This window comes from Nicotiana sylvestris, chromosome 1, assembly GCF_000393655.2.
Source record: "Nicotiana sylvestris chromosome 1, ASM39365v2, whole genome shotgun sequence".
NCBI lineage: Eukaryota > Viridiplantae > Streptophyta > Magnoliopsida > Solanales > Solanaceae > Nicotiana > Nicotiana sylvestris.
In genome coordinates, this window is record NC_091057.1 from 11,025,600 (window position 1) to 11,097,688 (window position 72,089).

Here is a 72,089-nt window from a genome sequence, read left to right on the forward strand (position 1 = left end):
TTAGGCATTGGATTCATATTGTTTAGAATTTATTGACGTTATGAAGTCATTTATGTATAGATACAATTGATTTGGAGCCAAATTCGAGAGGAAAAACGGTAATTGAGGATTGAGTTAGGTGTGGAAGTTAGAGGTAAGTGTTCGGTCTAACCTTAGCTTGAGGGATTAGGAGTTAAGCCATATTTGCTACGTGTTTCTTGTTGAGTACGATGTATATGCATGGTGATGAGTATTTATACATTGGTGTCGAGCATGACCGTGAGTCTTAAATTGATACTTGTTGTATTCTTGAATAATACTATGGTTGCAATAGTGAGTAAATCTATGGTATTGAGCAAAAGCTTAGTTTATTTTCGTGGAAGTTACTTATGAGTTAGAAATGGTGATAATAGAGATGATTAGGAGTTGAGTTGAGATTGGTTATAGCTGATTCTCCCTTGTCGGGATGTATATACTTGTACTGTTGAGTTCCCTTGCCGGGATAGTGTAACTTATGGTTAATCCCTTGCCGGGACTGTTGTTATGATCACTGTAAGCTGTATATTTGGAACGGGTTGTATGCTGCAATATTTTTATTAATATATACATATATGGATCGGGTTGCATGCCGCAACAGATATTATATTGGATCAGGTTGCACGCCGCAACAAATAATATATTGGATCGGGTTGCACGCCGCAACAATTATTATATTGGATCGGGTTGTATGCCACAACAATTATTATATTGGAATGGGTTGCACGCTGCAACATCTATATATATATATGGATCAGGTTGCATGCCACAACAATGTTAAATGATAAGGGATCGGGTTGCGCGCCGCAACAGTAGTATTACTACATTGTTGTAGATACTGTACTGTTCTTTCATATTTATTTGGTTTCTGCTAGGTTGAGTTATTTCCCCGAAGCATGTACCCCCTCCCTTTTTAAATGCTTATTACCTGTTTACCTTTCCACCATATATTATATAACTGCACAAGTTTATCTGAAGTCTGGTTCTAGCCTCGTCACTACCTCGTCGGGATTAGGCCAGACACTTACCAGTACATGGGGTCGGTTGTGCTGATGCTACACTCTGCACTTATGTACAGATACCGGAGCAGTGTTTGGGCAACAGTATTAGCTTGGGAGCCAGCCTTCAGTCCCCCGATATACCGAGGTAGCCTTGTAGACATCCACAGGCCCGACGTCTCCTCTATCCTATTTTGTGTTCTGTTATCTCATGTATTCGAGACAGACAGTATTACCTTTCTTTCAAACTGTTGTATGTAGTATTCTTAGTAGTCCATGGATGTTACACCAGGTTCTGGGTAGAGACATGTATTGGTTTTCTAGATATTTTGTTTCCATATTTATTTAAGACATCCGTTAAATTTTATTTTCCGATGTTACTTAGATGCTTATTCATTGTTAATTTAATTGGTTAAACATGAATTAAAATGAAAGGGTTAATGGTTTCAAAGTTCATGGCTTACCTAGCTTTCACGAGTAGGTGCCATCACGACAAGTTGGTATCAGAGCTCTAAGTTACATAGGTCTCACAACTCACGGACAAGCTCAGTAGAGTCTGAGAGATCGGTACGAAGACGTCTATATTTATCCCCCTAAGGCTACAGAGTTAGGAAAATTTCACATTTGTTCTTTCTTGTCGTGCGTATTTATTTCTCAATGCTAATTGGATTTCTACTCTGTTCTTTCGCAGATGGCGAGAACACGTGCTTCCTTATCTACCGCTCAGTAGCCCGAGCCCCCAGCAGCAGCTCCCACTAGTGGCAGAGGGCGAGACCGAGGCCGTACTAGAGGCCGAGGTAGGGGTAGAGTCCAGCCCCCAGCAGCAGTACCAGTGGCAGAGCCTCAGGTGGATTTTGACGAGGAGGTTCCGGCCCCAGTAGTTCTGGTGGGCCCATCTAAGGTCCTAGAGGGTTTTATTGCTACCCCAGTTCTTCAGGACTCTCTGGTCTGATTGGTGGGCCTCATGGAGAGTGTCACCCAAGCAGATTTGCTTCCTATAGCACCAGCCGTCTCTCAGGCTAGAAGAGGGGCTCAGACTCCTACTACTTGCACTCCGGAGCAGGTAGCTCCCCAGATTCAGACTCTAGCGATTCAGCCCGTTGGAGCAGTTCAGCTGGGTGTAGTAGCTCAGACCGACGATGGAGCGACTATGTCCGCCGATGCTTTGTCGAGGCTGGATAGGTTCGCCAAGCTCTTCACTTCTACTTTCAGCAGTGCATCGAGGATCCCTAGGATTATCTAGACAGTTGCCACGAGGTTCTCAGGAACATGGGTATTGTTGAGACAAATGGGGTCGATTTTGCTACATTTCGCATGTCTGGATCCATGAAGACTTGGTGGAGGGATTATTGCTTAGCTAGGCCAGCCGGGTCGCCATCTTTGACTTGGGAGCAATTTACAGTGTTGTTTCTGTAGAAGTTTCTCCCCATTACTTAGAGAGAGGCCTATTGGAGGCAGTTTGAGCGCCTCCTACAGGGTTCCATGATGGTCACCCAGTATGAGACCAGGTTCATCGACTTAGCTCGCCATGCTCTTGTCATACTTCCTACCGAGAAAGAGAGGGTGAGGAGGTTTATTGACGGTCTTATTCAGCCGATTCATCTTCAGATGGCCAAGGAGGCCGGGAGTGAGATCACTTTTCAGGAGGCGACCTATGTGGCCCGCAGAGTTGAGATGGTTCTATCGTAAGGAGGTGGTCATGGGTCGGATAAGAGACCCTATCATTCAGGCAGATTCAGTGGTGCCTCGTCTGAAGGCAGAGATTCATATGGTAGAGGCCATCCTCCTAGGACCTTTCAGTCAGCTCTTCAGGTTTCTTACGGTGATTCAGGGGGCTGTGGTTCTCACATGCAGTATTTTGATCAGCAGCCCTACAGTGCGCCATCAGCTCCTATTAGTGCACAACCGCTCCAGAGTTTTCGGGGTGGTCATTCTAGTCTCCAAGGTCAGTCTTAGTTTCCTCAGCCGCAACATTCAGGTGGATGTTATCAGTGTGGTGAGTATGGTCATATCCGGAGGGCCTGTCCAAGGTTAGTGGGCACTCAGTCGCAGCAGCAGGGTTCCCGTGCTATGATTCAGGCACTAGATGTTCCATAGACCGCCCAGCCAGCTAGAGGTAGGGGTATATGTGCTAGAGGTGGAGGTAGAGGATTTAGAGGTGGAGCTCATGCCACCAGAGGTGGAGGCTAGCCAGCTGCAGGCCGTCCCAGAGAGGTGGTTCAGGGTGGTGGGGCCCAACCCCGATGTTATGCTCTTCCAGCCAGGCCTGAGGCTTCAGATGCAATGATCACAGGTACTGTTCTGGTTTTTGATAGAGATGCTTCAGTGTTAGTTGATCCAGGGTCTACGTATTCGTATGTGTCATTTTATTTTGCACCGTATCTGGTTCTGCCTAGTGATTCACTGAGTATTCCTGTTTATGTGTCTACACCGGTAGGTGATTCTATCATGGTTGATTGAGTCCAGCATTCTTGTATTGTGGTGATAGGGGGTCTCGAGACTCGTGTAGATTTATTGATTTTAGACATGGTCGACTTCAATGTTATATTGGGGATGGACTGGTTATCACCTTACCATGCTATCTTGGATTGCCATGCCAAGATTGTGACCTTAGATTTACCGAGTATGCCTCATTTAGAGTGGAGAGGGACTCCTAGTCATTCTACCCGTAACGTTATCTCTTATGTGAAGGCTTGGCGTATGGTCGAGAAAGGGTGTTTGGCCTATTTGGCCTATGTTCGTGATTCCAGTGTTGAGGTTCCCTCTATTAATTCTGTGCCTGTGGTTCGTGAGTTTCCTGAGGTTTTCCCTTCAGACCTGCCGAGGATGCCACCCGATAGGGATATTAACTTCTGCATTCATTTGGCTCTGGGCACTCAGCCTATTTCTATCCCGCCGTATTGCATGGCCCCGCCAGAGTTGAAAGTGTTGAAGGAGCAGTTGCAAGACTTGCTTGAGAAGGGTTTCATTAGACCTAACATTTTTCCTTGGGGTGCGCCGGTGTTGGTTGTTAAGAAAAAGGATCGTTCGATGAGAATGTGCATTGATTACCGGTAGTTGAACAAGGTTACAATCAAGAATAAGTATCCATTGCCAAGGATTGATGATTTGTTCGATCATCTTCAAGGTGCCAAGGTATTTTCAAAGATTGACTTGAGATCTGGCTACCATCAGTTGAGGATTAGGGCATCCTATGTCCCTAAGACAGCTTTCCGCACTCGGTACGGGCATTATGAGTTCTTGGTCATGTCATTCGGGTTGACAAATTCCCCAGCAGCTTTTATGGATTTGATGAACCGAGTGTTCAGGCCTTATTTGGACTCGTTCGTGATAGTCTTCATTGATGTTATTTTGATATATTCTCGCTGCCAGGAGGAGCACGAGCAACATCTCACAGTGGTTCTTCAGACTCTGAAGGATTCAGCTATATACTAAGTTCTAGAAGTGTGAGTTATGGTTGAGTTCAGTTGTATTTCTAGGTCATGTTGTATCAGCAGAGGGTATTCAGGTTGATCCGAAGAAGATTGAAGCAGTAAAGAACTAGCCTAGACCAACATCAGCTACAAAGATTCGGAGTTTCTTGGGATTGGCAGGCTACTATCGTCGGTTCATAGAGGGGTTCTCATCTATCGTAGCCCCGATGACCAAGTTGACCCAGAAGGGTGCCCAGTTCAGGTGGTCAGATGAGTGTGAGGCGAGCTTTCAGAAGCTCAAGACACCTCTGACTACGACACCAGTGTTGGTTTTGCCCACAGGTTCAGGGCCTTATACAGTTTATTGTGATGCTTCCCGTGTTGGGCTTGGTGCAATGTTGATGAAGGATGGCAAGGTCATTGCCTATGCTTTGAGGCAGTTGAAGATTCATGAGAAGAACTATTCGGTTCATGATTTAGAGTTGGCAGCAATTGTTCACGCATTGAAGATTTGGAGGCATTATCTGTATGGCATGGCATTGTTTACTGATCACAAGAGTCTTTAGTATTTGTTCAAGCAAAAGGAGTTGAATTTGAGGCAGAGGAGGTGGTTGGAGTTGTTGAAGGATTATGATATCACTATCTTATATCACCCGGGAAAGGCCAATGTGGTGGCCGATGCCTTGAGTAGGAAGTCAGCCAGTATGGGCAGTCTTGCTTATATTCCGGTCGGTGAGAGACCGTTTGCCTTGGATGTTCAAGGTTTGGCCAATCGGTCTGTGAGGTTGGATATTTCTGAGCCTAGTCGTGTATTAGCTTGCACGATAGCCCATTTTTCCTTATTGGAGCGTATTCGTGCTTGGCGGTTTGATGATCCCCATTTATGTGTCCTTAAAGACAAGGTGCAACGTGGAGGTGCCAAGCAGGTTACCTTTGGTGATGATGGAGTTTTGAGATTACAGGGTCGAGTTTGTGTGCCTAATGTGGATGGGCTTCAAGAGTTGATTTTAGATGAGGCCCATAGCTCCAGGTACTCTATTCATCTGGGCGCCACGAAGATGTATCAGGATTTGCGGTAGCTTTATTGGTGGCGTAGAATGAAGAAGGATATTGTTGCATATGTGGCTCGGTATTTGAATTGTCAGCAGGTTAATATGAGCATTAGAGGCCTGGTGGATTGTTTCAGAGGATTGAGCTTCCCGAGTGGAAGTGGGAGCGGATCACTATGGATTTCATTGTTGGACTCCAGACTCGAAGGAAATTCGACGCAGTTTAGGTCATTGTTGATAAGCTGACCAAGTCAGCGCATTTCATTCATGTGGCGGTCTCCTATTCATCTGAGAGGTTAGCTGAGATCTATATCCGGAAGATTGTTTGCCTTCATGGTATGCCAGTATCTATCATTTCGGACCGAGGTACGCAATTCACCTCGTGCTTCTAAGAGCAGTTCAGTGAGAGTTGGGCACCCAGGTTGAGTTGAGTACAACATTTCATCCTCAGATGGACGGGCAGTTTGAGTGGACTATTCAGATTTTGGAGGATATGCTCCGAGCCTGTGTCATTGATTTTGGAGGTTCGTGGGATAAGTTCTTGCCTTTAGCAGAGTTTTCCTACAATAAAATATACCAGTCGAGTATTCAGATGGCTCCTTACGAGGCTTTATATGGTAGACGGTGTCGATCTCCGGTTGGATGGTTTGAGATGGAGGAGGATCGGTTGTTGGGTACGGATCTGGTTCAGGAGGCCTTGGACAAGGTCAGGATCATTCAGGATAGGCTTCGTACACCTCAGTCCAGGCAAAAAAGTTATGCAGACCGCAAAGTTCAAGATGTGGCTTTTATGGTTGGTGAGCGGGTGTTGCTCCGAGTGTCGCCTATGAAGGGCGTGATGATATTTGGGAAGAAGGGCAAGCTTAGCCCTAGGTTCATTTGCCCGTTTGAGATTCTTGATCGAGTGGGAGAGGTGGCTTATAGACTTGCATTTCTATCGAGCTTATCAGCCGTGCATCCAGTGTTTCATGTGTCCATGCTCCGGAAATATCACGGCGATCCATCCCACGTGTTAGATTTCAGCACTGTCCAGTTGGACAAGGACCTGTCTTATGAGGAGGAGCCGGTGGCTATTCTAGACCGGCAGGTTCTTCAGTTGAGGTTGAAGAGTTTCCCTTTTGTTCGTGTTCAGTGGAGAGGTCAGCCTCCTAAGGCATCGACTTGGGAGTCCGAGTCCGATATGCGGAGCCGTTATCCTCATCTTTTCCCCAACTCAGGTACTTCCTTCTTCTGTTCGTTCGAGGATAAACGATTGTTTTAGAGGTGGAGAATGTGACGACCCAAAGTGTCATCACTTGTTTTAATCAAATTATATGCTTTCGAGGCCTTGAAAACCTCATTTAGAGTTGCCTCAATTTGCGTGCGCAGTCCGACACGTAGTCGAAAAGCTTAAATATGAAATTCTGTGAAAAATCTAAGTTTTGAATTTAAAAATGAATAAATTTGACTTCGGTCAGTGTTTTGGGTAAACGGACCCGGACCTGTGATTTGACGGTTCCAGAGGGTCCGTAGGAAAATATGGGACTTGGGCGTATGCCCGGAATCGAATTCCGAAGTCCCAAGCCCGAGAAATGAATTTTTAAGAGAAGTTATTTTCTGGAAATGTTTAAGGAAAATTTGAAATGAAATCTGATTAGAAAGCGATGGTATCGGGCCCGTATTTTGGTTCCGACACCTGATATAGGTCTTATATATGGTTTAAGTCATTCCTGTAAAATTTGGTTAGAAACAGACGTCGTTTGACGTGATTCGGACTTGAATTTCTAAATTTGAAACTTGATGAAGTTTGAGAAAAAGTTCTTGATTTTGAGGTTTGATTCATTGTTTTTGAGGTTATTTTGGCGATTTGATCGTACAGATAAGTTCGTATGATGTTTTTGAGTTAGTACATGTGTTTGGTTAGGAGCCCCGAGGGTTCGGGTGTGTTTCGGACGTGTTTCAGGAGGTTTTGAACTTAAGAAAAGTTGCAGATTTTCTGCTGTTAGTGCCCAGGGATTTTACCCTTCACGTTCGCGTGATCCCTCTCGCGAACGTGTATGGCAAAGATGCCAGGTGCCCATTTTCTTCTATGCGAACACGTAGCCCAGGTCGCGAACGCGAGGCAGCGGGGGGCTATACCATCGCGAACGTGTTCCTGGTCACGCGAACGCGAAGGCTAAGGGGGCCTGGGCAGGGGGAGGGGTAGATACCTTACGCAAACGCGACCTGTAGGACGCGAACACGAGGGCTCTAGAAGCTAAAGCTTCGCGATTTTGATCCCTTTAACGCGAACGCGAAGGCCTAACAGCCTGACCCATCACAAACGCGAGGGGTCTGTCGCGATCGCGTAGAGTAAAATCACCCAGTGATTTTTAAAAACCCAAAACAGAACACTTACGGGATTTCTCAAGCGATTATTCACCATAATATCTTAGGTAAGTAATATTTAACTTATTTTCCTCCATTTTCATCATCTATTGAATATCTAGGCCTAAAACATGTGATTAATGATAGAAAATTAGGGATTTGGGTAATGTTAGTGCTTTTTGATTAATTGTGATTTAGACCTCGTTTTGGGGACAAATTCTGGAAATAATTATATATTTGGGCTCGTGGGTGAATGGGTGATTTGATTTTGGTCTGAACCTCGTGTTTTGACCAAGAGGGCCCGGGGTCGATTTTTGGGTTTTTTGGGAAGAATGATTTGAAATCTATAATTAGGCATTGGATTCGCATTGTTTAGCATTTATTGATGTTATGAAGTTATTTATGTATAGATACAATTGATTTGGAGCCAAATTCGAGAGGAAAAACGGTAATTGAGGATTGAGTTGGCCGTGGAAATTTGAGGTAAGTGTTCGGTCTAACTTTAGCTTGAGGGATTAAGAGTTGAGCCATATTTGCTATGTGTTTCTTGTTGAGTACGACGTATAGGCATGGTGACGAGTATCTATACGTTAGTGTCGAGCATGACCGTGAGTCTTAAATTGATACTTGTTGTATTCTTGAATAATACTATGGTAGCAATAGTGAGTAAATCCGTGGTATTGAACAAAGACTTAGTTTATTTTCGTGGAAGTTACTTATGAGTTAGAAATGGTGATAATAGAGATGATTAGGAGTTGAGTTGATACTGGTTATAGCTGATTCTCCCTTGCCGGGACGTATATACTTGTACTGTTGAGTTCCTTTGCCGGGATAGTGTAACTTATGGTTAATCCCTTGCCGGGACTGTTGTTATGATCACTGTATGTTGTATATTTGGAACGGGTTGCGCGCTGCAACATTTTTATTAATATATACATATATGGATCGGGTTGCACGCCGCAACAGATATTATATTGGATCGGGTTGTACGCCACAACAATTATTATATTAGATCTGGTTGCACGCTGCAACAGCTATATATATATATATATATATATATATATATATATATATATATATATATATATATATATATAGATCAGGTTGCATGCCGTAACAGTGTTAAATGATAAGGGATCGGGTTGCGCGCCGCAACAATAGTATTATTACATTGTTTTAGATACTGTACTGTTCTTTCATATTTATTTGGTTTCTGCTAGGTTGAGTTGTTTCCCCGAAGCATGTACCCCCTCCTTTTTTAACTACTTATTACCTATTTACTTTTCCGCCATATATTATATAACTGCACAGGTTTATCTGGAGTCTGGTTCTAGCATCATCACTACCTCGCCGGGGTTAGGCCAGACACTTACCAGCACATGGGGTCGGTTGTGCTGATGCTACACTCTGCACTTATGTGCAGATATCGGAGCAACGTTTGGGCAGCAACATTAGCTCGGGAGCCAGCCTTTAGTCCACCGAGACATCGAGGTAGCCTTGCAGACGTCCGCAGGCCCGACGTCTCCTCTATCCTATTTTGTGTTCTGTTATCTCATGTATTCGAGACAGACAGTATTACCTTTCTTTCAAATTGTTGTATGAAGTATTCTTAGTAGTCCGTAGATGTTGTGACACCAGGTTCTGGGTAGAGACATGTATTGGTTTTCTAGATATTTTGGTTCCATATTTATTTAAGACTTCCGCTAAATTTTATTTTCCGTTGTTACTTAAATGCTTATTCATTGTTAATTTAATTGGTTAAACATGAATTAAAATGAAAGGGTTAATGGTTTCAAAGTTCATGGCTTGCCTAGCTTTCACGAGTAGGCGCCATCACGACTCCCGAGGGTAAAAATTTCGGGTCGTGATAAAATAAAACGAACCACGAACCATTACCAACTATTTATCTACCCAGGGTCTGGTGTCACAATTCACGAACTACCAAAGAGTATTATAAATAATGGACTGAAAGAAGTATATATGTCTGTTTCGAATGAAATAAATCAACAGCTAAATAGTGTAGAGAAGACTCCAGGAGTCTGCGAAAGCCAGCAGATCTACCTCTTGTCTCCAATGAAAATGCGCAGCTACTAAAATCTCCTAACTCTGACCGGTACCTGAATCTGCACAAAAGATTGCAGAGTGTAGTATCAGTACAACTGACCCCATGTACTAAGTAAGTGCCGAGCCTAACCTCGACGAAGTAGTGACGAGGCTATGACGGGGATTTAACAATATAACCTGTGAACAATATATTTAATAAAGCAAGATGAAAATAATAATAATAAACTAAATAACCAGTAGCTTGCAACAGTAAATCAAAATAACCCGGATAGCTCTTTTCAAATAGCAGCTATAATCAACTCCTCAAACTTTCCAAGTTTCAATTTAAATCACAGTAAAAATCAGTGTATGAAAATCTTTTTGATAAAACCAGAGTTTTCCAAATCCTTATTGTTGAAAATTAGTAAAACATAAACATTCACCTTTATCACTCATTGTTGCGGTGCGCAATCCGCTCCCACATGTGCACCCTTATTGCTCCTCCCTATATATATATCACCCTTATTCCTCTTATTACGCCATGCAACCAGATCCCACCTGTCCACCCTTATCACTCCTTGTTGCGGAGTGCAACTCGCTCCCACCAAACATATCACATCACGTTATTTATAAAAAAGATTTTCACAATTTAAGTCAAATCCTTTCACAATATTTATGTCTCAACAACTGTAAACATAACAAGTTTCACTTTAAATAACAAGAAGAGCAGAATATGACATAATGACAATAAAACAATGAGTGTTCCAGCCTTTATTTAATAAATAGTAAAACATGAATATTCTCCCTTGTTGCTCCTTGTTGCGGCGTGCAATCCGATCCCATATGTCCATCCTTATTGCTCCTCCCTATATATATATATATATATATATCACTCTTATTTCTCCCGTTGAGGCATGCAACCCAATCCCACTTGTCCACCCTTATTACTCCTTGTTGCGGTGTGCAATCCGCTCCTACCAGACATATCATATCTGTTTATTTACGAAAACTTTCACAATTCAGGCAAAGCCTTTCACAACATCTTTGTATCAACAATTGTATATAGAAGCTGTAAAACTTATAAACTTCATCAATTATCATTTCACGACGAAACCAACTGGAAATTATATACATATCGTAACACTGACATCCAACTCAATCCTTATGTAACATATCAAAATCAAGAGAACAACGAACACTTCCAAAATACTCAAATCAATACTTAACAATAAGTAAATGAATCCAATTAGACATATAAGCATCATTGCCTGAAAGAATTAAGCCCGGAAGCAAATAATTGAAAATAGGGAAGGGATCATGTTCAACAATAACTTAGTGGTGCACAGATACTCGTCACCTCATCTATACACCACACACATGCAAATTCACATAGCATTTAAGTGCCAATTCCTATTCCCTCAAGTCAAGGTTAAACCAAGCACTTACCTCAATCTCACAAGCAATCACTACTCTAGCACGGCTTTTCCTTTAGAATTTGTCTCTAACCCGCTCGAATCTAATTGGTTCAATATCATCAATTATTGCTTAAAAGAATCAACTTTAATGAAAACTATGATTTTCCTAGGTTTTCTTATCAAAATACAAAAATCAACCTCGGACCTGCTTGGTTTAAACTCGAGGTTCGGACAAAAACCCGTTTACCCAATCTCCCCCGAGCCTGAATATGCAATTAGTTTTGGAATCTGAACTCAATTCGAGGTCTAAATCCCTAAATTTTGAAATTCCTAAGTTCTACCCAAAACCCAAATTTTTACCATGAAAACTCTAGATTTTTGGTTGAAATCTTGTTAAAAGTTGTTAAGGAATGAAAGAAATTAGTTAGAGATCACTTACTAATGATTTGGAGAAGTTTAGGTCATTGAAAAATCGCCTATGGAGGTTTAGGGTTTGAGAGAATTGGAAAAGAAGTGAAAAGCCCGTCAAAAAGCTGATATAATAGGTTGTGGGTCTCGCATTTGTAAACTAGAGTTCGCATTTGCGAACCTTGAGGTTTACGGGAATTATCGCAAATGCGATAAAAAATATCGCATTTACGACCCAAAATCTCGCAAATGCGAGATCTGAGGCTGGCCATTGACTTCGCAAATGCGAAGCCAGATCTCGCATTTGCAAGATTTGAGGCATGCAACACCGGATGTTCAGCTGTTGTGTATTTTTCTAAGTCTAGACACTCCATAGCCTACCGGAAACTCACCCAAGCCCTCGGGGTTCCAAACCAAACATGCACGCAAGTTTAAAAATACCATACGGACTTGCTCGTGTGATCAAATCATCAAAATAACATCAAAATCTACATATTTAACCTCAAAACTCAAGATTTCATCAAGAACACTCAAACTCCTAACTTTTCATCCGGATGTCCAAATTACATCAAATTAACTCCAATTCTCATGAAATTTTACAGATAGGACTTAAATAACATAATAGACTTGTTTCGGGCTCCGGAATCAAAATACGGCCCGATATCATCCATTTTATATATTATTTAATTTATTTATTTCCTTTAAAAACCAGCACAATAATTTTCTTCAAAAAATATTTTTTAAGGCTAGGGACCTCAGAATTAAATTCTGGGTATATGCCTAAGTCCCATATTTTACTGTGGACCTCCTGGGATCATCGGAACACTGGGTCCGTTTACTCAAAATGTTGACCAAAGTCAACTAAAACCAAATTTTAACTCTAAAAATTTGATTTCTCATATTTTCACATAAAAGTTTCCGGTTTCACGCCCGAGCTATGCATGCAAATCCAGGTAAACAAAATTAATATTTTTGAGGCTAATGAGCCTAGAATTGAGTCTTATTTTATAAGTTGACCTTATGGGTCATCACATATGAATAAGTCTAGTTCCACTTAGTGTAATGGATCTTGACTTGGCTCTGCTGAATGATAAGCCCGCTGAATGATAAGCCCGCTGCCATTACTGATACGAGCAGTGCAGATGAGAAGTCTTTTCATAAATTTATGCTCTAATCGGCTGAGCCTTATGTTTATGCGAATGAGTATCTCCGACAACATTAAGAGTAATATTTCACAAACAGAAAGTGACAGGGAATACCTGAAGTTTGTGGAAGAATATTTTTGTTCTACAGATAAGTCTCTCGCTGGTACACTAATGGCTGAACTCACGACCATGAAGTTTGATGGGTCGCGTAGTATGCAAAATTATATCATTGATATGATTAACATTGCAGCAAAACTTCAGACCCCGGGGATGAAAGTTGATGACTCTTTCTTGGTTCAGTTTATTCTGAACTTGTTGCCTCCTGAGTATGGACCTTTTCAAATTAACTATAACACTCTGAAGGATAAGTGGAATGTTAGTGAATTGTCTAGTATTCTTACTCAGGAGGAGTCAAGACTTAAGAAACAAGGGAGTCATTCAATTAACCTCATGGGTCACATAGCTGGTAAATGACTTTAAGTGAAGGCCAACAAGTTCAAGAAGAAGAAAGCACATGCCAAAGCTTCATATGATGCTAACAAGGAACATAAGGCAGATACATGTCATTTTTGTAACAAGAAAGGACACTATTAGAAAGATTGCCTTAAACGTAAAGCTTGGTTCGAAAAGAAAGGTACAATTGCTTTTGTATGTTTTGAATCAAATTTAGTAGAAGTTCCTAATAATACTTGGTAGCTTGATTCTGGTGCAACTGCTCATGTATATACTACTTTGCAAGGATTCCTTACGATCCAAACTATAAATCCAAATAAGGATTTATTGTTCGTAAAAAATCATATGAAGGCTCCAATTGAAGGCATAGGGACTTATCGTTTAATTATGGAGACTGGACGTCACCTTGATCTATTATAGACTCTTTATGTACCTTCAGTTTCTAGGAGTTTGATTTCTCTTTCAAGACTTGATGTTTCTGGATTTGATTTAAAGTTTGAAAATGGTTGTTTCAATTTATATAAGAATGGTATTTTTTTATGGTTCTGGTTTATATAAATTAAAACTTGATATTGATTTTTCTGAATCCCTTCTTACTGTTCAACATAATGTTGGAATTAAACGTAGTTCACTAAATGCGAGTTTTTCTTACTTGTAGCATAGGTGTTTGGGTCATATATCCAAAGAAAGGTTAGAAATATTAGTAAAGAATGAGAATCTTCCGAATTTAAACTTTACTGATCTTACTATATGTTTGGATTACATTAAGGGAAAGCAAACAAAGCATAGTAAGAAAGGTGCCACAAGAAGCACCCAGCTTCTTGAATTATATACACCGATATTTGTGGATCCTTTGATGTTTATCTTTTGGTGGAGAAAAATATTTTATCACTTTTATCGATGACGTTTCACGTTATGGATACATCTATTTATTGAAAGAAAAATCTCAAGCAACAGATACTCTCAATGTGTTTGGTGATGAGGTTGAAAGACAATTAGATAAAAAGGTAAAAATCATTAGGTCAGATAGAGGTAGTGAATCTTATGGAAAATATAATGAATCAGGATAATGTCCAGGTTCCATTTGTAAAGTTCCTCGAGGAACGTGGCATATGTGCACAATATACTATGCCAGGAACACCTTAACAAAATGGTGTTGCAGAAAGGTCTAATTGAACACTTATGGATATGGTTAGGAGCATCATGAGTAATTCATCACTATCCAAATCATTGTGGATATATGATCTTAAAACCGCTATATATTTATTAAACAGGATTCCTAGTAAGGCAATTCCACAGACCCCTAATTTAAGGCACCTGCATGTTTGGGGTTGCCCAGCGGAAGCTGGAGTTTATAATCCACAAGAAAAGAAATTAGATTCTCGAATAGTAAGCTCTTACTTTATTGGTTACCTAGAGAAATCTAAAGGGTATGTGTTTTACTGTCCAAACCATAGTTCAAGAATTTAGTGGAAGTGTTGAAAAGCAAAGTGTGAAAATAAAAGAGGTAAGGGTCAATATTCCATTATCCACGAATATGCCTACTTCCACACAAATACCAAATATTGTTCCAGTTGTTAAAGTAGAGCAACATTTGGATGAAACACTTCATGAAGAAACTAATTCACAAATATCCAACATAAATGAACCAAAAGAAATGTCATTTAGAAAATCGGCTATTTCAGATGATTATTGGTTTATTTGCAAGAATCGGATTTTGACATTGGTCTTAATAAGGATCCGGTTTCATATTCACAAGCCATACAAAGTAATGAGTTTGACAAATGGATTGATTCCATGAAGCAAGATTTAAAATCCATGGAATACAATAGAGTCTAGGGTCTCATTGAATTGCCAGAAAGTTCTAAAAGAATCGAGTGCATATGGGTCTTTAAGACCAAACACAATTTAAATGGCAATATTGAATGATATAAAGCCAGATTTTTTTCCAAGGGCTATACTTAGAAAGGAGGTATTGATTATAAAGAGACATTTTCACTGGTCTCAAAGAAAGACTCGTTAAGAATTATTATGGCTTTGATGGTTCATTATGATTTAGAGTTACACCAAATGAATATGAAAACTGCCTTTCTTAATGGAGACCTCGAGGAAGAAATTTATATGGACCAACCAGATGGTTTTGAAACTAATGGAAAAGGTTAAATAGTGTGTAAACTGAAGAAGTCAATATATGGACTAAAACAAGCCTCACGACAATGGTATATAAAATTTAATGATACCATAACATCTTTTGGATTTGTAAAAAATACCATTGATCGGTGTATATACCAAAAGATCAGTAGGAACAAGTTTATATTTTTAGTCCTATATGTTGATGATATCCTACTTTCTGTTAATGATTTAGGCATATTGCGTGAGACTAAAGATTTTCTCTCTAAGATTTTTGAAATGAAAGATATGGGTGAGGCATCCTATGTGATAGGAATAGAAATATTCCGTGATAGATCACAAGGATTATTGGGATTGTCTCAGAAAGGCTATATCGAAAGAGTTCTAGAGAGATTTAACATGAATAATTGTTTAGCATGAATTGTTCCAATTCAAAAAGGGGATAAATTTTTTCTTATGCAATGCCCTAAGAATGATGTAGAACTAAAAGAAATGAAATCAACTCCTTACTCTTTTATTGCTGGTAGTTCGGTGTATGCTCAGACTTGCACAAGATCGGATATTAGTTTTGCGGTTGGAATGCTAAGAAGATGTTATAGTAACCTAGGAATTGATCACTGGAAAGCTACAAAGAAAGACTTAAGGTACCTGAAAGGAATGAAGGATCACATGCTCATGTATAGAAGATCCAAGCATTTGGAAGTTGTTGGATACTCGGATTCAGATTTCGTTGGATGTATTGACACTAGAAAGTCCACGTTTGGTTATTTGTTCCAATTAGCTGAAGAAGTAATATCATGGAAGAGTGCCAAACATTCTGTCATTATTACATCCATGATGGAAGCAGAATTTATGGCATGTTTTGAAGCCATAATTAATGCATTAGGAATGCGAAACTTTATTTCAAGACTTGGGATTGTCGACACTATTACCAAGCCGCTGAAAATTTACTGTGATAATTCGACAGCAGTATTCTTCTCCAAGAATGATAATTACTCCAAAGGTGCCAAACATATGAAATTAAAGTACTTTCCCGTCAAAGAGGAAGTTCAGAAACAAAGAGTGTCACTTGAGCATATTAGAAATGATCTCATGATTGCAGATTTGTTAACGAAAGGTTTTGTCACGACCCAAACCAGATTAAAATTAGAGTTTACAATGTTCCCCTAATACCAAAAAAAGGAAGTAAAGATAATAATAGAGGAGAATCAAGGGATGAGGACGCCGACAACTACCTCGTATGTCTTCGACAACCACAAGAGCACGAGCTCAACAATCTCTATGAACGGGCTCACCTGAATCTGCACACAAGGTGCACGGAGTAACGTGAGTACTTCTAACTTAGTAAGTAACAAAATTATATAAGGAACAGAGTAACAAAATCGAGCTACACAAAATACAGTTCTTTCCAGAAATCTCAGTGAAGAAAATTAGGTAAGCTTTCAAACCGATGTTCTAAAATCATGGCATTTTGAGCTCAAGTGAAAACCATATAAGTACTCAAAAATATCACAACAGCAACAACTAGAAATAACGTGCAACAATAAATAAAAGCAAGTACAACCTCACAGGACTACTGTCACTCATCTATCTCAACAGCACAATCACTCGGCTCTTAGCCTCATACTCGCAATCAAGGTACCTTCTCTCATTGGGGGGATTTCAGACCCCGGAAGGGCTCCTACAACCCAAGCGCTATATTGTTGCGGCGTGCAGCCTGACCCAATACTGGTGCACTGTGCAGCCTGATGCATACATTGCTGCGACATGCAGCCCGATCCATACATTATTGCGGTGTGCAGTCCGATCCAAGTACTGCTACAACGTGCAGCATAATTCGATAACATTGCCCCAAGGCATGTTGCGGCGTGCGACCCATTCCAATATTACTATGGTGCGCAATCTGATCTAACATATCTCATACATCTCTCAACCCGGCATTTCAGGCCCTATATTAGTCACTAGCCTCTCCAGCCTCACAATTATCACAATAATAGCCCAAACAAGGAATATAACTAGTAATAATCAAATCATGATAGAGAGTTGAGATAAAATGCATAAGTAAACAGTGACTGAGTACAAGACATCAGTTTCGCAGTCAATACAACAAGTTCACGACCATTGCGAGTCCCAACAATGTTTGCATATAACAATGGATAACAATGGAAAAGTAAGAATGAAAAAGTAATAACAATGGATATTTGACTTTACAGTCTACCGGGACGGACCAAGTCTCAATCCCACACGGTGCACGCTCACATATTCGTCACCTAGCATATGCATCACCACCAAATACCAACATCATATAAATTTCTCGGGGTTTTATACCTTCAAGACCAGATTTAAGACCGTTACTTACCACAATCCAAAAAAATCCCTACTTCGCAATGGTCTTGCCTCTCGATTCGGCCTCCAAATACTCCGAATCTAGTCACAACTAGTACAATTCCATTAATATATGCTAAAGGAAGCAATTCCACAAGAAAAACTACCAAATTAGACGCAAAAACTGAAACTAGCTCAAACTCAGCCCCACGTCTCGAAATCCGACAAAAGTTGCAAAACTTGATAGCTCATTCACTCACAAGTCTAACCATAAGAAATTTATCAAAATCCGACATCATTTGGTCCCTCAAATCATAAATTTACACACTCCAAAATCCCAAGCCTAACCCCTCATTTTCACTCCTAAACCCCACTAATTAGATGATAAAACAACGGAAAAACACCATAGACAGGAGTATTAGAGCTCAAGCAACTTACCTCGCTAAAAAACCCTTGAATCCCCTTCAAAATCACCCCAAAGAACTCCAAAGTCCAACTAAAAATGGTGCAAATGAACAAAAATTCGCGAAATCTTCTATTTATAGGTTCTGCCAGGCTTTTCGCACCTACAGCTAAAATTGCGCACCTACGGTGCCGCATTTGCGCAAAAATTTCCACACCTGCAGAAAAACACTAAAACCCCCAACTTCGCACATGCGCTCCCTATCTGCATCTGCGACCTTGCAGGTTCAAAAATAACCTCGCACCTGCGGCCACTGCCCGACCTCCTCTCTTTAGCATCTGCGTGCAATTACCCGCTTCTGCGGGCTCGCAAGTGCACACACCCACTCGCACATGCGGTTCTCTCTAGTCAAACACTCTCCCTCACCTATGTCAGCCCCAATGCTCCTGCGGTAATACCTTCGCAGGTGTGATTACACCAGTAACAATCAACTTTAGCATTTCTCCAAACTTCATACTTGATCTGTTAACCACCCGAAACATACCCGAGGCACTTGGGACTTCAACCAAACATGTCAACAAGTCATATAACCCCATACAAACTTAGTCGAACCTTAGAATAACCCAAAACAACATCAAAACACCAAATTACCCTCGGATTCAAGCCTAAAAACTTCTAAACTTGCAAATTCCGCAAACGATGCCTAAACCTACCAAACCATGTCCGAATGACCTCATATTTTACCCACACGTCACAAATGATACTATGAACATACTCCAACTTTCGGAAATCCATTCCGACCCCGATATCAAATTTTTCACTACCGACCAAAATCGTCAAAATTCAAACTTTCGCCAATTCAAGCCTAATTCTACTACGGACCTCCATATTCCATTCTGGTCGTGCTCCTAAGTCAAAATCACATAACGGAGCTAACAAAATCTTTAAAATTTAAATCCGAGATTGTTTACACATAAGTCAACATTCGATTGACTTTTCTAACTTAAGCTTCTAAATAAGAGACTAAATGTTTCATTACACTTCGAAACCACTCCAGACCCAAACCAACTAACCCGATACATCAAATATAGCTAAAAAGCACAAAAGAAGCAGAAATAGGGAAACTAGGGCTATAACTCTCAAAACGACCTGCCTGGTTGCTACATCCTCCCCCTCTTAAACAAACATTCATCCTCGAACGGGTCTAGAAATATACTTGAAGTCTCAAGTGGACTCCTCCAAAAGCTGACCTCTCCACTACACCTTCACTACAACTATGTCCTTTGACCTCAACTTTCGAACCTGCCAATCCAAAATGGCTACCGTATTCACATCATAAGTCATATCACCCTCCAATTGAACCATGCTGAAGTCCAAAACATGGGACGGATCTCCAATATACTTCTAGAGCATGGAAACATGAAACACTAGGTGCACACTCGGCAAGATGGGTGGCAAGGAAAGATTATAAGCCACCTCCCCTATCCTCTGAAGCACCTCAAAAGGCCCAATAAACCAGGGGCTCAACTTGCCCCTCTTCCCAAACCTCATAGCACCCTTCATGGGTGATACCTTCAGCAACACCTTTTCCCCAACCATAAAAGACACTTCATAGACCTTCCTATCCACACAGCTCTTCTGCCTAGACTGCACCGTGAAAAGCCGCTCCTGAATCAATTTCACCTTATCTAATGCGTCCTGAACCAAGTCAGTACCCAAGAGCCTAGCCTCACATAGATCAAACCATCCTACCAGAGATCTACACCACCTCCCATATAAAGCCTCGTAAGGAGCCATCTGTATAATCGATTGATAATTATTATTATATACAAACTCCGCAAGCAGCAGAAACTGGTCTCATGAACCCCCAAAGTCAATGACATAAGCACGCAACATGTCCTCCAATATCTGAATAGTGCGCTCGGACTGTCTATCCATCGGAGGGTGAAAAACTGTGCAACCCAACCTGAGTACCCAACTCTCGCTGCACAGCCCTCCAAAACTGCGATGTGAACTGAGTACCTCTATTTGAAATGATGGAAACTGGGACACCATGTAGGCGAACAATCTCTCAAATATAAATCTCAACCAACCGCTCTGAAGTGTAAGTAGTACCAACTGGAATGAAGTGTGCAGACTTGGTTAGTCGATCCATAATAACCCAAATAGCATAGAACTTCCTCGAAGTCCATGGGAGCCCAACTACAAAGTCCATGGTGATCCGCTCCCACTTACACTCCGAGATCTCTAATATTTGAAGCAAGCCACCCGGTCTCTGATGCTCATACTTAACATGCTGACAGTTGAGACACCGAGCTATAAACCCAACTATATCTTTCTTCGTCCGCCTCTACCGATAGTGCTATCTCAAATCATGGTACATCTTCGCGACACCCGGATGGATAGAGTACTGTGAGCTGTGGGCCTCCTCAAGAATCAACTCCCGAAGCCCAACTACATTAGGCAAACATATACGACCCTGCATCTTCAACACACCGTTATCACCAATAATCACATCTCTAGCATCACCTCACCAGACCCTGTCCTATAGAACAAGTAGATCGGGGTAATCATACTGACGCTCCCTGATATGGTCATAAAGAGAAGACCTGGAGACCACACAAGCCAATACCCGACTCGGTTCCGAAATATCCAATCTCACAATCTGGATCGCTAAGGCTTGAATATCCAATGCTAATGGTCTCTCTACTGCCAGAAGATATGCTAAACTCCTCAAACTCTCCACCCGGTGACTCAAATCATCGGCCATCACATTGGCCTTCCCCGAATGGTACAAAATAGTTATATCATAGTTCTTAAAAAGCTCCAACCATATCCGCTAATGTAAATTAAGATCCTTCTACTTAAATAGATGTTGCAGACTCCATTGTTCAATATAGATCTCACAATGAACCCCTTACAAGTAATGGCGCCAAATCTTCAAGGCATGAACAATGGTTGCTAACTCAAGATCATGGATAAGATAGTTCTTCTCATGGGTCTTCAACTGGCGCGAGGCATAGGCAATCACCCTACCCTCCTACATCAGAACACATCCAATGCTTATCCTAGAGGCATCACAATACACGGTGTAAGAACCTGAAGCTGATGGCAGAAATAACACTAGAGTTGTGGTCAAGGCAGTCTTGAGCTTCTAAAAGCTTTCCTCACACTCATCCGACCACCTGAATGGAGCACACTTTTGGGTCAATTTTGTCAAGGGCGATGCAATAAATGAAAATCCCTCCACAAAGCGACGGTAATAACCCGCCAAACCAAGAAAGCTCCTAATCTCCGTGGTTGAGGACCGTCTAGGCCAACTCTACACCGCCTCTATCTTCTTCGGATCCACCTGAATACCCTCACTGGAAACCACGTGTCCCATGAATTCTACTCAATCGAGCCAAAACTCACACTTGGAGAACTTTACATAAAGCTTCTCCTCCATCAATCTCAGTAATACAATCTTCAAATTCTGAGCATGCTCCTCCTGGCTATGAGAGTACACCAGGATGTCATCAATGAATACAATAACAAATGAGTCCAAATAAGGCTGGAATACACTATTCCTCAAATGCATGAGCGTTGCTGGGGCATTGGTCAACCCAACAGTCATCACCAAGAACTTATAATGGCCATAACGGGTCCTGAAAGCTGTCTTAAGAATATCCAAATCCCAAATCTTTAGCTGGTGATAACCGAACCTCAAATCAATCTTGGAAAACACCCTCTCTCCCTAAAGCTAGTCAAATAAATCATCAATACCAGGCAAAGGATACTTGTTCTTAACTGTGGCCTTGTTCAATTTCCTGTAATCAATGCACATCCTCATGGAACTATTCTTCTTCTTCACAAATAGAACTAGTGCACCCCAAGGTGACACACTAGGCCGAATAAACCTCTTATCAAGGAGTTCCTAAAGTTGTTCTTTCAATTACTTTAACTCCACCGATGTCATATAATACAGTAGAATAGAGATGTGCTGAGCGCCCGACACCAAATCAATACTAAAGTCAATATCCCTGTCAGGCGGCATGCTTGGCAGGCTTGCAGGAAACACATCCAGAAAATCACGTACACTGGAACAGAATCAACGGTAGGAGTCTCTGCACTAATATTCCTTACAAAAGCCAAATAAGATAGGCAAACCGTGTCAACCATACGACAAGCCTTCAAATATGAAATCACCCTACTTGGTACATAATCTATAGAACCACTCTACTCAACCCTCGAAAATCCCCGCATCGCCAATGTCACGGTCTTAGCGTGACAATCTAGAGTAACATAGCATGGATATAACCAATCCATACCCAATATAACATCCAAGTCAACCATACTGAGCAACAAAAGGTCCACTCGGGTCTCCAAACCCCCAATAGTCACCACACATAACCGATATACGCGATCTATAATAATAGTATCGCCCACAGAAGTAGATACATGAATTGATAAAACTAAAGACTCATAGGGCATATCCAAAAAATGAGAAAAATACGAGTAAACATATAAATACGTGAAACCAGGGTCAAATAATACCAAGGCATCTTGGTGGCAAACTGAAACAATACCTGTAATCACAGCATCTGAAGAAATGGCATCTGGTCTGGCTGGGAGGGCATAGAAATGTTCCTGGCCACCTCTTGATCTGCCTCCCCCTCTCAGGCTACCCCTAGCTGACTGGGCGGGTGGTGGAGGAATTGATGCTGATGACATAGACTGAATCCTCTATGCAGCAGGACCTCCCACTAGACGGGGACACTCTCTCCTCATTTGACCAAACTCCCCACACTCATAGCAACACCCCAATGCTGGCACTGGTAACTGAAGGGATCCCCAAGCACCGGGATAACTAATAGAAGGACTCGGCATAGACGAACCCTGACCCGATGGAGCACGAGAATAACTCTGCGCTGCGAGGGCACCTAGATATGAGCGACCTTGCTGATAATTGTGAGAACCATGGCTAGATGACGCACCATGGTGAACTGGGTGAGTTGTCTGAGCATGCCTGAATGGACGACCTTTACTATGTTGGAACTAACCCCCAAAAGGAGAACCACTGAATCCACCCTGTCCACGAGGCCTCTTGACCTCCCTCTCAACCCTCTCCTGACCGTGAACCATCTCAATTTGTCGAGCAATGTCAACAACCTCATCAAAAGTAGCACCAGACACTCTCTGGTTTTAAGCAATCGAAGCTGAAAAGTGAGGCCATCTATAAACCTCCTGATCCTCTCTCTGTCAGTGGGAACCAACCAGATCGCATGACGGGCCAACTCTGAGAATCGTATCTTATACTGTGTCACAGACATATCACCCTGACGAAGCTGCTCAAACTGTCTGCGTAGCTCCTCTCTGCGGGACTAAGGTACAAACTTCTCTAGGAAGCTAACGGAGAACTGTTTCCAAGTAAGGGGTGCTGTGCCAACCGGCCTACGCCTCTCACAAGCCTCGCACCAATTGAATATAGCCCCAGAGAATTGGAAAGTAGTGAAGGAGACACCACTGGTCTCCAGAATGCCTGCAGTACGGAGTATCCTCTAACACTTTTCCAAGAAACCTTGTGCATCCCCACCCTCTGCACCACTAAAGATGGAGGCTGGAGTCTCCCAAACCTCTCCAATCTACACTGCTCATCCTCAGGAATATCAAGAACCACATAATCCTGAGCAGCTACAACCGGCTGGGCTGGTGGTGCCCCCGGTGTCTGGAGTCCCTGAACAACCTACTCCGGTGTGTGGGCGGCGAGAGTCTGAGTGCCTTCCCCAGCTTGAGAAGTATCTACGATCGTAGAAATAGAGACCGCTTGAGTAAGGCCAGTACACACTGACAGAATCTGAGCTAGGGCCTCCTGAAGTCCAGGAATCACAATAAGCACCGGTGGTTTCTGAGCTAGTCCCGTTTGGACATCTGCGACTGGGACCTGGTCCTGGTTTGGAGCAATTGGATGGTCTACAGGTACTGCCCCGACTACTGTGTGAGTTGCACCTCTACCCCTACCACGGCCTCGACAGCGGCCTCAGCCTCTCACGACCTTGGCTAGTGGTAATGATGGCTGACCTCCTGACCGGTAGAATCAACATGTTCGCACGACAAGAATTCAAGAATGTGAGATTTTTCCTAAGAGTTCTGCAGTCTCTCAAAGATAAGTATGGACGTCCCCGTACCGAGCTGCAAGACTCTACTAAACCTGCTCATGACCCGTGAGACCTATGTAACCTAGGGTATGATACCAACTTGTCACGACCCAAAACTAACCTTGTCGTTATGGTGCCTATCGTGGTACTAGAAAAGCCGATACATTACCAAAAATACATCAATATTTATTTCAAAAGATAATTCAAAGATCTTCATAATAGAACCTTCATAAAAGAGTTCACCTCAAATAAAAGTGCGGAAAAGAAAGCCCGACATCGGGGTGTCACTAAGTCATGAGCATCTAAACCAGATTAAAATCAGAGTTTACAATGTTCTACTAATACCAAAAAAAGGAAGAAAAGATGACAATATAGGATAATCAAGGGCTGCGGACGCCGACAGCTACCTCATATGTCTCCGACAACCACAAAAGCACGGACTCAACGATTCTACGAATGGGCTCACCTGAATATGCGCACAAGGTGCAGTGAGTAATGTGAGTACATCCAACTCAGTAAGTAACATAATTAAATAAGGAACTGAGTAACAAAATTGAGCTACACAAAATACAGTTCTTTCCAGAAATCTCAATGAAGGAAATTAGGCATGCTTCCAAACCGATGTTCTAAAATCAAGGCATTTTGAGTTCAAGTGAAAACAGTATAAGTACTCCGAAATATCAAAACAACAACAATTAGCAACAACGTGCAACAACAAATAAAAGCAAGTACAGCCACACAGGACTACTGTCACTCATCTATCTCAATAGCTCAATCACTCGGCTCTCAACCTCAATACTCGCAATCAAGGTACATGCGCTTACTGGGGGTGTTCAGACTCCGGAGGGGCTCCTACAGCCCTAGTGCTACATTTCTGCGGCGTGCAGTCCGACCCAATACTGATGCGGTGTATAACCTAATCCATACATTATTGCAGGATGCATCCCCATCCAAGTATTGATGTTGCAGCCCGATCCGATGACATGTCCCGAAGGGCATCAGCGTGCAACCCGATCCAATATTACTGCAGTATGTAGTCCAATCCAATATATCTCACACAACTCTTTACCCAGCATTCAGGCCCTATATCAGTCACTAGCCTCTCCAACCTCACTATTATCACAACAACAACCCAAACAAGGAATATAACTAGTACTAATAAAATCATGAGAGAGAGCTGAGATAAAATGCATAAGTAAACAGTGTTTGAGTACAAGACAACAATTTAGCAGTCAATACAACAAGTTCATGACCACTGCGGGCCCCAATAATGTTTTCATATAACCTAAGCATGGTTTATAACATGTAAGACAGTTAATAACTCAAAAACAAGAATGAACATGTAATAACAATGGCTATTTGACTTTACAGTCTACCGGGACGGACCAAGTCTCAATCCTACACGGTGCACGCTCACAGCCCCGTCACCTAGCATGTGCGTCACTCTAAATACCAACATCATAAGAATTTCTTGGGGTTTCATACCCTCAAGACAAGATTAAAGAACGTTACTTACCTCAATCCGAACAAATCCCTACTTCGCAATGCTCTTGCCTCTCGACTCGGCCTCCAAATGCTCCAAATCTAGTCACAACAAGTACAATGCCATTAATATATACTAAATGAAGCAATTCCACAAGAAAAACTACCAAATTAGACCCACAACCCGAAATTGGCTCAAACTCGGCCCTACGTCTCGAAATCCGACAAAAGTTGAAAAACTTGATAGCCCATTCACTCACGAGTCTAACCATACAAAATTTATCAAAATCTGACATCATTTGGTCCCTCAAATCCTAAATTTGCACTCTCCAAAATCCCAATTACTAACCCTTCATTTTCACTCCTAAACCTTACTAATTAGATGATAAAACAACGGGAAAATACAATAGATAGGAGTATTAGAGCTCAAGAAACTTACCTTACTGAAAAACCCTTGAATCCCCTTCAAAATCACCCAAAAAGCTCAAAAGTCCAACTGAAAATGGTGGAAATGAATAAAAATTCGCGAAGTCTTCTATTTATTGGTTCTGCCCATGCTTTTCGCACCTACGGCTAAAAATGCGTACCTGCGGTGCATCATTTGCGCAAAAACCTCCGCACTTGCAAAAAATCACTAACACTCCCAACTTCGCACCTGCTCTCCCTATCCGCATCTGTGACCTCGCAGGTGCGGAAATAACCTCGTACCTGCGGCCACTGCCTGACCACCTCTCTTTCGCATCTGTGGGCAATTACCCACTTCTGTGGGCTCACAGGTGCGCAAACCCACTCATACATGAGGTTATCTCCTACAACACTCTCCTGCACCTGCATCAGCCCCACTGCTCCTGCGGCAATACCCTCGCAGGTGCGATTACACCAGCAACAACTAACTTCAACAATTCTCCAAATTTCAAACTTGATCCATTAACCACCCAAAACATACCCGATGCCCTCGAGACCTCAACCATCATGCCAACAAGTCATATATCCCTGTACGAACTTAGTAGAACCTTCGAATCATCCAATATAACATCAAAACACTAAATTACCTTCAGATTCAAGCCTAAGAGCTTCTAAACTTCCAAATTTGAAAAATGACATCGAAACCTACCAAACCATGTCCGAATGACCTCAAATTTTACCTACATGTCACAAATGATACTATGAACCTACTCCAATTTCTGAAAATCTATTCCGACTCTAATATCAAATTTTTCACTACCGACCAAAATTGCTAATATTCGAACTTTCGCCAATTCAAGCCTAATTCTACTACGGACCTCCAAATTCCATTTTAGATGCGCTCCTAAGTCCAAAATTACCTAACAGAGCTAACAGAATCATAAAAATTCAAATCCGAGATCGTTTACACATAAGTCAACATCCGATTTACTTTTCCAACTTAAGCTTCTAAATAAGAGACAAAATGTCTCATTACACTCCGAAATCACTCCGGACCCGAACCAACTAACCCGATATATCAAATATAGCTGAAAATCATAAAAGAAATGAAATGGGGAAAATGGGGCTATAACTCTCGAAACAACCGGCTGGATAGTTACAGGTTTACAACCAAAGATATTTAAAGAATATGTACATAGAACGAGTCTTGGATGTATTTATGATTGATGTATTTATGATGTTTTGACACTCTAAGCTCATTTATTTGTTTTTGATATACATTAATAATTTCCTGTTTCTCATAATGGTGTACACATTATTGTTTTGAGATATTATAGGATAAGTCTCAATGAGATATTATTATGGACCATAATATTTATAGCTTATGGACCTGATATGATTAGTTACTAATGTTATAGTATATGTAAGGGAGTATGTAGAAAAATTATATATAATCGCCATAACTCAGATTTACTAGTTTATCGTATTGTGGTATTTGTGATGGATATTATAGAACAGATTTATTTATGTGCAACTAATGTTGTTATATAAAATATTAATATCATTTGATTATTTGGACAAGTGGGAAAAAGAATTTTTTACGTTTATTGGTGGCCCAATAAGTTTACGGCCCATAATTAATATTTAATTAATAATTAAATCTCATACGTTTGACCAGTTACTTGATGAACGTAACAGATTAAGTGAGAACCTCTATATATTTGTCGTCTCACCACCCATTAGGGTTATCGTATTTTTTATTCTCTCTTCCATCACTAAAGTCGGCGGTAACGAAAGTTAGGGCAAGGGGCGAGAAACTAATTTCAATTAACGCTTCCGCTTCTTAATAATGGCTTCCACTTCAGCTACGTTTCTAGAGCGATTATATATGTAAGATTATCATGTTCAAGATTCTGGTATGAATTAAAGAATTTATGTTTACAATTTAAGCCATTATGAATTGACACATCCATAAATTCAAGCAAATAAAATTAAACAAGTTATTCGTAAAGTGGTAGTATTAATGTAATACAGTTCTTGATTGTGATTCCTTCTAAGAACTTACTCGATTATAAGTCAGTTTGTATTTCAACTTATTATTGGTGAAAGTTGATAGAAATCAAGTGGAAATATTTAATTTTTTTAGCTTTTCAATATTCGAAAAATGAAAACATTTATTACTAGTGAATTTTGACCAAATCTCTCAGTTCACTTGCCAACTATGTGAAAGAAGTAAGGAACTTAACGCAAATCCCACAAACGACTATGAGTCTTCCCCTTAACTTCTATTCCCTACAATGCGTTGGATAATCTGATATTTTTTAAACACAAAGACCTCAATTCTTGAATTGTTCCTTTTTAGGGTTAATTCAATAAGCTCTCCTTATTTTTATCCAATGAAATTTATGAATTTTTTTTGTATCCCCAAAATTTTCTAAACTTTGTTATTTTGTTCCATTTTTTGCTCAACTTGAGTCTTTTCTAACATGAATTAGATGTCAACATGAAATAAAATGTCATGAAGTGCATAGAAATTCATTTTAAATTATATGTATGGTTTCAATTATTATTTAAGCTCGCTTGCTTTTTTGGAAACTACTTTTTTCTTCTGAAATTTAGCCAACTCCATTTCCTTTTGCTCAAATTTAACATTCTAAACAAAAAGAAAAATAAATAAATGAGAATAATAAAGAAGAAAAATATATAGTTGGAATAAATAATCACTATATATGACCAACTGAACATGATCAAACTCAACTTACAAATAATGTACTTTCCTTCCTTATAAAGAATGCTATATATAGCATAAGTTTACACTCTCTAATGTACGAGAAAAATGCAGTGACAACTGCATAATGTAGGAATTAATGAATAGATGAAAGGTACTAAGTAACTACTACCAAATTGTCTCTCTAACTATTGGCCTTGCAACTTATTTGCTTGTTAGAAATGACTTTTTAGGTATTTGCCACATGTGTCTAATCTGAAACATTTAAAGAGAGGCGGAGCTAGGACCTTAACTTCTTGATTTTGGACAACAATTTTTTTGTTTATTGGGTTATGAATAGATTATTTATACATATTAAATAATTTTTTAACACAAAATATAATTTGAGCTAAATTTACTGGATTTTTGCCGAATTAATAACTATAACGATAGCTCCGCCCTGTATTTGAATACCAAGGCAAAAGGAAGAAGATGATCAAAAGGTAAAAAGGTCCTTCACCGCTAATTTTAATTAAAAGGTGGCTTTTTGTTTTCCTCAACATGTAAAATGCTGGCTAAAATTTAATAGCATGCCAAAACTTGGCCAGCCACACTATTTCTATTAGACACTAAACAGAAGCCAACTGTCCTAGTCTATTGTTAACAAAATCAAAATCTTGATATTAAATTAAGGCCGCGTCCGTGTAGGGTATAGGAGACATAGCCAGGGTCACACGTTTGTTCTTCGTGATTGCATGAAGAGGGCGCAATCGCGGGTTTGAGGAAGCATTGGTTCGCGTTCACGTGGATGTCTCCGCTTTTGCGTAAGGTAAATCAGAGGGGCAATTTGTTTTGTGCTTCGCAAATAGTGGAAGATGGTCTCGTTCACGATGAAGGATAACTAGGCAACAATGTTAAATTTCAAAAACGAGGTTTAAGTTCATAACACAAATTTGATTTTGGAAGTTTGCTGGGAAACGATTTTTGGAGAGATTTTCAAATGTGCGATTGGAGTAAGTGATTCTTACCTATTTTTGGTTATTTTTCATGTTTATGTCTTTGATTTCATCATTTAATTAGTGATTTGGGATGAAAAATTGGGGAAAGATGGAGAAAAGTTGTTAGGCCGAATTTTAAGGTTTTGATCGAGATTTTTGTATCAGGTTTAAAGTAATTTTGGTATGGGTGAACTCATGGCCGAATGAGTGTTTAGATTTTTGTAACTTTTACCCGATTTCGAGACGTGGGCCTGGAGGGCCAACTTTTGAATTGACTTTTTGACTTTTCATTAAGAGCTTGGTATTTTATTATGGAATTGATCCCTTTATCTCATGCTGATTGTATGGAATTGTTTGTGGCTAGATTCAAGGCGTTCAGAGGCCGTTTCGCGAGGCAAAGGTATGTTGGAGTAGAAATTTGCCCGGTTTGAGGTAAGTAACAGTTCTAAATTTGGTTTTGAGGGTATGAAATCCCATATTACGTGTTATGTGATTGGTGTTGAAGTGATGCACATGCTAGGTGACGGGCGTGTGGGCGTGCACCGTAGGAATTTTGACTTGGCCAATTCCATGGAATTGTATAGTTGAATACTCTATTGATATCCGTGTATTCTCCATATGTTATAAAAAATTAAACCGCAAGTCATATTATAAATCATGGTTAGGCTATGTGTTGGTACTGTAGGGACCCACATGGGTTGTGTTACATGTTGAATTATCTGGTAAATTGTTGTTTTATACTCAATCACAGTTTACTTTCATATTATATCTCTGTCTCAATTGTTCTTTATTGATGCATTATATCATCGTTGTTTAGGCTGATTATCATGATTATTGAGAGCCCGAGAGATTAGAGAGATTGATGACTAAGTGAGACTGACAGCTTGATTGTGAAGATATTTATGGGATCGCGTTGCATGCCACAACATATTTCATTGATCTATGCCATGATTGACTTGTTATAGCACTTGGGCTGATAGAGCCCCTTCGAAGTCTGTACATACCCCAAGTGACACAAGTACCACTGAGTGCGAGTGCCGAGTTAGAGTGTTGAGCGCGAGTGCCGAGCGACTGTGAGGTTGGAGTAAATAGGAGGACTGAGTGACTATGGCTCTGAGATTATGCACTTGATTTCATTTTTATATACTTCAACTGGCATATTTTACTATCATGATATTTCTGAGAGATATTATATCCTGTTTCAAGTAACTTGTCATGAATTAATTGTTTTGGCCTTAATTGTCGAACTTGAAAGCATGCCTATCTTCTTATGTTATAATTTCTGTAATTAAACTATATCCATGAAGCTCGTCAATACTTTCAGCCCATTAGTTAGTCTTGTTACTTACTGAGTTAGTTGTACCCTCGCTACACCTTGCACTTCATGTACAAATCCAGGTATTTCTGGACACGATGGGTGTTGATTCTCTGTGCAACTTGATCATTTGGAGATTTCAAGGTAGTTGCCTGCCGCTCGCAGTTCATGGCTCTCCTTCCTTATATTCTAGCTCTATGTATTCAGTTTCAGTTTTTCATAGACAATATTCTCAATCTTGTGGTGTATAGATGCTCATGTACTCAGTGACACTCTAATTTTGGGAACTTCCGTATTGAGTTTTGTATTTTATATTCAGTTTATGAGAGCTTTAATTATTTAAACAACTTTAGCTCATTTTTCAATTAAAAGTATTGGAAGTATTTGGAATGTCGGATTGCCTAGTACAACGTTAGGCGCCATCACGACAGGATAAGTTTTGGGTCGTGACACTTAAATTAAAACCTCACCCAACATCCATACCTGATCCATGGCCCCCCTTTTAAAATGCCCTACTCCACCTCTCAACTTCTCCTCTTCCGTCCCTGCCAGTAACTCTCACTCCACATGTCTGGGCTGCTACCGTACTCAAAGGCGAGGGGCTCCAAAAGCGGATGTGATCGGCCTCAGAGGAGAGGATTTTCTCTAATCATCCTCCATGGACAAAGTACATCCATACCTGACACATGAGCCCCCTTTTAAAATTGCCGTAACTTTATTTCTCAACTTCTCCTCTTCCATCCCTGCCTGTAACTCCCACTCCACATTTTCTCTAATCATCAGACCACCTTTGCCTTCAACTTTTAGATCTTCATCCTTCAACACCCATATCCCTCTCTCACTCAATTATTTCAGCCTTAATTTAATTTTTAAATTAATATTTTTTTGTAAAATCAATGTTCCAAGACCCAACTCTCAACGTAGAGGCTTTCTTACCCCCCCTCTTTCCACCCCTGGACCCCACCCCCAACCCAACCCGAGGACATGACCTTACTCTCACATCGTTCACTACCACCACTATAAGCAAAAGGTATTAGGTAAACACTAATACCTCTTGCCTACATAGGTAAGATTCTTCAGAACAGGAAGATCAACATAGCGTTTGTTCAGGAGACTAGATGGAAGGGTACTAGGACACGAGATGTAGACGGATTAAAACTATGGTACTCAGGAAATGCTGGGGGTAAGAATTGTGTAGGTATTTTAGTTGAAAGGGACCTTAGGGAGCTCGTAGTTGAGGTTAGAAGGGTAAATGATAGGTTAATGAGTATTAAGCTTATAGTTGGTGGGTTTACTGTAAACGTGATTAGTGCATATGATCCTCAGGTAGTTTTGGACCAGGAGGTCAAGAAGCGATTCTGGGAGGATTTGGACTAAATGGTGCGTAGTATCCCGCACACTGAGAACTATTCATTGGCAGAGATTTCAATAGCCATATTGGGGCTAGCGCTAGGGGTTATAATGATGTGCATAGCGGGTTCGGTTTTGGGGATAGGAATGAGGGAAGTAATTCACTGTTGTATTTTGCTAGAGATTTTGATTTGGTTATAGCTAACTCGAGTTTTCCAAGAGGGAAGAGCACCTAATCACTTTCCGAAATTCAATGGGCAATACTCAAATAGATTATCTTCTCTACAGGATATATGATAAAGGTATGTGCACTGATTGCAAGGTCATCCTAAGTGAGCACCTCACGACCTTACATAGGCTCCTAGTTATGGACCTAAAAATAAAGGGGAGTAAGAGGAAGAGGGTGGGGTGTAGGAAACCTAAGATCAAGTGGGGTAACTTGACCAAGGACAAAGCTCAAGAGTTAGGGGAGAAGTTGTTGGCTATGAGGGCCTGGATGAGTAGAGGGGACGCTTCTAGTATGTGGTTCATGACTACGAATTGCATTAGGGTAGCTTCTAGAGAGGTCTTAGGGGTCACGAAGGGCTCTCCTAGGTTCATAAAGGGGACTGGTGGTGGAATAGAGAGGTCCAAGGTAAAGTGAAAACTAAGAAAAATGCGTATTTGAAGCTAGTGGAGAGTACAAATGAGGAGGAAAAAAGGACTTATCGGGAGTGTTATAGAAAGGCAAAGAAAGAGGTAAAGTTAGCAGTTACGACGGCTAAGAATGTAGCATTTTCTCGTTTGTACGAGGAGCTCGGGGGTAAAGGTGGGGACAAAAAGTTGTACCGGTTGGCCAAGGTGAGGGAGAGGAAAGCCCGCGACTTAGACCAAGTCAAGTGCATCAAGGACGAGGATGGCAAAGTATTGATGGACGAGGCACTTATTAGAAGAAGATGGCAGACATACTTCCATAAAATGTTGAATGAGGAGGGGGATAGATGCATTGTGCTGGATGAGTTGGAGCACTCCGAGAGTAGGTGGATTACGGTAGAGGAGGTAGAAGGGGCGATGCGTGAGATGTGCAGGGTCAGAGCAACGGGGCCAAATTAAATCTCGGTGGAATTCTGGTAGAGCACGAGGTGAGCATGTTTGGTGTGGCTCACTGGGTTGTTTAATGTTATTTTTAAGATGAAGAAGATGCCCGAAGAATGGAGGTTGGGGTATGATGGTTCAGCTTTACAAGAACAAGGGTGATGTCCAAAATTGCAATAATTTTAGGGGTATCAAACTGTTGAGTCACAGTATGAAGGTTTGGGAGAGGGTGGTAAAGGCCAGGGTGAGGAGATACGTGTCTATTTACGAGAATCAGTTTGGATTCATCCCGGAGTGTTCGACTACGGAAGTGATTCATCTGGTAAAGAGAGTAGGCCGTATAAGGAGAGGAAGAATGACTTGCATATGTATAACGACTCCGTCGGCCGTTCCGAGAATTCAGCCTCGTTTCCCCTATTTATGCTTTATTATGTGTTGTTTAGCTCATTTGTGTTGTGTTGGGTCGGTTGGCTCGGGTTCGGAGTGGTTGTGGAGAGAAATAAGACACTTAGTCTCTTGAGTTGATTGAATAATTGGAAAAGTCAACCGGAAGTTGACTTATGGGAATAAGGTCTCGGAATGTGGTTTTTATGGTTCGGATAGCTTTGTTAGGTGATTTGGGACTTATGAAGGTATTCAGAATGTTATTCGGAGGTTCGTGGTAGAATTAGACTTGAATTGGAGAAATTGAATTTTTGGCACGGCAGTGGAAAATTAGCTATCGGGGTCGAAATAGAATTCCGGAAGTTGGAGCAGGTTTGTAGTGTCTTTTGGGATGTGTGTGCAAATTTTCAGGTCATTCGTACGTGGTTTGGGTGGTTTAGGCATCGTTGGCGAATTTCGGAAATTTAGAAATCCTTAGCCTTGAATTTTGGATTAATTCGGTGTTTTGATATTTTTTTTGGGTGTTTCGAAGGTCGACTAAGTTTGGGTGATGATATATGACGTGTTGGTATATTTTGTTGGGGCACTGAGGGGCTCGGGGTGATTTTGGGTGGTCATCAAAAATATTTGGAACTTGGTTTAGCGGTTGTTGTTTCTGTCATTTCCGCACCTACGGATTAGGGACCGCAGGTGCGAGGCCTCAGATACGTGAGGCATGTCGCAGATGCGAAGTATGTGGGGCTGAGGCAATTTTCGCAGGTGCGCACATTGGGCCGCATCTGCGAGACCGCAAATGCGGATATTGACCACAGAAGCGGATTTCCTTGGGTTAAGTGAAAACTGCACCTGCGATGGATTTTCTGCAGGTGCGTCTTTAGGGGCCGCAGGTGCGAGAGTTTTGGACATAACCTATATAAGGTTGCCTTCGCGAATTTTCACTCATTTCTTCACCATTTTTGGACAGGTTTGGAGCTTTGAGCAGTGATTTCAAGAGGAAATTGAAGGTTATCAATTGGGTAAGTTACTTGGGCTTCATTTCTTGTGTTTGTGATGATTTTTCTATTGTTTAATCATGATATTAGTGGAATTTAAGGGTTAAAATTGGGGGATTAGGGCTTGAAATTGGAGACTTTTATTTAAGGATTTGAAGGGCCGTTTGTTGTTGGATTTTGATGTATTTGGTATGTATGGACTCGTGAGACTGTAAGGATTCAGTTTTGCAATTTTTACCGAATTCCGAGATGTGGGCCCCGGGGTCGGGTTTGGCCAATTTCGGGATTTTTTTATGTAATTTGGTTATTTTCGAGTGGGATTTGTTCCTTTAGCGTATTTTGATGATATGAATCTGATTGTGAATAGATTCGAGGCCGAGTCGCGTGGCAAAGGCATCGCGGAGTAGATTTTTCATTCGGCTTGAGGTAAGTAATAATTGTAAATCTTGTCCTGAGGGTATGAAACCCCGAACTTCACATTGTATCACTATTTTGGAGTGGCGCACATGCTAGATGACGAGTGTGGGGCGTATACTATTGGGGTATTGTTAATTGGTTCGTCCCGTAGAAACTATTAAGTTGTGTATTTGACTAAGAAATCATATGATATTTTATGTTTTAGAGATATTTACTACTTTTTGGGCTGAATGCCGTATTTGGGCCTCGTGCCAAGTTGTTTGGACCCTTACGGAGTTTTTACTGCTATTTCCTCACTGTGTTGATTTAAGATTTACACTCAGTCATGCTATGTTTAATTGATTTCAAAACTCAGTCTCATTTATACTATTTGATGCATAAAATGATATGTTGGGCTGAGCACCCTATTTTACTGATAGCCCGAGTGACTTGAGAAGTTTTTGACTAAGTGAGGCCGAGGACTTGCGTTGTGAGAATATTATGGGATCGAGCTTCCCGCTGCAACATGTTACACTATTTTTATGATATATGAGAGGCCGAGAGCCTGACTGATTATGCCACTAGATGGCTTGTTATAGCGTTTGGGCTATAGGAGCCCCTTCGGAGTCTGTACAACTCCAGTGAGCGCATGTACCTACTGGGTGCGAGTGCCGAGTGACGAGTGATTGGGAGGCATGAGTGGTTGTGAGGTTGCCCGAGGGGCTGATTATGAGTGATAGTGAGGCATGTTGAGGGACTGATTCTGAGTGATGTTATGCCCGAGGGGCGGTTTACGATGCATGTTTTTGCCCGAGAGGCTACTTATGATTTATATCCCTATTACACTAAACTTCTTGGAAATTTTATTGAAAGTGCTGGAAATTACATTCTCAAATGATATTACTGAAATCGGCTTTTTAAGCGTGATGGTTTAATGTGTGTGTGTCTATATATATACACACTGTTGGAAAGAAAGACTGTACTTACTATGATTTGATGACGCGTTTTTATGTGTTTCGTATTTCTCATACCTTATTTACTTTTATTACTTACTGAGTTGGCGTATTGTCACAACCCAAAATCCTACCATATGAGTGGTGATGGCACTTAGTAACTAAGACTAAGTAAGCCGGTTATAATAACAATTCAAGCCATTTTTGTTTTTAAAATAGATAATCGAAACCAACAGCAAAAATAAAGATACAACCTCCCAAGACTGGTAGTACTGAGTCACGAACTCTAACTGAATACATGAAATGATCTGAAGGAAATTAAATATACAATACTGCTCGAATAATATATGATAGTACGATAAAAGGGAAAGACTCCAAGGGACTACGACGACCAAGCAGCTCTACCTTGAATCCTTGCAATCACTCTCTAACTCTTTCCGAGTTCTATATCTCCAATACCTAGCTCTGTACATAAAAAATGTACAGAAGTGTAGTATAAGTACACCATAGCGGTACCCAGTAAGTATCAAGACTAATCTCGGTGGAATAGTGACGAGGTAAAGTCAAGACACATCTAATAACCTATGCAATATAGCATACCACAATAATAGGAAACAAATAGCAATGATACCAATAATTATCAACTAGTGATATAAACAACAGGACAACAGGAACACCATAAATATCGCTCAACAAACTATGATTACAAGTACAACCATTTAATCAAGTCCTTCAATTACACATCTTTCATCTAAAAGTTTTCCAAATAATAATCTTTAGAATATAATACTTACCAATAAATATATTTCGAATATACTTCCTTCAAATAAATATCCTTCAAATCTAATTCTTTGAAATAATATTTTGAATATAATTCTTTCAAATAAAAGTCACATTGTGACACCTCATTTTACAATCATAAAAATACGGGTCTCAGCCCACCTTCATATTTTTCGTAATACGGGCCTCACCCCACTTTCATATTTCCACGGTACCTCGTGCCCATATTTCTATCACAACTGCACGGACAACTCACATGCCAAAAATATCAATATATAAAAAAATATGCACGACCAATTTACTTTACAAATAGTTTGAGTGAAGAAAATGACATTGCACTTAAATTAAAGCATCATATAAACTATTGATTTGGATGTAAAACTTATTAATTTAAAAAATAATAGTAATTTCTTTTATTTAAAACAACTCAATCATTGAAAATCACTAAAAACCAAAAATATAAATCTTCAAAGTCTCGTACTAAAAAGTCAAAGCGAACACAATGCAACAAGGAGCACAAAACACATAATAATAATAATAATAATAATAATAATAATAATAATAATAATGTCAACTAGTACATCACGGAAGAAGATAAGAATTTACATATTAATGAAACAAAATCACCAAAGACAAGAACATAAATAAAGATATATCAACAGGGCACTACCGAGGTACTGCCTCGTAGTCCTAAATCATAAATAAATTCACAATATTTCATTTTCTTATATCACCGCGGGAGCCTTCACATATAATTTTAAATAAAACAATTTTTCCCGAAATAGCATCCCGCGTTTTAGCTACCCTTATCATATCGCATGACTTCTAGTAGTTCCCCTACTAGCCACGCGTTTCAAGTCACCCTTATCTCACCGCATGCGTTTAAAACACCCTGGCCTTATATCAGCGCATGCGTATCAATATCACAATATTTCACAAATCGCACCTCAAGTGCCCAAATATCACAACATAATACAACTTGCACCTCAAGTGCCCAATTATCGCAGCATAATACAACTTGCACCTCAAGTGATCACATATCAAAGCATATCACAAATTGCACATCAAGTGCTCAAATATTACAACATATCACAAATTTCACATCCAGTGCTCAAATCTTACAGCATACCACAAATTCCACGTCAAGTGCTCAAATATTACAACATATCATAAATTTCACATCCAGTGCTCAAATCCTACAACATATCACAAATTTCACGTCAAGTGCTCAAATATTACAACATATCACAAATTGCACATCAGCTGCCCAAATATTACAACTTGTCACATGAATCAACAATACATTATTTTTCCACAATAAGAAGCCCACGGCTCGGTCATAATGCGCACAAAAATTCTAACAAAATATCTGGGAGTGAAAACTCAACAAAATAATATTTCACAATTTAACACTTCGCCTCAATATGATTTACAGCCTTTATAACTCAATATCAATTTCAACAACATGAATTGAAAAGAAATTCATCAAGGGACAACACATTTTTTTTAATTCACAACTTCATGAAATAAATAGATTTATTCATCTTATTAACTAAATATCTCATTTAAATTGTATGTAGATAAAATTAATATGAAAATTATTTCCATAAAAATAGCAACTCAAACAAACACAGAATTCACACAAAAGTCAATTAGCAATCGCACCAAATTATCATATAAAAATAATCTAGACAAATAAGGAATGAGACATGACAAATAAGAGATTTAATAAGTCCCAACAATTTTCTAATTTAATACATAAGGTTGTCTACGAATTTTAACCGATATAGTTTGCACATATAAACCAAGTACGTACTCGTCACCTCGCGTACATGGTTTTCAATCACACAATTTCCACACAATACTCAATTCCTAAGGGGAAATTTTCCCACACAAGATTAGGCAAGATACTTACTTCAAATCACGCTATCTCAATCCAATAATTGACATTTTTCCTCGATTATCCAACTCTGAATGGTTCGAATCTAGCCAAAAATAATTCAATACAATCAATACAGATTATTGGAATCAATCCCATGTGAATATACCAAATTTTCCAATAAAATCCGAAATTAGATAAAAAATCACCCGTGGGGCCCACGTCTCGGAATCCGATGAAAGTTACAAAATATGAACGCCCATTCAACCATGAGTCCAACCATACCAAAATTACTAAATTCCAACAACAAATCGACCTCCAAATCTTAAATCTAAGGTATAGAGAATATCTACCATTTTCAACCCAATTCACTAATTTCATGATAAAAACAACAATAGATTCATGTATTTTAACCAAAATCGAGTTAGAATCATTTACCCCAATCCATATGGTGAAAATCGCCTCAAATATCACTTCAATCCGAGCTCCATAGCTCCAAATGTGTTAAAAATGGCTGAAACTCGCGTTTTGTAATATGTCCAGGTAAGTCGCAGGTGTCGAATACGATTTATAAATCGCATTGGGTAACTGCGATTTGCCTCTGCCCAGAACACAGCATTACCCGCCTTCAGTAAATCCATCATAACTCTTTGTACAAATGTCCAAATGATGAACGGTTTGAAGAGTTAGACACTAGACTCAAAGACCTTTAATTTGATAGGTTCTGCATCACATAATACCTTATATATATGTAGATGTGCTCGTCCAAAGTGTGATCTTGTGCTTGCTCATTTAGAATTTTAGCCTATCTTGAAATTTTCTAACTTGGCTTAGACTTAGGCTTCTCCTTAGACCCCAAATCACTTATAATATACTTCGTACGCTTATTATCATATCCAATTGATGTCCATCATATTAATAGTCCGTCTTTGCGCACAAAATAATATAATTAGCGCACATCAACTTTCTTATTAACTTAAATACTTCAAAAAATTTCTGAGGTGTTACATTCTCCCCCACTTAGGATCATTCGTCCTCGAATGAGAAGTGGAGTCCACCCCAATTCTGCACATAGCTTCACTCTTTTCTCACACACCTCAAGTTCCCAAAAATTTGACTAAATCTCAAATTTTCTAGAAATTTTGGCAGAGTCTCCCTATAATTGGGTCTATCCACCTGTCAGAGTAACACCAAAATAACTCCTAACAACACATCCACAACCTAAATCAATAATACTAATCTCAGCATTACAAGAATTGCATCATCATAGTGATATTTGACCATAAAACACATCATATATATGTCCATAACTACATCTCTGATCTTAATAATTATCCATAATTGATTACAACATCGCCAATTAACTTGCTGAAACAAAATCTCGTTTCGAACCTCCACTTTACTAACAACGAGGCGCGAGGCATGAAGACCTCGTAATTATTTACCTGAATTAACGAGTCACATTTACGCCACTTGGCACTCACCTCATAGGCTGAAACTAAATAATTATAACACGAATTTAGCAAAAATATGCACAATAACACATAAAAGAATTATCAAATAAGCTTAACAGGCATGACTCCCTGCTAATACTATAGTACAAATTATAATTTCACAAAAAGGATAATTTAAACACATAAATTTTCATCCCAAGGATCTCGTCCTCATATAACTTCAATAGCAGCACATAGCCCGTTTTAAATATTTCACATCCTCTAAAAATTGTGAGAACCTCGTCCTCAACTCTGAATCATAAGTATTTTGCACATTGTGCCAACTGAATTCTTTTCATTTCCTTTCTTTCTTCTTTTAAATAAATTCTGTTAAATAAAATCACAACATATAAAGAACCCTCATATCGATAGGGAATATAATTCACAATTGAAATTAATTATTTGGAAATTACATCAAACTCGCCGAAATGATTAACAAAAGTCACTTTTAGCCTCAACACTATTCTTAGTGACCAACACATAATGATGGACATAGCTATCTCCATAACATCTCCCAACAAGAGTATTCATATAAGTAGATTTTAGGATTAAGAAACTCACTCATGAGTGGAGAATATTAGGAGGATTTACCTCGCTACTCAGAACCAAATCAACTTAATGAAATTGTTACTTTGTAATAACCCCAGATTGTATTTGTAATCACACTATCAGGTGTAGCGACCTCTGTCATACCATAGAAAATATATCAATGGGCTGGGCCCCACCTCTTAGGTGCCTCTACCTGCTTGTCCTCCACTTCTAACTGATAGTGTATGTAGAATGGAGTACGTGGCCTGTGTGTTCTGATAAAAATAGGTTTCCCCCAAGTCTCGGATAATTTCTCATGATGTGCCTAGTATCACCACACTCTAAACAACCCACTTGCGGTTCGGCTTCTCATACTGAGTCTGTGCCGAATAACTGAATAACTATTGTAGAAAATCCCGTACCAGTGGTGCATTAAAAGATGATTGTCCCACATGAGTGCCCTGATTAATTGGAGCACAACGAATATTCGAAAATGCGGTCTGGGCTGGCTACCGCCCAAGCCTCAGCCATAATGAGTTATAACTGCAAGGAAGAATCTGTCGAATTCCACAAAACCTCGAGACCTTTTGGTCTCCTCCGAACACGTTCTAGCATCTTAGCAATTTTTTTTTTACCACTAGTCGAAATGAAATATCAGCCTGTAGTTCCCGAGTCATACAAAATTTTATGATCATAACAGAGTCCTTTAATGAATCCATGGACTCGTTCTCTTGATGTAGGAACGAATGTAGGGATATGACGTGTTAATGCACTGAACCTGATGGCATATTCTGATATTGTCGCAGTGTGCTTACATAACCATTCAAACTCTGCGCGCCACACATTACGGAGAGTCTGGGGAACAAACTCTTTCAAAGTATTTCTGAAGACTGAGGCCAAGTAGGTCGTGTTGTATTGGTTGGTCTTCCCTCTCCATATGCTTTCCACAAACATCGATGGAGAATTATCTCTCCCAATGCCAATTTCTTCTTTTACTATGCTGACTTAACATTGTTAAGTTGATCCATTTCTTTACATACTCTTCGAATCTTGCTTGGGTTAACTCTTCCCCCTATTTATACACAACGATAAGTAAAGCTCCATACAGACAAATCTTGGAACGAACCACATAGTCTAGAAGCTCATCAGCCACTGTACTTCCTCTGAAGAACCCCAGAATCCGCAATCGAGACGTTCACGCTAAGTAGACTTTCTGTAAATTTAAATTGGTTTATCTAACTCCTTTGGTACTGAAGTATAGGATTATTAAGGACGCAAACATACCGTAAGTACCAAATTTATCCCTTGCAAAAATCTCAAGCCTTAAACATGTGCAAATTTTGGGGAACCTTATAGTACCACAAATATACATTTCAGGCCAAGACTAATATAACATGTGACCCCACAATTCGTCCATTGATAGTGGACTCCCCCACTTGGCGCTAAGTCATAGGTCACAACGTCCGATGATCCACAATATTAACCTTTACAGCTCGTACAAATCAACCAGATGCCAAGGTCTATTCTACCCCCACACGATTCATGGGTGATCTTTCAATACATTCGCATCTTTAGTCGGGACCACATGTTGAGACAATGTTGAGCATTTCTAGTTGCCTTATAACCCCTCTGTAGTATCACGAACAATTGGCGTATAGTTGATATCGAGTGCGTAATTTCATACACGAGTGGATGCAAAAGAACATAAGATATATGCTTCAAGCTGAATAAATACCGCACTATAAGGAATAAAAGAAGTGGAAATTTTCCTAATAGTTCTGTAGCCTCTCAAAAAGTAAGTACAAACGCCTCTGTACCGATCTGCGAGACTCTACTAAACTCATTCGTGACTCGTAGAACCTATGAACCTAGAGATCTGATACCAACTTGTCACAACCCAAAATCACACCATATGAGTTGTGATGACACTTAGTATCTAAGACTAAGTAAGCCGGTTATAATAACAATTCAAGCCATTTTTATTTTTAAAATAGATAATCGAAACCAACAGCAAAAATAAAGATACAACCTCCCAAGACTGGTAGTACTGAGTCACGAACTCTAACTGAATACATGAAATGATCTGAAGGAAATTAAATATACAATACTGCTCAAATAATATATGATAGTACGATAAAAGGGAAAGACTCCAAGGGACTACGACGACCAAGCAGCGCTACCTTGAATCCTTGCAATCACTCTCTAACTCTTTCTGAGTCCTATATCTCCAATACCTGGCTCTATACATAAAAAAATGTACAGAAGTGTAGTATGAGTACACCACAGCGGTACCCAGTAAGTATCAAGACTAACCTCGGTGGAGTAGTGACGAGGTACAGTCAAGACACATCTAATAACCTGTGCAATATAGCATACCACAATAATAGGAAACAAATAGCAATGATACCAATAATTATCAACTAGTGATATAAACAACAAGACAACAGGAACACCATACATATCGCTCAACAAACTATGATTACAAGTACAACCATTTAATCAAGTCCTTCAATTACACATCTTTCATCTAAAAGTTTTCCAAATAATAATCTTTAGAATATAATACTTACCAATAAATATATTTCGAATATACTTCCTTCAAATAAATATCCTTCAAATCTAATTCTTTGAAATAATATTTTGAATATAATTCTTTCAAATAAAAGTTACATTGTGACACCTCATTTCACAATCATAAAAATACGGGTCTCAGCCCACCTTCATATTTTTCGTAATATGGGCCTCACCCCACTTTCATATTTCCACGGCACCTTGTGCCCATATTTCTATCACAACTGCACGGACAACTCACATGCCAAAAATATCAATATATAAAAAAATATGCACGACCAATTTACTTTGCAAATAGTTTGAGTGAAGAAAATGACATTGCACTTAAATTAAAGCATCATATAAACTATTGATCTGGATGTAAAACTTATTAATTTAAAACATAATAGTAATTTCTTTTATTTAAAACAACACAATCATTGAAAATCACTAAAAACCAAAAATATAAATCTTCAAAGTCTCGTACTAAAAAGTCAAAGCGAACACAATGCAACAAGGAGCACAAAACACATAATAATAATAATAATAATAATAATAATAATAATAATGTCAACTAGTACATCACGGAAGAAGATAAGAATTTACATGTTAATGAAACAAAATCACCAAAGACAAGAACATAAATAAAGATATATCAACAAGGCACTACCGAGGTACCGCCTCGTAATCCTAAATCATAAATAAATTCACAATATCTCATTTTCTTATATCACCGCGGGAGCCTTCACATATAATTTTAAATAAAACAATTTTCCCCGAAATAGCATCCCGCGTTTTAGCCACCCTTATCATACCGCATGACTTCTAGTAGTTCCCCTACTAGCCACGCGTTTCAAGTCACCCTTATCTCACCGCAAGCATTTCAACACCCTGGCCATATATCACCGCATGCGTATCAATATCACAATATTTCACAAATCGCACCTCAAGTGCCCAAATATCACAACATAATACAACTTGCACCTCAAGTGCCCAATTATCGCAGCATAATACAACTTGCACCTCAAGTGATCACATATCAAAGCATATCACAAATTGCACATCAAGTGCTCAAATATTACAACATATCACAAATTTCACATCCAGTGCTCAAATCTTACAGCATACCACAAATTTCACGTCAAGTGCTCAAATATTACAACATATCATAAATTCCACATCCAGTGCTCAAATCCTACAACATATCACAAATTTCACGTCAAGTGTTCAAATATTTGTCACGACCCAAATCCCGGTCGTGATGGCGCCCAGCACACTACTAGGCAAGCCCGACCATTATTCAACACTTAACCCAATTTATCAAAAATAGCGGAAAGAAATATCAATTAAGCAAGATTAAAGTACTGAAGATTTTAACAAAATACACAATATAATCTCACTAGGACCCGGTGTCACGAATCTGAGCCTCTAGAATACAGAATATCATCCTAATACATGGTATATCCAAAGTCTGATAATGCGGAAATAAAGAGATAGGATAGGAGGGAGAAGATCAATGGCTGCGAACGCCGTGCAGCTACCTCGATACTCCCAGAGGCTGGATCTGCTGATCAACTGGATCTACTGAGCCTGAGACTGCCCTGGATCTGCACACAAGGTGCAGGGAGTAAAGTGAGTACTCCGACCCAGTGAGTAATAAAAGTAACTACAGTCCGAAGATAAGAAAATCCAGTAAATACACAAAGTAAGCTAAAATCCAAATATACAGCAACATATGGAACTGAGCAGCTAAACACCAGTATAAATACAAATACATGAATGCAATGCAATGCATATGATGGTACATTCCAGTACCCACTGCGGCGTGCAGCCCGAGCCATCCATATTTATTTATCGTCGACGGCGCTCACTGGGGGTGTGTACAGACTCCGGAGGGGCTCCTACAGCCCAAGCGCAATATCTTGGTCAGTCATTGTTACCTGACCGGTCAGCCATTGTTACCTGACCAATTTATATCATACAGTGCCATTGTTACCACTGTTCAAGTATATCATCCAGTGTCATTGTTACCACTGTTTCAAGTATATCACACAGTGTCATTGTTACCACTGTTTCAAGTATATCACATAGTGTCATTGTTACCACTGTTTCAAGTATATCACACAGTGTCATTGTTACCACTGTTTCAAGTCACTTTATAATCAGTCCAGAAAATAATATAATAAGCCCCTTGGGCATTTACAAAACAGAAGTTCCCAGCCCGGAATACATTTAAAAATATCATTTAAGTTTTCAACACTTAGAATTATGGCTGAGTTTGCAAAACAACATTTAAAACCTTGGACTGAAATTAAATGATATGCAAATCATGCTAAGCAATAATATCAATCCTCCAAGGATTTTACAAATCGGTACAAGGCCCCAAACATGGCATCAAGCCCAGTAATATCAATGAAGTATGTGTATCAATCACCAGTATAGTATAAACATCACACGGGATGGACCAAGTCACAATCCCCAATAGTATCCGACCCCGCAATCGCCATGGAGTGCGTGTCACGCCTCAATATAGCGTTACGATGTGAAAGTTTGGGGTTTCAAACCCTCAGAACAACATTTACATCTATTACTCACCTCTAACCGGCCGTAGACTAGTCCGCAATGCCCTTTCCTCTTGAATCGACCTCTTCGTGCGTCGAATCTAGTCAAAACCACAACGAATACATTACAATAGGCTAAGGGAATATAACCCAATCGAAAAGACTCGAAAAATGTCGAAAATCCCGAAATTAGCAAAACCCGAGCCCCGGGCCCACGTCTCGAAATTTAGAAATTTTTACATCAATACGACCCTTATCTCGCCACGAGTCTATACATACCAAATTCACAAAAATCGGAGTTCATTTGACCCCTCAAATCACCATTTAATTCTCTTAAGTTTCAAGCCCTAAACCACCATTTTTGTCCATAAATTACTTGAGTTTTCAGCTCTAATCCATGTATTTAACTTGGAAATAAGTAGAAACAACTCACCTTTGATGCTTGATGAAATCCCCCTTGAAATTCTCTCCAAAATAATCCAAGCCAAATGAAAGAAATGAAAGAAATAAGCCAAATCCGTGTTTAAAAGAATCTGCCCGTGCTTCGTCGAGTTGTACCTTGCACTTGTGCTATACAAGTTGTACATCCTATTAAAATTGTTCCTTGTCGGACACCTTCTGTTTAAACACCCATAACGTCTTGTATAAATATCCAAATGACAAACGGTTTAAATATTTAGAAACTAGACTCAAAGATCTTTAATTTGATAGGTTGTAAACCATATAACTCTTTATATATCCCGAGATATGAACTTCTAAATCGGCTCCATGAAATCAGAAACTTTCTGGAGAAACTGCTCCACCAGTCATCTTCAATCAATCATAACTTCTCTAGATATGAAGGGCTACAACTTTCGTTTTTGAATCATCTCAAAATTCCTTGTAGATCAAAAGATATAAGTCTCCGAAGTACGCTCCACGACTGCACATTGCTGTCCAAAGACAGCTTAGCAGCAGAAATTGCAGCAGCTTTTATTTTCACTAAAAAGGCTCTAATTCCATCATACGAACTCGGAATTAGACGATTCTTGTTCCTGTGAGTCTCAAATAATAATACGAACACAACCCTTTAATCGAAACTCAATTCGGAGCCCGTTTACCCAGTTCAATACCCATTTCGCTTGTTAAACAATTAACTCACATTTCACATCAAAAATCTAATCGCGACTTGATGAAATTAAACCAAAATTTCCAAATCAGTCCTATAATTCATGATTTAAATTCTAGAAGTCTTGAAATCAAATTTGGATCTCTAGAACTAAAAATGGACCCTTGGATCATTACATGCTTATGCTCAAAACGGCAAAAAAATCTTCCAAAAACTCTTCCAAAACTTATCCGATCCTCATGGGACCCCGACCAAAAATGCCAACATAATTCATAACATCATTAAAACCTGCTCAAATTATCAAAACACCTCAAACAACATCAAATTACCCAAAACTCATCGAATTCAAGCCTAAGTTTCCAAAAACTTCCGAAAATACACTTTCGATCAAAAACCCAACCAAACGATGTCCGAATGACCTAAATTTTGCACACACATCACAAATGGCATAACAAAGCTATAGCAATTCTCAGAATTCCATTCCGACTCCCGGATCAAAATCTCACCTATCAACCGGAATTCGCCAAAATACTAACTTCGCCAATTCAAGCCTAATTCTACACCGGACCTCCAAAATTACTTCTGATCACACTCCTAAGTCACAAATCATCCCCCGAAGCTAACCGAATCATCGGAATTCAAATACGATCCCTCTAACACATAAGTCAACGTTCGGTTGACTTTTCCAACTTAAACCTCCTTAAAAGAGACTAAGTGTCTCAAACCTTACCAAAATCATTCCGGAATGACTTCAAATTTTGCACACAAGTCACATTCGATATTACGGACTTGCCCCATCTTTCGGAACCGCATTCCGACCCCGATATCAAAATTTCCACTTCCGGTCGAATTTTCTCAAAAACCTTCAAATTTCTATATTTAGCCAAATGACTTCAAAATGACCTCCGGACATCCGAATTCACTTCCGATCGTGCTCCCAACTCCAGAATCACCATACGGATCTATTCCTAGACTCGGAATCCCAAACGGACATCTATAACACTGAAATGCCTTCCAACCCAAATTTATGAAATTCTTCTAAAGTACTAACTTTCACAATATACGCCGAAATGCTCACGGGTTACCCAAAACCAAATCCGGACATACGCCCAAGTCCGAAATCATCATACGAACATGCTGGAACTTTCAGATCCCAATTCCGAGGTCGTTTACTCAAAATTCTAATCCTAGTTCATTTCTTCAATTTTAAGCTTTCAAAATGAGAATTTCCATTTAGATTTGACTCCAAACTTCCTGAATTTTAATTCTGACCATACACACAAGTCAATATACCTGAGATGAAGCCGCTCATGGCCTTAAATTGCTGAATGACGCGCCGGAGTTCGAAACGACCGGTCGGGTCGTTACAATATTACAACATATCACAAATTTATTACAACTTGTCACGTGAATCAACAATACATTATTTTTCCACAATAAGAAGCTCATGACTCGGTCATAATGCGCACAAAAATTCTAACAAAATATCTAGGAGTGAAAACTCAACAAAATAATATTTCACAATTTAACACTTTGCCTCAATATGATTTACAACCTTTATAACTCAATATCAATTTCAACAACATGAATTGAAAAGAAATTCATCAAGGGACAACACATTTTTTTTAATTCACAACTTCATGAAATAAATAGATTTATTCATCTTATTAACTAAATTTCTCATTTAAATTGTATGTAGCTAAAATCAATAATGAAAATTATTTCCATAAAAATAGCAACTCAAACAAACACAGAATTCACACAAAAGTCAAGTAGCAATCGCACCAAATTATCATATAAAAATAATCTAGACAAATAAGGAATGAGACATGACAAATAAGAGATTTAATAAGTCGCAACAATTTTCTAATTTAATACATAAGGTTGTCTACGAATTTTAACCGATATAGTTTGCACATATAAACCAAGTACGTACTCGTCACCTCGCGTACATGGTTTTCAATCACACAATTTCCACATAAGACTCAATGCCTAAGGGGAAATTCCCCCACACAAGGTTAGACAAGATACTTACCTCAAATCACGCTATTTCAATCCAATAATTGACATTTTTCCTCGATTATCCAACTCTGAATGGTTCGAATCTAGCCAAAAATAATTCAATACAATCAACACAGATTATTGGAATCAATCCCATGTGAAAATACCAAATTTTCCAATAAAATCCGAAATTAGATCAAAAATCGCCCGTGGGGCCCACGTCTCGGAATCCGACGAAAGTTACAAAATATGAACGCCCATTCAAACGCGAGTCCAACCATGCCAAAATTACTAAATTCCAACAACAAATCGACCTCCAAATCTTAAATCTAAGGTATAGAGAATTTCTACCATTTTCAACCCAATTCACTAATTTCATGATAAACACAACAATAGATTCATGTATTTTAACCAAAATCGAGTTAGAATCACTTACCCCAATCCATATGGTGAAAATAGCCTCAAAAATTGCTTCAATCCGAGCTTCATAGCTCCAAATGTGTTAAAAATGGCTGAAACTTGCGTTTTGTAATCTGTCTAGGTAAGTCGCAGGTGTCGAATACGATTTATAAATCGCATTGGGTAATTGCGATTTGCCTCTGCCCCAGAATACAACATTACCCGCCTTCAGTAAATCCATCATAACGTTTTGTACAAATGTCCAAATGATTAACGGTTTGAAGCGTTAGAAACTAGACTCAAAGACCTTTAATTTGATAGGTTGTGCATCATATAACACTTTATATATATGTAGATGTGCTCGTCCAAATTGTGATCTTGTGCTTGCTCATTTAGAATTTTAGCCTATCTTGAAATTTTCCAACTTGGCTTAGACTTAGGCTTCTCCTTAGACCCCAAATCACTTATAATATACTTCGTACGCTTATTATCATATCCAATTGATATCCATCATATTAATAGTCCGTCTTTGCGCACAAAATAATATAATTAGCGCACATCAACTTTCTTAATAGCTTAAGTACTTCAAAAAATTTCTGAGGTGTTACACGTACTCACATTACTCCCTGCACCTTGTGTGCAGATTCAGGTGCTAGGGCGAAGTGAGTTGTTTACCTGTCCCAGGGATTCGTGGAGATTTGTGAGGTAGTTGCACACGTCCGCAACCCTGCCTTCTCCTTCTTACTTCTTTAGTACTTGCATATCCAGACTTATATTTTATTAGAGATAGTGCATGAGACTTGTATTTCTTTAGAGGCTCATGACTGATGACTTCGGGTTTTAGGATAGAGTTGAAATGCTTACCTGTCTTTATTTGTTATGAAATGTTACGTGGGAACTTTATGAAAATATCGGATAGTATTGAACTAAATGAAAAGGTTACCTTATGTCTAAGTATTGAATTGGCTGGCCTAGTATCGCGATAGGCACCATCACGGCCAGGGTAGTTTTGGGGTCGTGACAATATGGTGTTTATTGACCTTGAGAAAGCATATGATAAAGTCCCGAGGGAGGTCCTGTGGAGGTGTTTGTAGGTTAGCGGCGTTCCGATAGCATACATTAGGGTGATTAAGGATATGTATGATGATGTTAAGACTCGGATGAGCATTGTGGGTGGTGACTTAGAACATTTTCTTGTGGTAATGGGGTTGCACCATGGATCGTCTCATAGCTCGATTTTATTTGCCTTGGTGATAGATGTACTGTCGCGACACATCCAAGGGAAGGTGCCTTGGTGCATACTATTTGTCGATGATATAGTATTGATTGACGAGACGCGAAGCGGAGTTAACGCGAGGTTGGAGGTTTGGAGACAGACCTTGGAGTCTAAAGGTTTCAAGCTTAATAGAACCAAGACAAAATACTTGGGGAGCGAATTTAGTGATAGGACCCATGAAGCAGACGTAGAGGTAATGCTTGATGCTCAAGTTATCCCCAAGAGAGCGAGTTTTAAGTGTCTCGAGTCTATTATCCAAGGTAACGGGGAGATTAACAAAGATATTGCACATCACATCAGAGCGGGATGGATGAAGTGAAGGCTCACTTCCAGTGTTTTATGTGATAAGAATATGCCGCCAAGATTTAAGGGTAAGTTTTATAGAGTGGTGGTTTGATCGGCTATATTGTATAGGGCTGAGTGTTGGCCAGTCAAGAACTCCCACTTGCAGAAGATGGAAGTAGCAGAGATGAGGATGTTGAGATGGATGTGTGGGTGTACCAGGAGAGATAAGATTAAGAATGAAGCTATCCGGGATAGTAGGAGTAGCCTCCGTGGAGGACAAGAAGCTGTAGTCGAGGCTGAGATGGTTCGGACGTGTTAAGAGAAGAAGCATTGATGCTCCTATTAGGAGGTGTGAGAGGTTGGCCATGGAGAGTTTGAGAAGAGGCCAAGGTAGGCCTAAGAAGTACTAGGGAGAGGTGATTAGACAGGACATGGCGTTGCTTCAACTCACCGAGGACATGACCCTTGATATGAGGGTGTGGAGGTCGAGGATTAATGTAGAAGGTTAGTGGGTAGTTTTTAGTTGTTCACCGATAGTCTTAGTAGCACGCATGTCCCTTCATATTCTTAGATTTTTATTACGTTATGTGGTTGTGTTCGCCTTAGGTATTGTATTCTCTACTGCTATTGTGTGGTACTACTTATCCTTTATCTCTCCATTTTTTTCTCTTCCTTCTTTCTTCCTTCCTTGCTTTCCTCCTCTTCTTCTTACCCTTCCTGAGCTGAGGGTCTATTGAAAATAGCCTCTCTACATGTATTAGGTAGGGGTAAGGTCTACGTACAAACTATCCTCTTCAGACCCCATATGTCGGGAACATACTGGGTTTGTTATTGTTGTTGTTAATTTCTGAGTGAATTCTAGTATTTATTGGAATTATAATAATTGTTCATTTTAAGATTTTAGGGATCAATAAGTTATCTTTTGCCAAAGTTATATTGGTTGTGCCACTATATAGCTTTTTTAAGTTAATTGAAATCATGCAAGCAAATTAGCGGTGATTAAGTTGGGGAAGATGAACATGAAAAGAGATAGGATACCAAATAATAAATTAAAAAATTTTAACGGTGAGGGCAAATAGGTGGGGGACAAGAGGTATTTTTAAACAAAGCAAATAGGTTAGGGGCAGTTTTGGTCCTTTTCCGATATAAAAATAGGAATAATCATGATCCTACTGTATATAAATTCCAACTTTATTGAGATTTTGAAGGTTTACATCTTTAGAGAGCAAGAATTACGATGTAGATTTATTAACTCTCCTTTTTTCTTTTGCCCGGGATTTCCAACAAACTATATATTTGAGACGAATAACAAAATTTTCTTTTATCTGAACAATTACACAATAAATATGTAAAACTTCACGTAACTCAATAATGATGTCTTTGTTTTCCTTCTGAAAAAGACAGCATAGGCACTATGTTGCCTAGACTAGTCTCATGTTGTAATGACTCTTAGTATGTGTTATTTAAAACTTACTATTTGGTCCAAAAACTTGGAGACAAAATATAAACTTATTGCAATGTGTTATTGAATTATAATTAAGCATTTAGTGTATTATGTACTTCATTTAGTGACGGAAACAAAAAATTTATCAAAGGAATTCCGAAAAAAAAAAGAGAATATACGAAGAAATTAAGAGGATTTAACAGTTTATAGTATCGTGCTTATATAACATTTAACCTTATATACATACTGTATGTAAACTTTCGACAAAAGGGGTAGGGAATCTCCTTCCGCCACCTTGGCTCCGCCCTTGATACTTATATTAGGATACTAACTTGATAAATAAATTCTTTACTTCTTTTGCTTTTGAATAGATACAGCTTTAATGTGTATTATGTAATTTTTCATTTTTTTAATCTTTATTTTTTGTTTTTAAAGTAATAAAAATAAATAAATCATGGGACACACTCTATGTGCCTTGATGGGCAGTCGTCATTATAGATAAATGTCCTACTCATTGCATTCGTAGTTTAATATTACATTAACAAATGTTATTTGACAAATTAAGAAGAAATATATGGTGATAAGGTTAGTGATTAATTTGATTATATCTCTCAAGTGTAGCTTTACGAGACATTTTCCTTTTATAGTATTTTGAAGAATATTAAACTATCTATATTCTATATCTATATTATATTAAAAGGAGAGTAGTATGCATTGTGGTTAAGCCAAGTGACAAGCTAAATGGAAGTCACTTGGCAATTTTAAGATAATATTAATAATTAGAAATTATATATAGAAACATAATTAATGGAAGTAGTTTAATGAATCTTATACATAATCTAAATAGATCTTAGACAAATCTAATATCTCTCTCTCTCTTTATATATATATATATATTGATTCACTCATAGATTTTCTTCTAAATTAACTAGAAGGTAAAAAATTAATTAAAAAACTATAATTGGAAAAAATAAAAAATATACAAAAACATAAATTGAGATAACCTATGACTATTTATACTTTGAAGTAAGTTAAAATATAAAATAAAACTAAAATTTACTTATGATATTAAAGATTTATTGACTTCAAAAATTAAAATATTCAAGCAGTAAAATAAGATCTTATATAAAGTATACAATTATTTATAAGATAAGAAAAAACTTAAATATTTATATCTTCTATATATATTATATTAAAAGGAAGGTAGTGAGGCATGACATTAAGCCAAGGGGCATATTCAGAAAATGTCACTTAGCATTTTTAAGACATAATCTAAATAGATTTTTAGACAAATTTAATAAGGATTAAAACAACTTAGATTTGATCAAATTTAATTTATGGTAGAAATCAATTAAAATTGACTCACATTCTTATAGTAAATAAATTTTGATAGCTTTCCAAATATAATTATTCACTAACCACTTGATCTGTTTTCTTTTCTTTCATTTCATAATTTTATTATTTTTAGAAATACTACATAGAGAAATAAAATGATAATGAAAACATTATCATTAGATATAATATGTTCAAACAAATAAGAAATTAACTTTTATGATTAATACTAAAATGAGTGTGGTAAAAATAGATATTAAATTAAACAAGCTAATGAAAGCCACATAATAACAATGTAATAATATTATGTATTGAATAATAGAATAACAAAAATAAGGAATAAATAGAGAGAAATTAATCAAATCTTTCATCATAAAGAAAATGATAAAACTTATTTAAATTTGAGATGAGAAAGTTGTTATTTATCTATTATGATAAAAAATATCATAGGATAATACCACACAACTTATGTCTAACAGATAAAATAAGAACTTAAAAATATTTAAAATAAATTAGAAATAGCGTGAGAATATTTATGTTAAGAATTAGTTTAGAAAATAAAATAAAGTGAAATAAACTATTGATAAATTTAAATAACTTAAGAATTCAAGAAATATTTTTTAAAAAATATATATTTATTTTAAGATTAAAAAGTTTCTAGATTATCTATATTATATTAAAGGATAGTAATGGATAATAATACTAAATAAAGTGGCACCAAAAATTAAAGTCTTACTAGATATAGAATTAAAATTTAAAAATATAAAATAAATATCTAATATAAGTAATTTTATTAACTAAAATTAAAAGTCAAATTTTGTATGTTGAAACTAAAAGAGAATTTTTTTATTGCATGTAATACAAAAAATAAATATAAGAAAACTTAATAGATTTGGAATATAATAATAAAAGAACTTATATATTAATATTTTATACTAATCAAAGTTACAACTTAAAGTCAAATATGATATTATTTTTATTACGGGTAAAATACTAATTAAACATTTCTTAATAGGGAAGAGACTATATAAAGAAAAAAATAGATACAATGTGAGAATATTTATACTTTAAATTAATTTAAAATAAAATAAAGTAAATAATTGAATTATTTTCAAAAATATTATTGATAGATTTACATAGTAAAATAGTTTTGAGTAAGAGGATAAAAGCGTAAAATATATTAAATTTCAAGAATAAAACATATATTATAATTATTAAAAGGATAATAAGCAAAATATAAAGTCAATTAGTAAGCCGAAAAAATTACATGAAAGTATAATAATATTAAATAATAAATAATATTATAATTATAAGCAAAGAACAAAAAAATTGTGTAAAATTTAAAAGAATAAGACTTATTAAAGCTTGATATAAAAAATAAACTAATACTGAGAATTTTATTAAAATAATATAATTTAATATGTTCAAACGAGACAAATCATCACATGACATAGTTAGTAATTTTTAATATTGATAACGAAACGAAATTCAAGTACTAAAATTAACCTATTGAATTATATAAATATAGAAAAAGAAAACAGGTTATCCACTATGAGATTTGCGAAATGGTTTCATGTCTTGCTTCTTAATTAATATCTAATGATTATCAATAAATTTAATCTGGAAGGTTTATAATTTAAAGCTATTTATACATAATTCAAATAATCCAAATCACAACTCGACATGATTTGTGTCCGCGCATGAGGTTAAGCCAAGTAATATGTTGAGAAAATGTCACTTAGCACTTTTAAGACATAATCTAAAAATATTTTAGACAAATCTAATAAAGATTAAGACAAGATTTGATCAAATTTAATTTACATAGTTATTAGATTGTCTTTGACTACATATCATTTTAGTTTGGATATAAGATTTTGTACGTACTGGGTTATTATGCAAGGAAACAATGATTTAGTTTGAGTTATCAAAAAAAAGTTATCGACCCATATAATTTTCTCATTAATGCTACATTAAATAATAAAATAAAGCAAGTAAATACTTAATACTCAAAATAATATTTATAAGTTTAAACACTATAAAATGAATATTAAAAATAAATGGAAATTTTATTTTAATAGAAAGAAAGCTCATATTCATCTATATATAATATGTTATAACGGAAATAACGAACAAAGGTATGAAGTAAGTAGCAAGCTAAAACAAAATCACATAAATAGTGTGACAATATTAAGCAATGGATAACGCAATAACTCTTTTAAATTTTGCATCCAAAATCTAGGATTTAAGATAAAGATAATTATAAAATTAGTTACAGTCAAAAATAGATCATAAAATTTAAAAATAAAATTAAAACTCAAAATTTTCGATTGAAAATAAAGGAGAACGGAATTTAAGCTTGAAATAACTACATATGCAATAAGCTATATGTTTTAGATTTATGTAAGTAAGTAATAATAATAATAATAATAATAATAATAATAATAATAATAATCTATATTATATTAAAAGGAGGATAGTGAAGCAGGAAAGTAAGTCAAGTGGTGTATTGAGAAAATGACACTTTACACTTTTAAGACAAAATCTACATATGTTTAAGACAAATCTAATTCATATCTAAATCTACATCTATCATATATACATTTGCGATAAATATGTAATTGTACCTTTTTATTTTGAATTAATATGCTTGATTTTTGGCATTCATTATCATTTTTTCTTAGTTAAAATTTGGCCATTACGTTTATTAATTTAAGTTAGAATAATGGTTTGTTCAAATATTTTATTTTGAAACATTGACTATCACGTTGCTTAAAAGTATTTGACCCAAGATATAAAGAAAATGAGCTAAAGGTATATATTCACATTAAAAAAAGATATAAAGAAAATGAACTAAAGATATATATTCACATTAAAACGAGGTAGGTGATATATAAATTTTTTGTGTAATTTGAATTTTCAAACATACATTGTATAAAAAAATATTCCTTATATAATATCTTTCCACAATTTTATTTACCGTGTTACAAAAAAAAATTAAATAGGAAAATTTATTTGAATTTGAAATTAGAAAGTATTTTTGAGTTATGACGAGAACAATTATACATTTTTATAATAGCACGTAACTCAAATTTTAATAGATAAAGCCAAAAACCAAAAATATTAGGTAATAAAAAAATTCAAAGCAAAAAATTACAATTTTAAGAGATTATTTAGTATGATAATATTTATGTTTAAAGTTAAATATTTTATATTAATGATAAAAGAAAAGAATAATTTAATTGTTATGGCGTACAATAAGAAAATATCAAATATTAAAAAAATGATAGATTTATAACAATAAACAGAACTTCGGTTTATACTTTGGACCAATTTGAAATCACAATTTAGTATAAAATGTAATATTATGACTATAGAAGAATTCTAAATGGGAAAAATTAATTAAGATATCACATAAAATGTAAAAAAGGTGCACAAAAATAGTATGAGGATATTATACATTGACTTGATTTAAAAATGAAATAAAGTAACAAAATAATACACAAAATAATATTGATAAATTTAAATTATATAAAAACCTATGAACACTTAAACTTTTGTAGTAATAAAAATCTATTTTATCTATTTAATATTAAGAAATAATAATACATAACAAGAATTTACTGCGCAAGCTAATAAAAATTATATCACAATGTAACAATTCTAAGTAAGAATAATGTAAGAAGAAGGACAAGACTTATTTGAATTTGAGATGACAAAACCTATTTTGAACTATGATAAAAAAATATCATATATATATATATATATATATATATATTGGAATCTTAACAGACAAAGTCATAAAATAAAAAATATCAAATATTGAAAAATTTCCAATCAAAATAGTAAATTTTAAATATATCCTATATAAAATATTGTTGATAAACTATTCAAGAACTGTGATCAATTAAATTTTCGGAGTTACTAAAAAAATAATAATCAATAACATTAAGTCAAGATCCAAGCTCCTAAAAAATTGCGTCGCAATATAACAATTGTAAGAAAGAATAATATCATAATAATAAACAAGTAACAAAAGGACAAAAGTTTTAAAAAATTAAATATAAAAATATAGAATGATAAGACCTATTTGAATTTGAAGTGAAAACGTATTTTTGAATTATGGTGAGAAAAGTCATATGTACAATGGACAATAGCACGTATCTTAATCTTAATAGACAAAGTAAAAATCAAAAATATCAAATACCGAAAAACTTCCAAGCAGAAGAATAGATATTAAGTAAAATATGTGAATTTATCTTATAAGAAAGTAAATTAAATATAAAACCCATAATTTGAAATTTGTGTTAACCATAAAAGAGAGTAGAAATTTTTTATTTGCTTATTGCATATAGTATAATAATAATTATTAAACAAAAAAAACTTAATAGCAAAGAACACATTCAAATTCATAATTAGTACTGCATATTTGTTGATATTTATAATTTGAATTTGTTTTAAAAAAAATTAATAACTTTAGACTTTTGAAGTTGAACTGTAGAATAAAAGTTTCAAGAAAAATTTTAGGAGCAAGAAAAATATATATATCTGTGTTATATTAATAGGCGAGCAATTAAAACTTTTTAAAGTAAATTGACAAGCTAATAAAACGTAATGAAATAATACTAAGTATAGCAGATTATGTAATAAAGAAAATTAATGAACTGAAAAGCTATTTGTGATTATATGAATCTTTTTATAATTTCATAAGATTCTTTTATTGGTATGTTTCATTGGGTAACAAGAAGATAGTTAGAATTTAATTCAAGCAATATGATAGAATGTGCTCAAACAAATTAGATCACATAACATAATTTAAATTCTATAATATTCTTCGCGCATTGCGCGGGTACTAATACTAGTTATATTAAAATGAGAGTAGTATGTATTGTGGTTAAGCCAAGTGGCAAGCAAAAATGAAGCCACTTGGCAATTTTAAGACAATATCTATAATTACAAAGTATAAATGGAAACATAATTAATGGAAATAGTTGAATGAATCTTATACATAATCTAGATAGATCTTAGACAAATTTAATCTATTATCTATATTTATATTTATATGTATATTTATATCCATATCTATTACATTTAGATCATATAATGATCTATTCATAGATTTTCTTCTATATTAACTAGAAATATGGAGGTAAAAAGTTTATTTAAAAACTATAGTAGAAAAAAATAAAAAATATAGAAAGACGTAAATTGAGATAACATAGGACTATTTATACTTTGGAGTAAGTTAAAATATAAAATAAAATTAAAATTTACTTAAGATATTAAAGATTTATTGACTTTAAAAATTAAAAAAAATTCAAACAACAAAATAAGATCTTACATAAAATATACAAATTATATACAATGTAAAAAAATTAAATAATCAGTAAAGTATATTTTAATAACAAGAATAATAAAGTCATATTAATATTGACAAATCGGACAAATGAATATTTTATATGTAAATAAATATGTATTATATAATTAAATAAATTTAACTTAAGAAGAACAAATATTAAGCACTCAGACAAAATCTAATAAGAATTAAGGCAAAACAAATTTGATCAAATTTAACTTAAAGGTATAAATCAACTAATATTGACTTCTATTTTCATTGTAAATAGATTCCAAAACTTTCTAAAAACAAGAATTTCTATTTTAGAATTACTAACAACATTATCCCTTTTCTTCCATTTCATATATTTTTTTAGTTTTAGAAATATTATGTAGATATAAATGATAGTGGAACCATTGTTGTAAATATTTGAGATAAGACTTTGCTTATAAAGAAATATGATAAGAAATTGAGCCACATGACAGTATAATAATATTAAGTATTGAATAATATAATATAAAAATTGAGGAATAAATAGAGAAAAAAATCAAAAATTTCATCATACAAAAGAAAAAGGATAAAACTTATTTAAATTTGAGATGAATTTTTTTTGCTTAAGTATAATAAGAAATAGTATGCATGTGGATAAGGCCACATAACTAAAGTCTTCTATAGATTAAAAAAATTTAAATAATAAATAATATAAATAAATGAGAGATCATGTGAGGATATTTATACTAAGAATTACTTTAAAAAGTAAAACAATGCACTTATACAAACTCAAAAATATTATTAATAAATTAAAATTTTCAAACAATAGTTTAAAAATAAAATAAATATTTAATTTAATATAAAAATTTACATATATATCTATACTATATTAAAAAATAGTAGTGGATAAGAATATTAAATAAAGTATAAAGTTAATAAAAACATTACATGAAATGTGATAATATTACATATTAGATAACATTATAGCAGAAATAAGAAAAATAATTAAAAATAAAACAAATATATTAAAAATAAAAATAAAAACTATTTAAACTTGAGATTAGAAAGTTCTTAAAGTTATAATAAGAACACATAAAATATGGATATGACCAAAGATTGAAGTCTTGCTAAATAAAGAAAAATAAAAATTTGATACCAAATTAAATATTTAAACATATTAAATAAATATCTCATGTATGTAATTTTATTAATAAAAATTAAAAGCTAAATTTGTACCTTGAAAAGAACGAAAATTTAATTGCACGTAATACAAAAATAGTTATAAGAAAATTCAATAGATTTGAAACATTATAAAGGAACTTATGTATTAATTTTTAGACTAATTCAAAGTAATATTTTAAAATAAGACGTGATATTATTTTGAGTTTGGGTCAAATATTTGTGTAAAACTAATTAAAATTCTTAGTAGGGAAGAGAATGTATAAAGAGGAAAATAGAGATATTGCAATGATACTTATATTGTAAATTTATTTAAAAAATATATAAATTAAATTATTAAATAATAGGAAAAAAATATTATTGATAGATTTGAATGATGAAAGAGTTCTGAGTAAGAGGATGATAGTACAAATACATTAAATTTTTAGAATAAAAATTTACATTTATCGATGATTATTAATAGGGTAATAAGTAAGACATTAAGTTGATTTATAAGCTAATAAATGTTCACATTACAGTATAACAATATTAAGTAACAAATAATACAATAACTATAAGCAAAGAACAAAAAGAGAAAAATTATGTCTAAAAATGTTGAAGGATAAGACTTATTTAAAATTGAGATGAAAAATAAAGTGGTATTAAGAATTTTGCCAAAATAATATTATTTAATATGCTCAAACAAGACATATAACAATGTTATATGTTGAGTATTCTTTAATATTGATCGTAAAACAAAATACAAGTGCCAACATCAAGGGGTTGGGTTATTACGGTATAAAAAAAAAAAAAAACAAGTTATCCACTATGAGATTTGAGAAATATTTTCATGTCCTGCTTCTTAATTAATAGCTAATAATTATTTATAATTTTCATATAGAAGGTTTAATTTTAAGATTATTTGCACATAATTCAAATAATCCAAATCATAATTTGATAAGCTTTATACCGCGTACTAAAACTAGTTTAGTTAAATATTTAAGTAGTGCTAGCTACTCCCACTATTAGCCTATATTAAAATAAAAATATTTCTTAGATACATTTCTTGTGTTTTTTTAAAGGAGTTACCATCGCTTTTTTTTTTTTTAGGGGAATTGAAGATTTAAATTTATGGGATCATATTTAGAGGTAGTTTTCACTTTGAACAATGAGTTTTCCTAGAAAAATATTGGAGCTGTTATAAAATATAACCCAAAATAACAATATAGAACAAGCAAAACAAACTAAGAGATATAGATAGAAAGAAAGGAAGAGAGATTCTTATTCTTCTTCAATTGTGTGTATTTTCCTATCTATTACAAGGCCTTTATATAGGCATGAAAAGTGAAGAAAATATGTCATGGAATATGTCATTGAACATAGAAAATATGTCATTGAATATGTCATTAAGCATTTGACATGAAGATCATGGAGGAAGAGTAGACATCTACCATAACATGATATTTATCATAACACTCCCCCTTGGATGTCCATAAATAATGTACCTCGTTAAAACCTTATTAGGAAAAAATCCTATGGAAAAAAAATCCTAATGAAGGAAAAAGAGTACACATATTTAGAAATACGCCTTTTGGTTACCTCGTTAAAAACCTTGCAAGGAAAACCCGGTGGGACAAAACCATGTAAGGAAAAAAGAGTACACCGCGTATTAACTCCCCCTGATGATAGCATCCGTTCACATCCTTCAGCCTTCGCATCCCAATCTTGTACACCAGTTTCTTGAAGGTTGACGTCAGTAGAGATTTGGTGAACAAATCAACCATATTATCACTTGAACGAATCTGTTGCACATTGATATCACCATTCTTTTGAAGATCATGTGTGAAAAATAACTTTGGTAAAATGTGCTTTGTCTTATCTCCTTTTATGAATCATCCCTTCAATTGGGCTATGCATGTTGCATTGTCTTCATACAAAATTATGGGTAGTTTGTCACACTTCAAACCATATTTGTCTCGGATAAGATATATTATAGACCTCAACCAAATACATTCTCGACTTGCTTCATGAATAGAAATTATCTCAGCATGATTAGAAGAAGTAGCCACGATTGATTGCTTAGTCGATCGCCAAGATATGACAGTGCCTCCACATGTAAACACATAGCATATTTGAGATCAAGCCTTGTGTGTGTCAGATAAATACTCTACATCGGCATAACCAACAAGATCAGGATTGCAATCATTGACACAAAATAAGCCCACATTGGTAGTCCCTTTTAGATAATACAATATGTGTTTGATTTCACTCCAATGTCTCCTTGTAGGAGTAGAACTATATCTTGTTAAGACATTAACTGAAAATGTTATGTCATGCCTTTTAGTGTTAGCAAGATACATTAGTGCATCAATTGCACTAAGATATGGTACTTCAAGACCAACAAGTTCTTCATTATTTTCATGAGGTCGGAATGGATCTTTATTTATATCGAGTGACCTTACAACCATCGGGGTACTAAATGGATGTGCTTTATCCATATAAAATCGCTTTAAAATCTTTTCATTTTTCAAATTCTTTCTTTAAATAATTTACTGCTTTAGGAAGCTGCCTGGGAGTTGTAATGATATTTGAATCAACATACACAAAGATTATAACAAATTCAAATCCAGATCTTTTTATAAAGATACAAGGACGAATTGAATTATTCATGTACCCTTTTTTCAATAGGTACTCCCACAAGTAATTATACCACATGCGCCTTGATTGTTTCAATCCGTATAAGGATTTTTGAAGCTTTATTTAATAGATTTCTTGGAAACATTAATATGCTTCAGAACAATTTTAATCCTTCAATGATTTTCATTATACACATATCAAGTTTTCATGTATTGCCAAATTAAAACCTGAAATAATTATATCCACCATAAGAGAACATGTCTCCATATAATCAATATGAGGATATTTACTAATTTTCTTGTGTCAAAAGTCGTCTTTATGTCTATCGACATGAACTTTTTGCACAAGAACACATTTATACCTCCATTGACTTTATACTTTCAGGTGTTGGGACTATCCGCCCAACTTCACATTTTTTCAAGTGAAGTCAATTTTCAATGCGTATTTTTCATTTGGCCAATCATTTATCTGTCCAAATTTCATGACAGATTTGAGCTCAAGATCCTCGTCAATATTAATAATATTGAGCGGTACATTATGTTAACAGTATCGTCGACGATCATTTTATATCGGTTCAATTATTACACAATAAAGACATAACTTATTGAGATCTCTCTATCTCATTATTTTCAGGTACCTGAGCCTCTCACATGAGGTCTTATGAAGTGTTATGTCATGGTGCTCTTCTAGAGCACTTGCCTCCTTATTATGACCATTTTGCCCCTCTCCTTCTTCAAGGAGTTTTATCTTTGGAACCGATTGGCCAGTTTCGCTTCATGCATGCCATAGACTCTGTCCCTCATGGACTTTATTCTAGTTGGAGCATTAACAGCTGAAATATGACATTTAGCTTCGGGTCAGCAAATGCGCCTGTCAATAATTTATAAATTAATTATCACTTGAACTTCAAGTTCATATTTTCTTGTACGAGGATCTATATGTATTCATAATAATTCATTTCACGTATCACTTTCTCAGCTATCCATTTTCTCCCCCTAATGTTGGGATCACCAACACATTTTCCAACCTTCTTTGGGAATCCATCTTTGTGCATTGGGGTGGCATAATTAAATCATATAGCACATTCATATTTCTATATAGAAATTATTTGGTTCCTGACCCTGAACCGATTGTGATAGGGAGAAATTTTCATAACTTGGCTAGATGCATACAAGTGCTGGTGTATATTAAATAATACATCTCATACCAAATTTCATTTTTGGGAGTTTTATTCTCATAACCAATGATTTAGCTATAATTGGAGACATACAATTTCCGCTAAACCAACTTGGATTAAACCAGTATTATCAAGATAAATTATCATAATTTATATTCTGGAATTGTGCTCTAATAATTTGAGCAAGCAATCTTGCAAAAACCAAACTGCAAATTGATAACAAATGCACATGTGACCATAAAATAGATGCATCTATTAAAATCATATAATAGTAAACGGTCCACATGAAAGGTGACTGGGCCCATATATATATATCACCTTTTATTCCTTCCATAAATCAAGGGATTCAATCCCAACATTTAACTAGTATATCATGAGAATAAGCAGCGCAAGAGAATTCTTGAAGAATCTTCTATTCTTCAATATATATCAATGTAATTCTTAATTAATTTTTCGCATCATAATTGAACCGAGATGGTCAACCGGTCATGCCAATTAATATTTGTTTTAGTAAACCTCTAGTTTACTTGTAGCATATGATTCCAGCATCATGCTTATATTTGTGTAGTACAAATAGAAAGAAGATCGGGTAACCTTTCATATTTACCCGGTATGATTATAGAAATATGAAGATATTCAATCTTCCTTTCATTTATAGTCTCAATATGCCAATCACTTTGACTTATATATTTGAAACTCAAAAAGTTTCTTTTGAGACTTTACAATATCAATGTCATGAATAAGTTTATTTATCCGAGTAGTAACAAATTAGTTTTTCCGGAGTTCTTAACAACTTTTGTACTACAAGATCTTTTACCATACCATTCATATGGTAAATGTCTCCTTCACGAATAAAATTATATCATAATAAATTGTCATGGTCAAAATCATCATAAGCAAAATTATTTCTTGCTTTAAATTTGCCTTTAATAACTTTTATAAGGCATGACAAATAATATTTGGCGTATCACATGTACGCGACCAATGACATATTCATGTAACCACACAATAATATTTATTCTCTTTATTTTACTCAAACCTCCCTTAGAGGAGAGTTGTGTGGTATTCATATAATCATGAATTGCATGTCTTTATTCATTGCTTTTATCACATATTTCCGCATTCAACTTTAGGAATGGGTTTGCATTCTCAATGCTTATCACAAGTCACATTCTCTTCAAGGAATAGATCATAATCAGCGATGTGCTTTATTATTTTCATACCAATTTGATGGTAAGCATTGCCTTCACATTTTGAAGGACTATTTTGAGAACTCTTATTGTTCTCCTTTTATAATCATAGTGATGATTATTATTATTTTGATATTTGGAACGCCCACGTTCATTGAAACTTATTATGCACTGCTATCACATTCACTTCAAGAATGGATCAAATCAAGTGAGATAATTTTCATGCCTTTTCATGAAAAATATATTATTTTTCTTTAGTCATCATTATATCATCAATATGGTATATTAGGACTCAAACCCAATGTCTTACCAATATAAAGGCATGTTAGGCCATAATAAATTGGGACTCAAACCCAACTCTTATCATTATGGAGCATCATGACTTGATCCCGATGTCTTACCCTCAATCAATGGCATAATAGGCTAAACAATATTGAGATTCATTCTCAAGCCTTAATTTCAATCACATGCCAAGAAAGTTATACACAACTAATTTGCAACTTAGCAAATCAAATTTGCTTTCTTAAATAAGTGTACAAATCTCAAATCAGCGTAAAGCTTTATTAATTATTTGTAGCATTTATATGAAATACAATCGTTTGTAGTCAGAATATTTCTTCTAAATTCTATTAGAGTTTAAAAGGATCATAAAATCATTATCATAATATTTATTGAGTCTCTCTCAAAAATATTGTTGTTTTCGGGGTATACCCTACCTATTGGATTTGATTTAACGCCATGACTTTCCTTCACTCAATTCAACCAAGCAATTAGTGAATAAATTTATCAAAAGTACACCATATAGGTAACAACACATATATAGTACTAATACATAAATTCAGCATTTATATTACCTGAAAAGTGACATTATAGGTAACAACTTACCAGTTGTAGCTTGTGCATCATTCATATAAAATACTTAAAAATGGTAAGTCAGTAGCAAGCATCAAGTAGGTCATGGATACTCAAAAATACCTCTTCTAGTAGTCATACTAATCATTGTTTGCTTTCAAATGATACGACCATAAATTATGAAGTATACTTTCTCAATAGCTGGTTTGTTTTCCAAATTTCAAAGAAGTAATTAATCAACCTAGATAAAGATGTGAAGTATTGCTTGTTTTCTTCAAGATGATTTATGCTTTTAATCAGTATGACCAATTTTATTTTATATTTTATTCCTTTTTTTTTGGGTACTATATGCAAGTGTAAAAATCCAAAAGGAAAAAAAATATTCATCCAAGTAAAAGAAAATGTTTAAAGCGGCAAGACAGATTGAAGATAGTTAACACATAAATATGCATAAGACAATTTATATAAAATATCCTTGGTTACCATGACATGCATCATATCAACAATTAACTGCTACTATGATTTTCACATATAGAACTTCGAAAATTTTATTCCATTCATGTGATATAAAAGATGTAATATTAATATGTGCTTATGCAATACAGGTGTAGTACGAAGTTGTGTGCATATGAGATTTTAAAGGAATGACAAATATAAGAAAATCATACCTTCTTACATTTCATTACTTACCATATGTAGTTTCTCTTTATATTTAACCATGTGATGAGATATGTATGGCTTCTAATTGTAATCTTTCTGGATGTAGGAAAATTTTTGTAGATATATATATACAATTGGTTAGAGACTCGTGCTGATAACGTGTTATAAAATATAGCCCAAAATAACAATATAGAACAAGCAAAACAAACTAAGAGATATAGATAGAAAGAAAGGAAGATAGATTCTTATTCTTCTTCAATTGTGTGTATTTTCCTATTTATTACAAGGCCTTTATATAGGCATGAAAAGTGAAGAAAATATGTCATGGAATATGTCATTGAATATAGAAAATATGTCATTGAATTTGTCATTAAGCATTTGACATGAAGATCATGGAAGAAGAGTAGACATCCACCATAACATGATATTTATCATAACAGGAGCGTTATTTTCCAAATTTGTTGAGTAGTATTTGTCAAAGACCGAAAAGCACTTAAAGCATCAAATAGTAGTTTTTCCCTCGGAGCCGGATTCAGAATTTTAAATTTATGGGTTCTTACAGAAATATCAAGTTAATATACAAATAATAGATTAATAGACTGGATTCCAAGCTAAATATTCTTATACATTTAGTGAATTTTTCAGTACAAATACAAAATCTAGAAAAAAATTACTGAGTTTACGGGAACATGTAACTATTGCATTGGATCCGTCCCTGTTTACTCTTGTTTCAAAAAGATAGTTAAACTTTTAGGTTGTTCACGTCTTATAATTAATCCTTTTTTCCCTATTTTATCCTCGATGTAAATTCGCTATGTGCAATACTTGAGATTTCTTTAAAGATATAGTCTGAACTTGACAAAGAAAAGGACATTTTAGAAAAATATGGATATTGTTTTTAAGTTAGGTAGGTAGACTACTATTACTACTATCAAACCTCTCTATAACAGTCTCGTTTATTCCAATATTTTTTAGTTGTTACTGTAAAGTGTTGTTATAGAGGACATATATTATAACACAATATCATAATGGGTTCCAAAAAAAACTTTACTTTTATAGTGAATGACGGTTACATATATGAGGATGCTGTTATAGAGATGTCTGACTGAATTTGTCAAAGAATCCAAAGCCCTCCATGCATTAATTGTTTATTAAAACTTTATCGAACAAATTAAATGAAGAATTGGGTTTGTTACAGTAATAAAGACCAGATTTAATGTTTACTTTTTCTAATCTGTATATACAAATTGTTTGACTCAAAAGATATTGGAACCTTTTTGAATAAATCAATTAAAGAGGATAGAGAGGTAAATCTTAGCTAAGTATAATAAACTCTAGAACCAAAGGTAAAAAAGATGAACATAATAAATAATATTTCTTGATCTTATGTAAGTGAGTGATTGAACATTCAAAAATGCCGACTTTTTATGTAGCGAGATATTACAATCAATGTTCTCGGCCAAAGAAAAGCGAAAAGTCCCCTTTACAAGGTTTTCCCCCTTCTATATATAAGGGACAACCCCCTTCTGAACCCTAAAAGACATGTCATAGGGAATATTCGAAGGTATATTCCTAGTGCCCCCTGTTGGGATTACACTACTGTAAAAGTCATACGTCCTCTGTTCGCTATCTATCGTCCTCCAGAGGACGTCAAGCTATGAAGATCTCATCTTCTGTCATATTTGTCAATAGCCATGGTCGTCCAAATTTGGACCCATACAGTTAGTCCCTCCGCTTGTCGAGGTTGCAACTTGGTGCATCGTTGATAAGTGGACGCCGCCCACTCCTATAGAGAAATTTGGTTTTATGAAGCATTATGGCTTGGCCAACAATGGGAGGTTAGCGTGCTCAACAAGACCCTGGGTGGTGTACCTTATCGGGAAATGACGTCATTTTCACGTGTGTCATCATTATGCGTGTTTTCGAGACAGGGGTTTAGGGCTTGTCGCTTCGATTTCGGTGCCATTCTGCAGCCTTCCGCTTAGATTCTGGTGCCACCCAATCCTATAAATAGGTGGAGGGTTTGTTTTTTCAAAAATTCTTGGCCATTTTGTCTCTGTTTATTCTTTCTTATCTCTCTTGTGCTTGCTCCAACAATTTCTCTGCTTCCTTTTCTCCCATTCTTCATTCTTAGCTTTATCTGTTATTATAATACCTTTTCCGTCGAAGAGATGCCTAGAACACACCGATCTCGTGAGAGGGTTTCTGACGCTACTCTATTGTCCGTGGCGCTCCCCTCTAGCAATGAGGACATGGCAGTAGAGGTGGGGGACAACTTTCCCTCCGTGGAGGAGTTGCTGCCGAGACACCCTATGTCCCGGAGCGACTTTCTTAAGGATCCTCCTCCTACTTCTATTTGTGTGTTCTCCAAAACTGAACAAGTTCATATCGATGCTCTCCGTGCAAAGTATTACATTCCTACTTATGTTGATATGGTTCCAGCGGGAAGGGACTTCGTGGAAGTCCATAGGCCTGGGTACTGTGCTTTTTATGAGTACCCCTTCATGATCGGTCATTCCTTCCCCCTTCTCCAGTTAGCAGAAGAATTTTGTCGATTCTATCAGGTTTGCCCGGCGCAACTTTCCCCGTACACGCTTAAACTACTCCTGCTATTGACAAAGTATGTGGAGTTGGCGGGGTGCGAGGTTACCGTTCACCACCTTATGCACTTGTTTTCACCCAGCTTTCATAGGGGTACTATGGTGCATTTGAGACACCATGGGACAAAAGGGCTGGTGGTTGGGACCAACGACCAAGCGAGTCGCAAGTTTTGGCACAAATACTTCTTCGTCAGAACCGAACACATCATGTTTGATCCCGCTAGGTTCCCGGAGCGATGGAACGAGAATCGTAAGTGCTGCCACTTGTTTTACTCTTTCTTTTCTTCTTCATTCACCTCAGTACTTGTTTGCTTCTCGTTTGTAGTTATGAGGCGTCCACCCCACCCTATTGTAGGTATAAGGGATTAGGTAGCATGTCTGTTGCCCCATGCAGCAGAGACTCGAGACTGGCCCGCTTTCATGAAATGCTTTGGGCCGAGAGTTTCATCTGGTAAATGTCTTCCCATGTACCACTCTTTGATTATATAACGTTGTCTATTAACACAATTTTTTACGATGACAGGCCGAGGAGCTTCTAGGTGAAGGGCCCCAGTCCCTACATTTTGATAGATTGTCGCTGCTGCAGGAATGCAATTTACTTTAAGTAAGTCCGTCTAAGAAGGTCGTGCTCAACCAATACAGATGGGAGATCCTTCTCGCGATATGGTCGTGATGGAAGAGGCCTCTTTCGTACCGATCTATCACCTTGTGGACGAGTCCTCTAATGGGTACGAGTCGCTACTGAGGAAAATGAGGAGGGTGTAGCTTGGGAAGGATGTGGTCGTGGACACTAGAAAAAGTAGGTCGGGTGCGTCGCAGACGGCGCCCATGCCCACATTTATGGCCGACGCTATCTTGGCGGGGAGGTCTCCCCAAATGGAAGGGGTTTACCTATGAGGTAGTTTCGTGTGCTCCGCTGAGGGTGGTGCATCGTCTAACATCGGAGGGGGACTATGAGTCGGGGGCAAAGACTCGGGTTCGGATGTCGACCCGGGGGATGTTCGTGAGTTTTTAGAACGTCATACTCATGTGGAGGTCAGAGTTGAGGGTTCTGATCGGCATATAGTTGTCCTTGAGGACTACAACTTGTTGTCGAACTATGATCAGGTGGATTCTGCTTTATCCCCTTTATGTGCTTCCCCCGAGAGCAAGGCGCTTGGAGCGATGAGTGACATGGATTTGTCTCTGAATGTCGCTCGCATGGCCTTGCGGGTAGATGTCTTTCTCTTCCTTTTCTTCGTTGGGTTTGTGTTGTTATTTTCGGCCTGTCTTTTATTTTAACTTTTTCTTGTTGTGCCAGACCCTTATCATGGAGATCGAGCGAGAGCGCCGGGAAAGGAAGAGGACGGCCATATACGGGAAGATATCTTCTAAATATAAATAATATCACACCAAGCATCGTGCGATGGCCGACATCTACAACCAGGACCCCGACTTCCAACTATTCTGCGAAGGGCTTAAATAGAGGGAGGATCAATTGGCACGCAAGGTCAAAGAGTTGAGAGAGCGAGACAAGGACCTTATGAAGTTCGTCACCCGCAATAGTTAACACGAGGCGTCTCTTTAGGTAAAGGAAGATGAGCTCAAGTTAAGTAGAGGGGTGATGGCTGAGAATGTCGACCCGCAAGCGAAGATGGTCAGTTTGACTGCCGACCTAGGTATGAAAACGACAGAGATCAATGAGCTCAAGGGTGAGTTGAGTGTGAGTGTTGATAGACTGACGACTGTTATTTCTGAAGTGGTAGTTTTGGAAGATGCCCTCTGTGTCTGTAGGTCGGAGCGGACCAAGGAGGAGGAGGCATCCGCGCTCAAGGTAGGGGGGCTTGAGGGGCGTATTAAGGAGTTGGAGGCGGAGCTATCCGCGCTAACCGGACAAGTGGCATTACTGAGAATGGAGGACGCGCGACGCTCGCAACCTTCTACATCTCGTTCTTCGGCCAATCCTATCGTGCCTTATCGTTTATACGAGTTGTGGGTTCATGCTGAGGCCTGGCTTGATGTGTACAAGGCTATTCATACTGACGGGAGGGCATCTGAAGTAGAACTTCAGGGTATGCGTGCCGAAGCTTGTGCAACTTGTGAGGCATACGGATACAACCCTCTTATACCTGAAGGGGATGATATCAACTCTAATTATGCGGACCGTCTTGTCTCTGACTCTTGATACGAAGATGTGTATGCTACCGAGGATGATGTGTAATTTTTGGTTTTCACTTACTTTTTCTTCAGGACTTTTGTAAGGGCGTCGTTGAGCCCATTGTAAAGATAGGTGCTAGTACTATTTTTGTTGTAATGAAAAAATTGTTTTGTCGATTCGGTGGTAATATTTGTGATATCCCGGGTATTTGTCGAACTGTTAAGCCGATTTTTCATCGACTGAGGTCGGAACCTTTTCTTTGATGATAGCCTTAGCCACTGGGATGTTACTTTCAAACTGGCATCGAAGTAGTATCCCATCGTAGTTCAAGTGAAGTCAAACTAGTATCTTTGTCGATGGCCTTAGCCATTGGGATGTTGCTT

The 72,089-nt window shown here is 36.8% G+C and overlaps 3 protein-coding genes across 3 annotated transcripts; all 3 read left to right on the forward strand.

The window, feature by feature from the left end:
• The first annotated feature begins 15,907 nt into the window (after positions 1–15,907).
• LOC138890103 (secreted RxLR effector protein 161-like) lies at positions 15,908–16,585 on the forward strand. The gene has a single exon (XM_070173461.1). It carries the CDS (start codon positions 15,908–15,910, stop codon positions 16,583–16,585), a length of 678 nt encoding a protein of 225 aa, XP_070029562.1.
• A 14,700-nt stretch (positions 16,586–31,285) lies between these two features.
• On the forward strand, positions 31,286–33,773 carry LOC104228245 (uncharacterized). The gene is made up of 4 exons (XM_070173475.1): positions 31,286–31,331; positions 32,254–32,513; positions 33,207–33,605; positions 33,708–33,773. The coding sequence occupies exons 1-4, from the start codon at positions 31,286–31,288 to the stop codon at positions 33,771–33,773; spliced, it is 771 nt and encodes a 256-aa protein (XP_070029576.1).
• Positions 33,774–50,771: 16,998 nt separating this feature from the next.
• On the forward strand, positions 50,772–51,230 carry LOC138890120 (uncharacterized). The gene has a single exon (XM_070173482.1). The coding sequence runs from the start codon at positions 50,772–50,774 to the stop codon at positions 51,228–51,230; it is 459 nt and encodes a 152-aa protein (XP_070029583.1).
• Positions 51,231–72,089: the final 20,859 nt, after the last annotated feature.

Coding starts and splice junctions, on each gene's coding strand:
- LOC104228245 (XM_070173475.1), top strand. CDS start 31,286: ATGGGTGTTGATTCTCTGTGCAACTTGATCATTTGGAGATTTCAAG. Junction 31,332..32,253: donor GATCATTTGGAGATTTCAAG/GTAGTTGCCTGC, acceptor TTGCCTACATAG/GTAAGATTCTTCAGAACAGG. Junction 33,606..33,707: donor CGATGCGTGAGATGTGCAGG/GTCAGAGCAACG, acceptor GTTATTTTTAAG/ATGAAGAAGATGCCCGAAGA.
- LOC138890120 (XM_070173482.1), top strand. CDS start 50,772: ATGTATGATGATGTTAAGACTCGGATGAGCATTGTGGGTGGTGACTTA.
- LOC138890103 (XM_070173461.1), top strand. CDS start 15,908: ATGAAATCAACTCCTTACTCTTTTATTGCTGGTAGTTCGGTGTATGCT.